The sequence below is a fragment of the Spea bombifrons genome, chromosome 5 (assembly GCF_027358695.1).
Source record: "Spea bombifrons isolate aSpeBom1 chromosome 5, aSpeBom1.2.pri, whole genome shotgun sequence".
In the NCBI taxonomy this organism is placed as follows: Eukaryota; Metazoa; Chordata; class Amphibia; order Anura; family Pelobatidae; genus Spea; species Spea bombifrons.
Genome location: NC_071091.1, coordinates 27,353,047 through 27,404,245, shown reverse-complemented (window position 1 = coordinate 27,404,245; position 51,199 = coordinate 27,353,047). Strand labels below are relative to the sequence as shown.

General features: G+C 36.5%; 1 protein-coding gene across 1 annotated transcript; it reads right to left on the bottom strand.

Moving 5' to 3' along the window:
* Positions 1-2,587: 2,587 nt before the first annotated feature.
* Positions 2,588-18,652, bottom strand: CMC1 (C-X9-C motif containing 1). The gene is made up of 4 exons (XM_053466215.1): positions 18,500-18,652; positions 16,122-16,214; positions 3,359-3,449; positions 2,588-2,782 (listed from the first exon to the last, which is right to left on the bottom strand). The coding sequence occupies exons 1-4, from the start codon at positions 18,516-18,518 to the stop codon at positions 2,662-2,664; spliced, it is 324 nt and encodes a 107-aa protein (XP_053322190.1). The 5' UTR covers positions 18,519-18,652; the 3' UTR covers positions 2,588-2,661.
* Between the last annotated feature and the right edge of the window lie 32,547 nt (positions 18,653-51,199).

The following is a 51,199-nucleotide window of genomic DNA, read 5'->3' as shown; positions in this document are numbered from 1 at the left end:
GGCATTTACACTGCTCTACCTAAAATATTTAGAATACTCTTATGGCATATCAATAAAGGTTAAGTTTAAATTTTTAAAAATCTTGGGTTGTTAGCAATTGTTTGCCCTCCGCATGTCCTATTTGTATATGCTGGTGTTAGTGTGACCACGGTATACTTTTTGGTATTGTCAATGTGAATCATCTGCCATAATTATCAAGCTAGACTTGAAATACTATTCTGCTAATAATTTGGTGAATACTGATGACAATAAAAATGTAACCATCAAAAACCGTGTTCCCAGTGGTGAAACATATGTAATGGTGGTTTAGTTCTGTTCAAACTTGATCGATGTGAAACATTAAGATTTATGTTGCAATCTAGGTGTTGCCTTATAATGTCGTTCGCAAATGTGACAATGTCAGGTGTTGCTGGGCTGAAATAGCTCATCTGCAAATCCTCAGTTACTCAGATGTGTGTTAAAATGGAGAAGACACACTCTTGCGTTAGCCAACCCTTTTAAAGTCACCAGCAGTGCTTCTTTTAACAATCCTTTGTCGCTCATTCAAATGGACCTTTCAAAATGTTACCACCTGTGCTTAAGGGATCTGGAAAAGCCAAGCTTGCGTCCACTAAAGCAACATTAAAATCTCTTGTAGCCGTGTGCCTTGCAGCAGAACACCTGGCACACTGTATTTGGGGGGGGCACATGCAAGTTTCCTCCAAGCACATATAGCTGTGCTACAGATAACATAGGGGTAGCACTAAAGGTTTAAAGTTTAATTTGACTATCACCCTCACAGCTTTTTACCATAACTATTAAAGCTACCTCTATTGTATTCTTCTCGTGTGCCCATCAGCATAATTATTTTGGAGATTTTTAGGTTTAGCCCACCTTATGGAAGCTGTGATCAGTGGAAACCTGTGGCAGGGTCCTCTAATCAATTTCCTATCCTATAGTTCTCTCCCTTCCTCTCATTCCCTCGCCCTTACAAAGGCTTTCCAGCTCTAATAAAAACAGAAACCCAATAATAGGAAACAGACACGTTAAATAGGGTTTGTTTAATACATGCATATTACTTTTTATAATCTGTAACCAGCATCACATAGGTTTGTATAATCTGTATGACTATAAAATGAATGGGGAAAAAATGCTTTAAGTGCAAGATTTTTACTGGTTTTTAATATGTTGATACCACGCATTGATCCCATTAAAGCACAATAAAATCTGTCCTGTTCCTACAAAGCTATCCTTCTCTATTGATGAAATGTATTCACAAAGCACAGGATACAGTTATATTTACCCTTTACATTTTCATTCTCTCGCTCGCATCTACAGTCTGTAAATAATGGAATTGGTATCAGATGCTGAAGCTTATTGTGACCAATGAACACGGCAGACTCAAGGGAGAACAATTTCCAGCAAAAGTAATAGAACAAAGCTGATATGCATAAAACAAATCCTACTCACTAGGCTTTAGCTGATAGAATCAACTACCTGTGTAATAACAAAGCAGGAGGAAGTATTTCTCTTGTGACTGCAAAAGATTCCTGTCCCTGTGATCGCAAATGTAGCATGCTTTATATTTCTTGTAATTAGTGAGCAAACCAGAATAATAATAAAATCAGGAAATTCTGATATATGCACAATGTCTAATTCTCACAATATAATTACACAGGAACAAAAGGACAACTTGGCATATGTAATGATAGGTATATAGTGATGTATGTAGAGTCCAACAGAACATTCTAAACTAACTATGTAGAACAATCCTTTAAATAGTTATTCTGAGTTCTTTGTTTAAACCTACCTTCCATGAAGCTCATCTGGGCTGATTTATAAAGATTGTGGTATAAAAAATAGAAACAGAATTAAGTTAGAAAAATACTGATTGATGAGAAACATCATTACATCATGATTATGTACCTTTCAATCTACAGATCTACTATTGGTTTGCGTAAAGTCCTGTAAGTTTTGGAGGCTTTTCCTGGTTTTGTGCACACAACATATTTATAAATAACACATTTCATAATATCCCCTTGATTCTTTATAATACGTTATAATAACTATATAAAACTATATAGAAATGTATACATTGTAAGAGTCATCGCATCTGAGATAAAACCATAATGGAATCTAGCACCAGAAATTGAATTACTTGTTTTATTATTATTTGAAGAGCAAGTTCTATTTTTCAAGTTATTCAGATCTTCCAGCTCTGACATCATAGAGAATCAGCGTAGCCAGGAAATTCCATGCAAAATTTACTCAATTACCCATATAATTGATTTTGAATCTACCTATGCAAAATAAGCAGATTTTATTTTCCTACAGATGAGGAGATTACAGTCACTCACAATTTTGCGATTAAAGCAAATTAGGCCCACATAAATTGTTAACCCCTTTGCACCCATAGTGATATTCCCTTTGATATTTGCATCACAATTTATGTGATCAGATGAGGCAGTTCTTCAAGAAGCAGAAGTGCCATCGCGGGTCACCTAATTAGCTCCAATTAGCCAATCAAAGTACTCATTATCTTTATGCTATGTTCTTTATACACCGTGTTACACTTTAACTGCAAGACAAATAAGGAAAGCGAATGCCAAACTGAAAAATACTAATTTTTATTGAAGATACTGTAAAGTCTCACAAACATATTACATATAATTTATCACAACACTACATGCTGGTTGGTACTTTCTGTTCCCGTTTCTTTGAAGGAATTCCTGTTTTTCTGAACTCTTCTCTCTCTTTTAAATATTCTTGTTTACATTCTTCATATAAAGCAGGATCGCTGTATCTTGGGGAAAAGGAAACAGGCAAAACATGAAACTGCAGAAATATATTCTTGACTCTTAGATTAGAAAGACCTAATCAACAGTTTTTAACCCTCTAGATTGTAATGTTGAAAGCAAGACCCCTTTTACATAATGTAACTGTCTTAATCTTTCAAATCTAGTCATACCCCTTAAATATATGTGTTGTAAGAAGCTCTTTATAAATTGTTGGCGCTATATAAATAAAACAATTATAATAACCCTCCCAGCTTTAAAGTGTCTAAAGTAGAACCAAAAGCATTCTACATATTATACTAATGTAACATAACATATATGTGCTAACATAATTTCAAGGAAGTATTTGCACTTTCACTAGTATCACCATCCAGTACTATATGCAGAGAATAAAAAAGTGCATGGCCATATGGAACCATGAGAAATTGGACTTCTAATCATTCAATATTGTGCATAAACCATTGATTACAACTAGTTGGAAAACATCACTTTGTATGACATCTAATCACAGGTATGTGACATTGGATTTGAACTTAATACAGTGTAAGATCTTGATACTATGAAGTGTGTGTATTAACACTTACTGTTCTGTAAGACATTCCTTCAATGCTCTATTTTCATCTCGACATTTCACCACCATCAGAAAACCAGTTTCTTGGCAACATTTTGAGAAAGCTGCAATAATAAAAGTCATATATAAAAGATTGTAAACGATATGGCAAAATCACGTATAGGTGCTTACTGCACTGAAGAACAAAAACAAGGTTGATTAAGTGGTTAATATATTTTATGTTCTTGATATCACCTTTGTTATTTAATACGACAGGCTGGTTTAACCCTTTAGTGCTACAGGGTTGTGTACTTGCGTGTTGCCAAGTGTTCCAATATCTTGTATTCACACTTTACGAGGCAAATAATCATATTCCTGATATTTATAGTACATTTAACATAATGCAGCATTCTTTAGTAAAGGTGGAAGATACATTTAAATGTTTAATCCCCACCAAATAATGTATCAGTAGTGTCTTGAAAATGTTAATTTTCATAAGGTAATGTTTTTACATAACTACTTGTCACCTGTGTGCTCTAGCTCTGTTATATCAGCCCAATCTACTAGACAAACACAAATCAATGTTCAGTGTCGATGGAGAAAAAGACTTAAACAGGACGTTATGGCAAGTCTGGATCATTACATCATGCCCTAGCGTTCCATGACTTAAAGGTGCAAAGCGGCTTTTAAATCAGTGTATGGAGGCACAGACTCCATAGTGTAAATTAGCTGGTTGGGGAGATCAGAGATCTCCCTAACCAGCCCATTGAGCAGCAGTACATCAGTGGGACTGATCACTCCAGAGGGTGATCTGCCCTGTGTTTTTGCAGCGGTGGGACTACGGACCCCCCCTCCCCAGCCAAGTTCGCTTATGTCAGAATACATCACTGCCTACCATAGCTCCCGACATGTGAAGATAAAGACTGTTTATTGTAACAATAGAAGACTCCGCGTTAAGCTACATTAATGTATGCAACACTGTATTCAATACAGATATTTTGTTTGGGGGGGGACTTTAATATACTCCATTCTACATGGAAGAACACGTTGATTTTATAGAATCTGAAATTGGTTTGCACATGACTAAGGCTTCTAATACAATGCAATAGTTTTGTGATTAACAAATTAATCTTTGTTGTAAGCATTTTCTCACTTACTGACCAAATCTGATCTTCAAGCTTTCAATTTCAATGGCCTCAAGCCACACTCTGTTTGTAAGGTCATTGTCACTTGTTTAGCACAAGGATTTAATTAGAATCTCTCTTTTCTTATCATATTACCACACGGTTATTGAGACCGACGTCATTAGTACATAAGACCAATTCTTTTGTTTGTGTAACGGAAGAATTAAGTTGGTTCATGTGTTATACAGAAGAACGACATACCTGCAAATACTTTTACGAAGAGTGGAAACAAACATTTTGTGATGTATTAAGCAAGGTCTGCAGGGTACAGATATGTACCAGCATAGTATATCAAAGAACAGATAGCAATGAGTTCAAGACTAGGAGAATAGATATACAGGATCTGTACCACTCCAAACGTGGGCTGGTGCAATAAGAGCTAAAACAGGAGGCAATATTAACAGTGAAAAAAAAAAACAGAAGAAAGAGGGTAAACAGATCATAGAGAAGGAGAAAGTTGGAAACTGAAACAGGAGATTAGAGTAAGGATACATTAAAAGGTGAATATGAAGGAGGTTTTAGAGGTGAAGTAGATTTTTTTTGGAAAGGGGCAAGTGGAAGTAAAGAAAATATGGAGCAGGGGTTGACAAATTTGGTTTAGATCTAGGAGCAAGCCAAATAATTTAGAAGCCAACTTTTTTTTCTTCCGCAATAATTATTTTCATTTTCATTAGTCCCTGGTCTGCAGTTAAAGGATGTTTGTTAGGGCTATATGGTATAACACACACCATTCTTCAGTGCTGCACCACTTTGTACATTACTGCAGTTAACCCCTTCATGTTAAGGGGTATTTTACACTACTCAACTTGTATGTTCAACCATTATTTTTACACACACTAACACCATACACTAATGCACAGTATATGCTCATATACACAGTCATGCTACTGCCATAGTACAACTTACACAACACCATACATGCCAACACCACATCCACACACTTGCTAACACTGTATAAAAATACACACATACACTCTAAATCCAGCACTACAATACAGTAGACATACTATTATATACACACACATACACTTTGACACAACGGTATATACACACTTGCCCCCCAATGGTGGGGACCTGCCATGTCGCTGCCTATCTTCAGCCATCATGAATGTGGCACTCTACGCTTTCCTGCAGGGCCGCGGGAATGTACACTGAGTGACCCTGCTGGGCACCTCATTCTCCGCAATAAAGTGTAAGGTGCTGGTGCTGGCAGCCCTGGTAAGAAAACTAAAGGAAAGGGATGTTGAAAATACTAGAAGAGTGGAGAGGACAGATGTATAGTCTAATGTTGAGATCTGGATGACCAATGCAACTGAATGTGTTTTATAAAATACAAATTAATTTCCATTCACGGATATGAAGACCAAAGCTTTTGTGTGCTTTTTGTCCTTCGCTTTAACACAAGGCTTTCATAATAAAAAAAATCTATTACAGCTCTGTAATTAGGATTTTTTTTTTACCATCAAGCACCGATGGAGTTATGTGAATGGATCTACAGACTTCTTGTGATTATCAATTAATATTCAGCTACATTTGTCACACAGTCAGCAATGAACTCATCTATATTACTATAATGCTGAAATGGGTAATCAGCTCCTTGAGGTGTATCTCACAATTGTTACTAATTAGAAAAAAAAACACATCTCACAGTATTCAGAATACCTTATCTTGGCTGATTTCAAAAGAAATATGAGCATGGTTTTTAAAAAAGGTATTCTTTGTATCAGTGAGTACAACAAGCTGATGTTGGACTGTCCAAATCTAATTCTAGATCACATCTCAAAGCCCAAGTAATTCTCAAAAAGGATTTTTTTTGTGTAGTCACCAATGTTCTAGTGGTCAGGACTTAAATACTCTTCCTAAAATACACTTTCACATAAGCACACACCTTCCATCAGACACACATATGAACCCACTCTTTCCATGCAATCATTCTATAGCCCCTGAAACCTTAGGAAAGCCAAGGCATTGATATTATAGCGCTTCATACTTGAGTGGATTGAACATCAGCCCACCTTGCTCTACTGATGTTCCAGCCCAGATACCTGAATGTATGATTTGTGTTTCCTCAAAATCTCTCCAGGGCACTAAAATATTTACGAGCCCAGCTTTTTCTATAATATTATATCAGTTGTCTTCCTTTACTTGGAATGCATTTGAGAACACACAACTATAACAAATACACTTAAAGGGTCAACAATTAAAAGCCTCTGAAGTAATTGTTAAGAACCATAAGAAACAATAAAAGTCATTACATATCTTGCATACATGCCATGTTCTAGAGATATAAATAGAGATGCTCATGTTTTAGGCTAAGATAGTTGTGATATAAAGTTCCCCCTGAAAAATGACTGCTGAGAAGACCTCAGTGAAAAAAAAAATTAAATAATTGCTTGTGAAGCCTGTGAATGCTGCTTTTATTTAGCAGAAGACATCAGGAGGTCCCTTTCACTTGTTAAGTCACCTGCCTTGTTTGATTGGAGGTGTGATATCATAGGAAGAGACCCCGAGACAGCAGCAATCATCCTTTAAGAAGCTAATAAAAAAAGAGTCTGGTGATATAGGAGCTCTGAGGTGTATACATCTATACATCAGTAAGTTTGTGAAGCAGGGCACATTTTAAGTAATTTGCACCAGGCAGGAGGGAGTTGTGGTAGCCTTTTGGGCTTCCCTTCTCTCCTATGATAAGAAGATCTGGCCCTTCTGCAGGCCTTTTGGCTGGGGAGAGATGGAGCTGCATATTCCCCAAAGATGAAAACTGGTGGCTGCCGTGGCCCCTACGGCACCTTTTTTTCATTTTTTTTTTGGGGGGGGGCTTAAAAAGGGCTCCATTCGTCTCAGAATTCACCTACAAATGAAATGAGGCATTTGCAACAAAAAATCATTTGTATCAATGATCAGTGCTCTGTAAGGTAAAACACAATGTCACATATGTAGGTCTGTTCACTAACGGGGTAGCTGACAGGAGAGTTGTGGATTCAACTCTCACTTCAAGAAAAAAAGGTTCTCCAGTATGAAGGGATGAGCTGGCCCTGTGCAATGCATTATTTAATGGATGAGAAGATTGGGGGAGGGGCACTCACTAATGTAACTATACAATATAAAGTGACAGAAGCTCACTTAAGTTGCCTCATCATAATATATAGCAAAGTGAAGGAGCTGAACTCACAGCTCTTCCTCTAGTCAATAAACCCTATTATATGAACGGTTATAATATCCAACATGAGGTATGAGTTCACTGGACTCAAGACATGAGCAGTAAAGTGGGCTCAACCCACTACAAATCCCACGCGATTAACATTGTATATGTATTTGAAAACCAGCAAAATTGCTGGAGAAAGCTGCAATTAGGGCTGCCATCAGAGGGGTACAACTGTTACGATTTTAAAGGGCCTGGCTGTCCTGAGGGGCCTGTTCAGGTAGACAAAGTTTAAAAACACAAATGAAAAAACTCTGCATTGGACCACTAATTAGAGTGGGCTGGAGGAGGAGCCCTCACTAAGCTGAATGAGGTCTCAGCCAATCGAGTTCTCAACTCTCCTGATTGGTTGAGCATTCAGAAGCCTTTCCTAATTGGCTGAGTTACTTGACACGAACTGTGTGCGTGATATGTGACTTTATGTGTAATATCTGGTGAATAACTGGTAAAGCTCAAACTGCTCATGCCTGGCAATGGAGACTGTTAATTGTTTGAGACTACTCATGTCAGGTAATGACTATTTGTATATCAAATATATTATTAAATCAAAAGAGCCTCTACGGGTAAGATCTTAAATCTCAAGGCTGTATCAAAAAGTCCACCATATGCCAAATCTCAGAATACTGGGTTGTGTTCGTCTATCTGGAGAATTTCACAAGCTGGACTTCCTCCTATGATTTCCTATGAGCTGCCTTTAATGTGTTTTTTGTTGTTGCATTTAAGATGGCATGGGAATAGTTATAACATAATCTTATTATAGCTACCAGCAGGGACCCTGTGCCAATCACCCTCTACTTTTTATTTTTTATTGTATCACGAAGTGCTGCCGTATCACATAAACCACAAGTGCACAATCTGTGCAGGATAATGACCCACGCTTCCAGGTCACTGTGACACCAGCAGATGTGAGTTAGGTGAGAACGAGGAACATGGGTGAGAAAAAGCAGAATGAATAATTACTTTACAGGTTATATGGTTAGTGTAATTGTACAAGGTCATCTAAGGGTTTATCCTAGTAGGGAGGTAAAAGTAACTCATAGTAAATCATTGTGATGCTCTTGCCCCTCTCAAAGTTAAAGAGTAATACCCCTTACTGTTTTCGAATAAAATTTTAAAAAGTTAACCGTCTCCCATGCTGTCTTGGCGTCTCAGACAACAAAATGATCTCTGTTACATGCTGTTACGCTCGGCAATCCTGAAACATCACCAGGGCTCCGACTTGTTAAAAACATATCTATAGATGCTGGCGCAACTTTGACGGCGCTGCCCTGGCAGAAGCTTCAGAGCCTTTACAATTTTTCTACTTAAGAGCTGGCCCTACTGAGGTGTCATCTCACCATGTATATTATCACAACACTTAAGATATTGTGATCACACTCTTCAGATAAATGAAACTGTTTGCAATGAATAGGGAGGGCTAGTTTTATTTATTTATTTCTCTTTATGTTCGACACCTTGCAGTGATATGATTTGCAGGCGTTAAAACAAAGCTGGCTGAAGCAGGGAGCTGTGCCGAGCGCAATGCTTAATGCTGTATTGCTGCCGTGTACCATTCGAAGCAACACAAGTGTTAGGGTTGGGAGATCGAGGTGTCTTAAATTCTGAACACTGCTTACTAGGGCTGGAGATTTAGGTTTTAGTCTGGTAACCACACCTGAAAAGATACTCCTGTAACACACATAACTAAGGCTACATGTATGTTGAATTTGAACAATAATGTAGAACATATAGCAAAAAAAATATTTCAGACACAAACTTAGAGAACGTCCTTTCACATAATGAGAGTCCCTCTCTGGTCTTCTGTCTTTTATATTGAGTTCACACAACAAAGCAGGAAATCAGCGCACACGCAAATACTTTTTATAAGCATATATCTAAGGCATAAATATTGGGGATTCCGTCACACTGCATAGCTATATATAGCCTGCCACGATGTCAAAAGTACCCCAATTTTGGCAAGTCCTATCTAATTTAGCATGGCTCTATAGCTTATGAAAGAAGCTGAATCAGTGGGACTGCACTGCCCTTTTACCCACTGAGACTCTCATGCCACATTATTAATGCCTCAGATAGGTGCTTTTAAATAGTATGTGCTGGGGGGGCTTTATTAATGGTGTCCATTTAAATTACATGAGTGCCCAATGGCAGTGCAGTCCCACTGATCCAGTTCCTTGGTAAGCATTATAGTATTTGCTGGGTGTGCTCTGATTTCTTGCATGTACATGTTGGCCACAACAGCACACGGAATGGGAATGTGTAATACGTGCTCCCTTATGAAAGAGTATTGAGACGGGTCTCAGAAGCCTACTTCATAAGAAAGCTTGCATGCCTTTAATTTTGTGCTAGGTCAAGGTTGATTAGTTTTGTTGTGTCAGAACCTTGCCATGTGCAAGTGCTCAGAGAATCATTAGAGAGTGCATTTAATGAGCCACAAACATAAGAGGATGAGCATGAAAAATATCATTCCATGTTGGAATGTGTTGCTTAGAAGTGAAGTGCAGAAGCTACTTGGTATTTGAAGCGCAATGCAGAAGACAGTCAGGTCTAGATTGAGCATGGTTCAGTTGACATCACTGAATATCTAAAACCACCAACTCAATTAATTCTCACCTGATTAAGATCAGACTGATATTCAAACTAAATCAAGTCTCCAGTCAAGGAGAAATCAGTATTTCTGATTTTACTTTTAAATAAGCTATAAACAATGAAAAGCCCGCTACCTCAATATTCCACAAAGAGTGCTGTTTAAAAAAAAAATAAAAAAATCTACATTTATAGTATACACAACACAGCTGATTAAAGAATTATTCTAATTTGAGCACCAGCATATAGGAGAATGGGATTAATTTAAATATTGAGAGTAAGAACAAAGTAATTAAATTCATGTTAAGCACAGAAAATAATAATAGCTGCATAATTCGGTGGGTTTTCTAAAATATTACTCATATAAACCAATAGTACTTCGGTACAGCATTTCCATGTCTCTTATTCAAGGTGTTTTTGACCCAATACTGCTCAGAACAACAAGTATTTTCTGAAAAAACTAATAATGGAATGTTACTAAGTGTCATATGTTCCAAATAACTAGCTATTTTTTATTAGCATAATAACTAAGGCTATCAAAGTATTAAACTCAGTCTTTTCTACCAGAGCATTTTGTCATCTCCTTTTATGTTGAAGACAGAAAGAAATGAACAGGGCCAGGAGGAGCGAGATTAAAGACAAATGGACATTATTTTGAGTGGAATGATGTGGAAAAAAAGGGAATGCTACCTTCTCCCACCTACAAATAAAAGAACTGCTCCTGAGGCTGCAGAAATTTGTTGCCCTACCTCAAGCCACTGGGGGGGGGACTCATAGGGTAAGTCAGAACACTACCGATTCATTGATTCAATCCATTGATTTTATTAAGTAGATGAGTATCTTAAAATTGGGAGCTTCGCTACATTTGTGGACTTTATGTGGTTCAGAACAAGTCAATACTTGAGGTATCCTGGTAAGCGATAAGGGCTTTGGCTATACACGGGTGCCTTATTAACACTAATTAAAAGAAAACTTTGTAGTTTCCCAAAAGCAGTTTTTGGGTGCCATTTTTCTGATTTTGGGGCATTTCGCATCTGAGCTTAAATCTTATTTGTATATTTTCTACTTCTATTGGCACCAACGCAGCAAATTACTGATAGGACATATTTAACTTTCTACAGTAAGTGTCAGTATTGAGTGTGCGTATATCATGATGATTAGCGTTCTCAGGGGGCTGTAGGTTGAAGTGAAATTATTATTGTGTAAAACATCAGACTGAGTAATTGTACTTTAACGAGGATTGCTTTTATGTCACTACTGGCTAGATGAGGTGGAAAATACACTGTTGAAACAGCAGGGGTCAAGTGTTAAAGGGCCCTTGCTGTGACACTTAGATTTGCCAATAAATGAAGTGGACACCATGGAATGCCATAACAGGTCAATGTGGAGTGGACACGTCCAATGATTTTCACAAGGATTTCTTTCAACCTGAACATTTAAACAATTATTGCTTTGTGATTTACTCAAATTATGGTGGTATCCTTCAGAAATAATGATTACCTTAATTTGTTAATACTTCAACATAAAAAAAGGAACTGGCTTTTTAATAAAACTAATTTACCAAATATTTTATGGTTTATAGTTTGCATCCATATGCAATGAGAAATTTAGAGCTAAAATTTTAGATTTGTATATACGTGTGTGTACAAAGTATTTCTACTATGTAGTAAACCAAAATGCGAATATTGAGATTTTTCAGTAGATATAAAACGCTGACATTTTTTGACAACGGTAGTGATATATTTTCAAGGCTGGCTTTTTATCAAGAAGTCAGAATGCATGTTATATAGAGGGGAAAAAAAGATGTCAGCTTGCTGCAATTGATATTCATTAGGGTATTTTTTACCTGAATAGGGAACATTTGGGCATTATGGTCTTTATCATAGCCCCAGCTGGTTATGGTTGAAGGTTAATGCTTTACCACATTCTGTTCAATTCTCCATCCTAATTAGTCCTCCAGATCTATAGCTGTGAACACCAAGTGTCCATGCTCAAAAGAAACTAATTAATGCTAGCAAATTAGATCAACTCCAAAGATCCAACAGCCAAACTCTTAGTTAAATGCTCCTTGTTAATAGGAAGTCTCGCTGTCAATAACTGCTGTTGGTGGCTCTAATGAGGCTCGTTTCTTTCATTGAAAATGATTTTACTTCTTTTTGTCCACGTAAAAGCTGTTCTATTCCTAAAAAAAAAATAATAAAAAAAAAAAATACACACAACCAAAAGTAATGGTTGAGCTAGCTCTAATTCTTCTGATAAACTGGGTTGAGATGACATTAGAATCAAACAGAATAAGAATTCACTCCCAAATTACATTTTACATGCTGTGATGTACATGTTCGTCCTAGCTGTGAGAGCACGATAGACTTTTTCATGCATGTTCTTTGGCCTATTTTCCTTTAAAACATTAATAGCATTACATAACACTTAAGTGAAAGCATAATTGATTGGACTCTAATTTGTACATTACATATAGTTGAATTTACATATAGGTGCAAGAAATTCCCTTGGCGCAAGAAGAAAGTTCTGCTTTAATGCAGTGCACATAAAGAGGGGGGCTTAGTGGATAAGATACGTCTACACAACAACATCACTCTTTTAGATTACCTTGGAAATTGGGGGGGGGGATTATGTCAGGCAACGTATAAAAATCAGAATCCTTTCAGCACAAAACAGGGGTTGTGTCAAAAATTCCATCTTATAAAAGGTCAACAACTTAAAGGGACACTCCAGCCATCACATAAATTTTGATGCGTGGCCCCAGCTAAATGGCGTGCTGGAGATATATCCAGCAGAACACATCTCCCTGCACTGGATATACATACCTCCAGTGCTGGCTTGGTAAACGCTGTGTGGAGAAGTCTGTTCAGACCCATGCACATATGTGGAAAGTCCAACTAATTTCAATAGGAGCACCTTCCTGTCACTGACCGACTGCTTTAAGCAGCCAATCAGTGGCAAGAAACATCAGATTATGTAGGAGAAAAGCAGTTACTGCAACACGACTGTAACTTCTAGGTAACAGCTTTCTTTTATTTTCGTTAAGTACTTTAATATGCATTATTCTACAGCAGAGGTGTGAGATTATATGAAAGGGAAATAAAGAGCATGTACCAAGAACCCATGATCCTCCATTGTACCGATCCCTCCGATTCTATAAGGGTAGTTTTTCCAGAGGAAGTTCAATGCAAGCCATCTGGTGCCTTCAGCGTTAGAATGCCAAGTATCTTACACTAAGGCAACAATGGCATGCTGAATGTCTTCTGAAGCAGTAAAATGAATACAGCCACACTGGTCCAAATGAAAGTTCAGTAGAAGATGCAAACTTACATTGGGCCAACACGGAAAAAGATGTAGAGTCACATTGGGACCCAAGATGTAGCTTCTTCATGTGAAGGAGAGGCAAAACTTATTAACTATGTTTTTTTTCTGAAATTGTAAATAGTCTTCAAACTTTCCCGGCCAAAGTGCAGAGAACAAGCTTATAGACTGATCAGACATGGTATAGAATAGGCAGAGATCACAACCAGGGGAGTTTTAATAGGTCAATTAAGCATTCAGATTTAATGGACATGTAAGAAGTCCCACACAAAACAAACACAAAATCATGTAGGAACTAAGATTGATAATAATGCATATGATAAGATAGTGACAAATATTTTACATCTTAAAAGATGCAAATCTGCAAACACTGGGGCCAAAGTAGACATTATGCTAAAGTCATTCCTATGTAGCCTCTTCGGTGTCTTTATTCTAATACTTGTGCAATAACACTTAATATAAACTTCCCTGCATAGGTGTTCTCTTCCAATTAGGTTGTAATACTGCCATCTGCCACTACGGATGACTGACACTTGAGTAAATGGTACTTTTATTATAAGTACTTGAATATGCATTCTTCTATAGAGGAGGTGTCAGTGACACTAAACGTAACGTAATGGGGGAAAATATTTATCCAAATCCTGGGAACAGGAAATCTCTGGTTAACCTGCTATATTATTACCGGTCTTCTCCTTTGATGGGTTCCGGTTTTCATCTTTAAAAATTATTTAAACATTACAAATGCCTAAATACGTGTTGACATTGAAGAAAAACTACATGATTTTGAGTAACGTTACCATTATGGAAATACATGCAATTCCCTCAAACTCTCAAGCTACGTACAAAACAAACACTACTTTATAATGATTATGGTAAGATGGCAATTTAAGTAACATTTATATCAAATATATGTACTGTGACAAAGTATAAAAAAGAAAAATAAAGAGCAGGTACTAAGGACCCATGATCCTCCATTGTACTAATGCCCCCAATTCTATGAGGGGTGTTTTTCCAGACCGATTAAATTCAATGCAAGCCATCTGGTGCCTTCAGCGTTAGAATGCCAAGTATCTTACACTCCTACAAGGTAACAATGGCATGTCTAGTAATAGGCCATAACTATTCCTCCACCTTGATTAAATTATGTGTCATTTCACTTTACCCTCAAGCAGTCAAAATGCTCCATGTAGAGTTTGCAAAAAGTGTCGTGCACCTTCGATTTGAGCTGTAACATGCCACTTTAAAATGTCCTACACTTCACTCACAGCCTCCCTAGAGGGACACCTAGGACCCCATTTGCGAAGAATTTCTGAAGAAGTCCATGTTACTGAAACCATGGTTGACACTGGCCAAGCTTTGCAGAAGTGAGGCCTGAAGTTATGTCATGATCCATCATTTCCACTAAATATCATTACATGCCCATGGGTGAAAAGGTAAGTGTAGAAACTATGTAGTTTAAAACAAATATGTCCAGCAGTGTATATGTCCATTTTCAAAGTAATCTGTTTTTATCTAGGTCTATATCCTATGTCCTCATTCTAACTGAGATCTGAAGCCCAGTTACTGAGTCTATCCTGCATTTAAAAAAGGGACATTAAACTTTGTTATCTTAAGCTTTTAAGACAAAAACATAATTACTTCCCGTATCAGACAGTACGGTTGCAACAAGTGTCCATACACACTGTCGGCTCCTCGCTTCTGACAACATGCATGCAAATCATATAAGCATTTCTTTGCGGCATCCATATTTATGTGATTATGTCAAATGCTACATTGTGTGTGATGTACCGTATTTCCACGTGTATAAAAATTGGGTGCGTCTTATACAGGAACCCGGTGGAGTCACGTGAATGCACATCGCATCCACATGACTCCGCTCAGTTCCTGTGCAGCCGCGTCGAGCAAGGCAGAGGGGAAACAGCAGCCCCCACGGAAGTCGGCAAGCGGCAGCAGAAGATCGGCAGTTCAGGTAAGGTTGGGGAGTAAATTGTATGTATGTATGTATGTATGTTAGCATGGATCCGTATGTAGGGGGCACAGGGAGGCTGAAAGTGATGTGCATGTACTGGCTGCCTGAGCATGATAAGAGTGCGATTGCTAACAGTTGCTAGCAGCCAACATCAATCACACTCATATCATGCCCAGGCAGCCAGTACAATAACTATGTATTTTTTTTTTTCTTTTTTAATTTTGGCCCCCAAAAATGGGGGGGTGTCCTATACTTGGGGAAATACGGTAACCACTGCAGTCTTCCAGGCTCCATGAGGCTTCCATGTTGCAAGGGGAAGTCTCAAGAGCACCGGAGGTTCGCAGACAGGTCGGCATGCATTTAAAACACAAAGATAATCAAATAATTACAGAGGGGGTAAGTTAAATATTTTCAAATATTGTCAAGGATGGTGATAGTTCCCTTATGTTTTGAAAGACATTATATACACTATAACTGCCGCAGGTTATATAGAACACAGATATCTTCCATCGCACAGGTATAGAACCAGCTACATCCTCACCATCTACTTTTTCAGAGCACAGTACTCGGGCCTTCTCCCGCATAATCTTGGGAATCAGCACATCTTTTTCAACATGCCGCAGAAAGGGTTCTTCTGTTGGAAGAAACATGTTTAGTTAGAGCTTGGCTGTACTGTATGAAGAAGCAAGACTATGTATTAAACATGCCTGCAGAAGCTATATGTCAATGCCAAAATAATCAAAGAAAACAACAAAGGAGGAAAATAACCAATACTTATGGCTTTTTCATTACTAGCTCATTGTGCAAGAATCAATTCTCACCTTTTTTCACTGGTTGAAGTTATTAGGCACTATTATGGCTTTACGATGTTCTCATAATGTGCTAAAGCAGCATAATACAAAATGCATGTTCTATAAACATCCAGTGGTTAATAAATACGGAGAAAAATGGTATTCACAATTAAAGGGGGAAATATCATTCACAAATTAATAATAAAACCAAGATTGAAGCTTTTCAATAATGGTCACTGTTGCATTTGTAGCGCAAAGAAAATAAAGAACTAATTTTACCGAAAGGCAATGAATTAACCAACATTGGACAGTACCATTCTGACCACAGCAGCACATTACATGTGTATATGGTACAATGTGATTGACACAAAATTGCATATAAAGATGCACAAAACATCTAAACCATTTTACAATTCAAATGTTCCAATATTCATATAGGTTAACAAATGCACACTTAGATGATCACAACCAGGGAAGTTTTAATAGGTCAATCAGCATTCAGATTTAATCTACATGCAAGAAGTCCTACAAAAAAAAAAAAATCAAGCCCAAAACCATGTAGAAACTGAGACTGATAACAATGTCATCCTTATGTAGCTTCTCCAGCGTCTTTATTCTAATACTTCTGTAATAACACTAACCACTTAAACTTCCCTGCTTAGGGGTTATCTCTGCGTCCTTCGAATATTTAATTTGAGATGCTGCCATCTGCTGCCACGGAGGACTGGCACTTCAGTCAAGAGGAGCCAAGTTCCCTTCTGAAATTAGGAGTGATGGCAGCCAATCGCATGTATGTTAGCTGTATGTCAATGTGGAGTGTTGCTTCCACGTGTCTGTACATTGAATCCTGTTATGATTATATTTACAAAAACGCTGGCACAATAAGCCACAATGACCGTTCTTGTCACACAAATAATACAATAGTAAAGTATAGTATAGTATAATGTCTATATGTTAAGAATACACACTATTACATATACAGTGTAAAGTACCTATACTTCACATCTGACAATTAACAATTCAACAAATGTTACTGTTCACGGGTTTTATAGAGGCAATTTAGCCATTTCCAAAGACTTATTTTCAGGAAACAATTCTGAAATTGTGTCAGTTTGATTGAGATACCCCGACCCCCCCCCCCCAAGATAAAATTAAAGTGAAAATTGGCTATTCAGCAATGCGTTCTATGCCCTGTACACGAAGGTGCCTACGGATCTTGGTCTACAATCACTGCAGAGGGAGACTGGTTGTGATGTCACACTGTGTGAGGTATGCTACTGTACAATAAACAGCAAGGTGAAACGCCTAGTCTAAGCTAATGTCTAAGGGCATTTTGGATACTTGGGACTCTTTGGATCTTATTGTGGATTTATTTTGAACATCTTCTGGGAGGATGCCATCTTCCGAATATGTAAGAGTAGAATTGTCAATTCCATTTTTTTATTTGGATGCTGTTGTCTTGGTAGATGCTCTTGTGTTCCCTTGTTTTATTTCCATTAACTCCTTATGGCACCTTTATAATTTGAAGGAGCAACCACAAGATCAAGTATATGCTCCAGAAACAGTGCGTGAGCCAAATCTACATTTTTATTGAAATCCTACACTACATAGCTTTGAGCGTTGAGTATACTGCCCATCTAATATTGTTTTTTCCTACCCTTTACACCCCAACATTTTAAAAGATGGGGCCAGATTTATTTAATGGGGGAGCAGGGAGCTTTACAAAAGACTTGTCAACCATTAAGTTAATTAATGGTTATTTTTATGTAAATAAGTTGAGTACCTGAATAAACACAATTCCTTTTATTTAAATGCTTAAACACGTTTTTTGCTGCATCTATACACATTACTGTAGCTGATGTGCCTTTTAGGACTGTAGAATACTGTTAAACTCAAAGCCACCAAATATCCAGCGCTCCTAGCAAATAGGGACATTTGGAGAGGAGAAAGGGACGCAGGAATCAACGTCCCAAAGTAGGACTCTCCCTACCAAATGACTGGGAAGAAGGTTAAACATGCAGAGCGTTTAATGACATATACGTGATCTTGCATTAATGGGGCGAGTACAAGCGATATAATATACGTGACCACAAGTGTGATTATGTATATTATATACTGCAGCGCTTACCTGCTTTGCCAGAATCCATGGGAAAGAACGTAAACTAATCGCTATAATTATTGTGGTTATCTGTCATCAGACACTACAGCCTGATCACTGTACCAGGAAACCGCCAGTATAAAGCATGCCTGTAACCTTCCTAGGGTCAGGACGCCCCTCCCCGGTACACGGACATGTACTTCCGGGGGAAGGCTATGCTTCGGGCGCCTCAGTCACACAGAGCGGATGTTGTCCGTGTGTCCTCTGGGTGGCGCTGTCCATAAAACAGGTAGTGTCGCCCCCGCTCTGTGTTTCCATGGGAACCCTTTCAGGCACGGGCTGCGGGAGTCTTCCGTCATAGTGTGTGATGTTTTGGAATTTCCTAACATTCCTGAATGAAAGGGAAACTATTTCGGTCTCTTTATTGTTATTATTATTATGTAAAGAGGGCGTGGCATGTTAGCAGATAAACACGGCGAGGCTATGCAGTTATACAGAATCAGTAGTAAAATCATTGCTGATATTTCAGACTGAGTTGTACTAAATCCCCTGCAGGGGACATGTGTCTGTCATGTTATGTAGTCCTTTCACAACACTATCTGTCAGTCTGTCGACTCTGTCCCTCCAAACTGCCTCCCTCTCAGCACTGGAGTGTGTCTGGTACCAAGGGGTGATCCTAGGGTTAGTAGCACTTGGGTGATGTATTTCTAAACCACCCCTGTAACAGAGGTCAGAGGTAGCTACATAAATACACACGCTTTCTTTTTCCTGTTTCACCTCTCAGATGTAAAAACCACTATCTCACACCGTACACTAACACGCACACTCATGCTAACACCATGTACTAACATAAACAAACGCTCAAACACTATATTCTAAAACACACTTATGCTAGCAACATACATTTACACTCGCACTGTTAACTCCATACACATACCCATGCACTAGTACTTACTCTAACACCATACAGGAATATACACGCATGCTAATCCCATAGAGTAACACAGAAACTCTAATAACATATACTCACACATGCCAATACCATACACTAATACACAGTCACAGAAGTGATAGCACCATAGCCCTATACATACATATACACATACTCTCCAACACCATACAGCATTCATGCACTGACTAATACTATACACACACATCTCCCTCAACTCCTTTTCCTTGGTGCAGTTGTCCAGCCACTCATTCCCAAACTCCTACCCCGACACACACTTACTCACTCTCCAGCTGAACTCCTTTCGAGGTTGGGTGGGCCTTCCTGTTACCAGCATCAAACAGAGCCGGCACTGTTTACTTGCTGACAGCTAATGGCTCTCTCACAGCATGAGTTGTGCTGTGGAGAGAGCAATAAACACATACAACGCTATGTCTGTTACCAAAGCTGTTCCTGGACATACTAATCTGAGCTTAATGCAAACCACAACATTGGACATTTGACTTAGGCCCCACCCAGTGTGAGCAACAATTCCCACCGTGACAGGGCTGTTGTAAATATTAGATGATAATTTTTTGTAGATCTTCTGTAGATCTTTAACAACTTAACGTCCATTGACGGGTCAAGCAAGTAACAAAAAAAAAAAAAGGTCACTTAACGACCTATGACTTGCCTGACACGTCATTTCATTAAACAAGCTTAGAAAGTGATCTACGATCCCACGATTTTACATTTTTCTTTCATACTAAATGATGGCATATATATATATATATATATATATATATATAATTATTATTTCAAAAGAAAGCCCTACTTGTCCTGGAAAAAACAGTATATATATTTTGTTGGGGTGCACTAAATGAGTTAGTGGCTATCACAGTTGAATAATGATATAGCAGAATCTCAAAAAGTGCTCTGGTCATGTAGCGCAAACATTAAAAAAAAAAAACCTTGGTCCTGAAGGGGTTAAAAGAGTATAAGAAGTTTTATACTTTTTGTTGAATAAATCATAACACAGTGTAATATGTAATGTATTGTTGTTCATCTGAGGTTGCATTTACCTGATTTTTGGACCTGCTAAGGAATAGATGATTGTTATTATGTCCTGATATGTAAAACCATAGAATTTAAAGAGGGTGTGCTTTCTTTTTCACACACCGTACACTGAGTCCAATTAAGAAAATTACATTGTAACCCTTTCACTACCATCTATATTGCAAAATTTCACATCTATTGCATTGGACCCCATATAAATAATCACATATGCAAAAATTATTTGAATAAATATGTAAAAATATACATCAGCATATCATGTGCCAAATACATATATAAATAATGTATAGCTACTAAATTAAATAAGTTTATATATTAACACCCACAAGTATAGATATCCTGCAGGGTGGACTCATCTGGGAAAAAAACATAATAAGTAAAAACGGTCATTCTTATTGCATAATAAAAACATACTTTGTTGAAAAAAGTTGAATGAATCAAAATCTCGGTTCAGTCCAAATTGGCGTAATGTTTTAAGTGTGTGTAGAATCTCATTTTTCCTGACCTAATAAAATCTACCCTCCAATGTTTAGGGATCACTTGATAGCAATTACAATGAGCTGACACACACTATGTATTCCGCAGCCCTTCCTAATTTTCCTTAAACACTCACTTAGTCATACATGTACAGGGCCAATCGTTTAACCAACATATTGTTTACGTATTATCTTCAAATAGTAAATGCCAATGCTTAGAAATTATTTTCTCTCTACAGACTAAAAAACGAGGCGGACATCACTATCCCTGTCATCTGCTTTGATTTTCGCAAAAATAAAATAACAGTTATTTCATATGCTATTTTATTACATCATTTCTCCACTTATCAACAAATAAGAAAATGAGTGGATCTTAATAGAAAACAAAGTTCATAAAGATGTTACTCATACTTTTTAAGTACTGCATTCATTCCAGTGCTCCAGTCAAACATCCATATTGTCATTTGATTAACTAATCATCTGTTTTGTGAGGTGTGAATGTGTTTTTGCACTTTTAAGACAGTGTTAACTATGAAACTATAGATAGCAATAGAGATTAATTATCTGTTGCAGAAATCCCACACCTTTTGGATATCAAAAAGAAAGGGAGGTTATGGCTTTATACAGGTGTGACACTTGATTAAAAGGATTTTGTATTTGAATGGCACCTTTTAAAAATGTAAACTTGACATTACACCTTTGATATTTTTTCATTAAATATTTGATCCATATTCATAAAAACTTACAATACTGTGGGATCCTTAAACCCCTTCAATCCCAGGGGTTTTTGGTACCTCAAGTCCCGGAGCAATTTTGCCATTTTTGCGCTATGCCGGTTCAGTGATTATTCTCTTTTCCTGTGAATAGTGTACCCATGTAAAACTATATATTGTTTTTTTCAAGGAGAGCTAGAGCTTTCTTTTGATACCATAGTTACATGATTAGCTGAAAATTTAGAATGAGATATTTAGTAAAAACTAGTGAAAAAACATTTTTGTATACATTTTCCCTCTGAATCCTCAAAGTGATGGAAAATCCCCTCCAAGTTTCTCAATTCTGGTGTCAGAAATACCTAATTTATATAGATTTTCCATACTTTCCCAGCACTTATGGGGAACATACTATAAAGTGTACATTATTCGTGGAAATGTTATTCTTATGGTTTAAGGGATTTTGTTATTTAATTTTTTGCATTTTTTTTAAATGGTTAAAGGTCCTCTTAGGGACCTCTTGAACATGTTAGTAATGGCAGTGATGTCACAATGACATCACTTAGCTCACTTTATTGTTTTATTTTTTTTTTAGATTTCTCATTCTTTATTAAGATTTTTTTTCAAGAATATAAAAAAAGGGACAAAACATTAAAATACATATGGTACATAACAACATAGAAACATATACATAAACATTCATAAATGAATATTTGTTGTAATTCCTTAAAGCTCATAGGATTAAAGAATAATAATTTTAAATATTCAAACGCTCAGTGTTTCTTGGGAGGAGAGAGAGGTCATAGATTATCAAGGCCAAGATAGATCTAAAACAAAGGCCATTGGAGCAGTGCTGTGGTTGAATTAATGCACAGGGAATTTTTAATCTGTTATTTGAAGCCATTTCTGCCAAATACGCTCATACCTCTCTCTTGAATTAGCTTCTTTTAGAAAAAAATATTTTTCTACATTACTTTGTAAATTTATTTGCATTTTAATCTCTTGCCAATTTGGTAAATCCTGTTTCCTCCAGTATCTAGCAATGCAGATTTTAAACGCCAAAAGTATATTAACCCATAAAGTCTGCTCATTGCTATTAATATCTATAAACTCTAAATGAAACAAAAACCTTTGAGGGGAGAGTTCCAAATATGACCCAAACAATTTCAAATAAAGCTCAGATACTTTTAACTTAAGTTGAGTTAATTTTTGACAATCCCACCAAATATGTTTGTGCGATCCCAATTCAACATGGCATCGCCAGCACCTATCTCCATTCCTTGGTTGAAATTTAGCTATACGTGTAGGGACCATATACCATCTATATATAATCTTAAAAAAGAGTTCTTGAAGATTTATACAGTGAGTTGCTTTTTTAGTAAATTGCCATGTTTTATACCAAGAATCTAAGGGAATAGTAATTTCCAATTCTTTCTCCCATTGTTTGTGTGCCTTAGACTTATCAAAAGTCTTATTATCTTTAAGAAATTTCAAAATTTTAGACAGAGTTCCCTTAGAAGTACATGAAGTAATAAATTTCAACCAAGGGTTACATTCAGGTGGTGAATTGTTTATTGTTTTATTTTTAATTATTATTTATTGTATTATTTTAGTGATTTTTTTTTATTTAAATCACTAACCATTTTTTTCTCTGTTTCATTTTTCAGCATGGGAGGAAGGTGAGAAACATGGTTAGAAACATGGTTTCTCACTCTCCTCCCTGCGATCCCCCTGCACCCACTGCACACTGTGGGAAAATGTGTTATGGTCTGATAAAACGAAGGTTGAACTTTTTGGCCATATTTCCAAAAGGTATGTTTGGCGCAAAAACACAAATACCCACAGTGAAGCATGGTGGTGGCAGCATCATGCTTTGGGCAATTTTGGCACAAAAGCTTCAGGCGTCCGTTAAGAAGATGAAGAGGAAGTTCACCTTTCAGCACAACAACATCCCGAAGCACACATCCAAATCCACAAAAGCATTACTTCACCAGAAGAAGATTAACATTTTGGAATGGCCCAGTCCTGAACCCAATTGAACATCTGTGAGGTAATCTGAAGAGGGCTGTGCACAGGGGATGTCCTCGCAATCTGACAGATTTGGAGCGCTTTTGCAAAGAAGAGTGGGCAAATATTGCCACGTCAAGATGTGCCTTGCTAGTAGACCTCTACCCAAAAAGAGTGATTGCTATAATAAAATCAAAAGGTGCTTCAACAAAGTATTAGTTTAAGGGTATGTACACTTATGCAACAAGGTTATTGTGAGTTTTTTGTCCCCCCCTCAAAGATTTCAGTTTGTTTTGCAATTGAATTGTTCACTTTAACCCCTTCAGGACCGGGATTTTGATACTAACGTGTCGCTAAAGGACCGGAGCCGTTTTTGTGTTTTTGCCATGTCTTTCTTCAACTGTAATTTCTCTCTTATCAATTGGTGCACCCACACAAATCATATATTGTTTTTTTCAGCACAAGTAGGGCTTTCATTTGAAACCATATTAAGCTGGGTAGTACATTGTTTTGTTTGAAATAAACTGGAAAAAGTGGGGAAAAAATAAAAAAACGCATTTTTTTACAGTTTTGTATACATACAAATTGTACACACATTGAACCAATGGGAAAAAATTATCCCAAATATATTCATTAAGTTGTCCTGATTTGGAAACCACCCAACATGGCCAGGATTTTTATCTATTTTGACCAGTATAGGGCAAATATTGCAAGGCATGCATCACGTTTTTAAAATGTAATTTTTTTCAAATTTGGCATGGTAGTCTAATAACTGCAATAGTTGTCACAGATACTGATTATCCCCCCAAAATTATATGTTTATGAAAGGTAGATAAGTCAAGGTGTACAACTAGGGTCATTTTGACACTTTTCAAACAGGGATTTTATCGCCAATTGCTGCCAAATTTTGAGGTATTTTTATATTTTTTAGTTTTTTTTGCATATGTTGCAATGTTGCTTTAGATTTTATATTATATTTTGTATAGAATATGTGCAACTGCAGAAAAAAACACCAAATTGTGTTCACCAACATCCCCCGGTTCCAACAAGGCCTCACATGCATGGTTCATGCATTTTTTGAGGAAGCTATGAGGGCAAAACTGGAACATGCGCATTTTCGTTTTCACATTTGGAATTTTCAGAAATTGGTTTCCTGGGCCCATATCCCATTTGGGACATTTTGGAAGCCCCCCACTGTAAAGTACCCCATAAAAGTATATATTTATGAACAGTAGACAGGTCAAGGTGTTCGACTAGGGTAGTTTTGACAGTTTTCAGCTAGCCATTTCTTCACTGATGTCTGCCAAACTTCACAGGGAAATTATTTTACTGCTTTTTTAACGCATACATTTCAATGTTGCACTGAATTTCTTGCACACCATAAGTGCAACAGTGGAAGAAAACACCACATTTTGTTCACCAAGATCCCCTGATTCCAACAAGACCTCACATGCATGGTTCATGCATTTTTTGAGGAAGCTATGAGGGCAAAACTGGAACATGTGCATTTACATTTTTTTAAATATTTTTTTTTATCAGATTACTTGTAAGTGACAGGTTTAGGCCGCTGACATCAATCAGGGAGACCGATCAATAATCAGCGACTTAAAATGTCACCGACAAGTGATCAGGTAATAATTATGATTTTTTTATTTATTAATAATTTGTGTTTTTTCATAATTAACCTAGATGACCCCTCTCTCTTTGTAGAGCAGGGTCATCCATGGGCTGCCGTAATGATCCGATCACTTAAAATTTATTTAAAATTTTTTTTTTTTTTAAATTATTATTATTATTTTTAACATTTTTCTTTAACTCTTTCAATGCTGATGCTCCATTGAAGCACAGCATTGACTGATATTTAGTCCCCACAAGCTTGTGGGGACTAATATTAACCCCTGCAATGCTGCGATGGGGGGTCATACACAATCGCAGCATTGAAGGGGTTAATTGAGGAAGGGGGGGGTAGGGGTTAACTGAGCAAGGGAGGGGGTGGGGGGGCTGGTCTCCACACTCATGTGGAGACCAAAGAACCCTGTCTCCCTGTCCCTGAAGCTGCCTCTGGCAGCTGGGACACAATCTCCAATAGACTGGAGATTGTAGGGGAGGAGTCTCTCTGATCAGTCCTACAGGACTGATCAGAGGACTTCTGGGGGGTCGTTTTTGCTGCTGCTGGTCTGCCTGGGCTTCCAGGCAGACCACCAGCAGCAGAGCCCCCTACAAAACGGGAATTAACCCCTTCAATGCCGCGGCGATCGCGGCATTGAAGGGGTTAACGCTGCACTGACGCTCTCATGGAGCGATCAGGCAGCAGGGGGGTGTTGGATCAGGTCCCCACACTTGTGTGGGGACCCATTCAACACCCCCCCCTTCCCTGAAGCTGCCTGTGGCAGCTGAAACCGCGATTGCAGATTTTTCTGCAATCGCTGTTTCTGTCTACAAAATCACTCCGTGGGAGTGATCGTAGGCTTGGGGGCAGGCTTAGACAGGCTGTGCTGTCTGCCCAGGAGTCCTGGGCAGACAGCAGCAGGAGCGCCCCCGCGATCACCGCGATTGTGGTGATGTGGGGGCGTTTTTTGGAGGAGACGTACCTGGTACGTCCCGGTCTACCGGTGACTGTTAACCAGGAAGTACCAGGTACGTCCCGGTACTGAAGGGGTTAAAGGTGGAAAAAGTTCTGACATGATTTATCTTTGTCTCATTCTTTAACATCGCAAGAACCTGATACATATATATATATATATATATATATATATATATATATATGTATATATATATATATATATATATATACTCACGTAGTTTTCACATTTTAATTTTTTTTATATGCAGTTAAGTATATACTTAATATTTTCATAATTTAGGTACATACATGCACTTCTTAGATCTCCTTATTGCAATCATCCCACACCTTTTAGATATCAAAAAGAAAGGTAGGTTATATAATTTTTGTGATACATTGAATGAATGGTTCCCATCATAGAAGTTTACTCATCTATGCCAGTCAAGGCACATGTTTATCATGTTTGGTGTAATTTAATGTAATCAAATGAGCAAAACTGAACATATCCATAGGCCGTTTCTGTGCTTGGTCTTAAATATCTGTCCCTCATTTATTCTTATTTATACAGCTTTAGTTACCCATGAAGCTACTGCTGACGTCTTTTTTGTGTTTAAAACCACTAATTCCTTTGGCATAACAAATCAATTGATATCTTATTCAGGTCCATTTTTGATAGCCCCTTTTTGATACAGAAGAAAATATCCTGAACTTTTGTAGAAAAAGTGTATCATGTTTTTTTTTGCAATAACAACTCAAAGATGACTTAATCTGTTACTGTAATTAAAAAATATATTGTTACAGTGTTTTTAGAAAGATAATTAAGAATGTCCTCTCATTTCATATAGTGTAGCTGGTAAAGGTATTAGAAAAGATATGCTTGAGCCAATGCAGGATTTTCACTTTGTAAAAACACCATCTTTTTGACGAAAGGCTCTGGTTTACTTCATTTTATTTCAATGCGGTTTTCTGTGTTCCAAAATTAAACCTGACACCTTGATAGAAACCTGAGAAGAACAGGATATCAAAACAGAGGAAGAGACTCTTCCTGCCACATTTGATATGATCTAAACACTTTTTGTGAAGTTTTTTGCTCTCGTTTCAGTTTTTTAACCTTTAACTCTTATAAAAGCAGTAAAATCAATATAAATGATACCAAACAGAACACACATGAAGTCATTTACTTTAACTATATAAAAATCCGTTTTCCCCTATGCTCAAATTTTTTCCTTGCGGATTTACCACACATATTTCCGACCCATAAATAAGACTAATCCCATCCTTAAAGAGAGACATGAAAAGTGCTGCAAATGTCTTCTGCACAAGAGAACCAACAGTCCTACACATATTTTCCTTAATGTATTTATTTCAATATTATAATAATATCAATCCCACAATATACTGCGATGTAGAGCATACCAGGTATAATTTCTACTGGAAGGCCATGAAGATGGACAATTTCTCTGACAAAGATAGGGACCAATTCAGAAGCAGATGGTAGCTGGGGCAAAGTAAGGTTGCTGTGAACTGGTGCTCTAGAGTGGGACTTCAGGATATGATTGAACAATGGTGACAACAACTGGGTAGTAGCAGAGGCAATGATCTGTGAGGGAGGGATGATGCTTTTAGAAGTGGTCTTTCAATTTGTGTCAGCGAAGAATTGTTTAGATAAGGCATTTAAATTGTTTGACCCCCTCACAATATGAAATAACAAAATTAAATCAAGAAACATCATCCAGCAAGTTTGTCTTGGATTTAGTCTCTAAACTTTGCTGAGATATTCTAAATTCTTATGATCCGTAAGGTGACAGAATTCCTTGCCCCTTCCAACAGATGATGCCATTCCTGAAGAACCAAAATGATTCCCAGTAGTAGGGAGTGTGAATTTCGTAACAAAATGTATGCTCACAGATAAAGTTTGCTTTTAAATTCCTTCCACTCAGACAAGTCTGCCCCCACATCAATCTCAGAGGCATCAACCTCTACTATGAAGGGTTTAGAGACATCAAGACACTTGAGCTGACTAGGGCTTGGACTGGTTCTTTAGACCAGTGCTTACCCTTTGTAGTCATGGCAGTGATGGGAACCACAATCTCAGAAAATTCTATAATAATTGGCAAAACCAAGTGTTTCAGGGGTTTTAGAGCTTGGGGTTGAGACCATTTTGAACTAGCAGATCATTTCTTTGGTTCCATTTCAAACCCAAAATTATATTCTAGCTGGTCAGCTCATTCCACACTGCTGCCAGTTAAGGGTTGTACTTTGATTACGGATGCAAGCACGTACTACTGTCGTTTTGTATTTGCATTTTTGTACTTTTCCTGTGATCTCTTATGTGAATGTATTATGTTCTGCCAGTCCCGCTGTGTCGGGACTTATGTTCCTGTTCCTCGCTTGTGATGTCAATTCTGCTGGTCAGCTCATTCCACACTGCTGCCAGTCGGGGGTTGTACTTTGATTACGGATGCAAACACGTGCTACTGTCGTTTCATTTTGTATTTGCATTTTTTTTGTACTTCCTGTGATCTCTTATGTGAAAGTATTATATTCTGCCAGTCCCGCTGCGTCGGGACTTACGTTTTCCTTCCCCTTCTCTCTTTTGGTGTATTGTTCTTCCCCTCTACCCTTTCCCCCACCTCCTGCTATAATTGTAAAAACCCAATAAAAATATTTTACCAAAAAAAAATAATTTTGTTAAAGGCGTTGAAGGATGATACAAATGTGTCTCTGGGGTGAGAATCAAAATATCATCCAAGTAGACAATCACAAATTGCAAGACAATATCATTGATAATTTCCTGTAATACAGCAGGCACGTTACATAGTCCAAAGGGCATCGCCGTGTATTTGTAATGCCCCATACATGTATGACAGTCCAGCTTGGTGAAAACCCTGGAGCCACAAAGTCGATTAAGTAACTTTGGTGTGAGTGAGTGATTTTTATTTTTTAAAGTGATTTTTTTGAAATGAAGAAGACACCTACTCCCGTTGAGGATGTAATTTTATGAATAAATCCCCTCTGAAATTGTCCTTAATGTATTTTACCAAAGGATTTGGGTAATGACAGAGGGTATGTTCTATGTCTACGTGGGATCGTACCAGGAAGCAATGAATTCATTATATGAATAATGAGGAGGCAGTTCTTTGGCTTGCTTTTTGTCAAACACATCTCGATATTCTTTACATGGACTGGGCAATGAGGAAGATTTAATGGAGGAAGTAGACTTAGACTTGAGTAATGCTTGCTATAGGCAGTGTAAACCACATAAATAGCCCCAAGATTTGATATCCCCCGGCTGCCAAGTGATTGAGGGATTGTGCAACTGCAACTTGAGGCCCAACAAGAAAGGGCACCTAGGAGAAAAAAATGAAGTGAAACATCATAGATTCTTGGTGTAGCAGTCCTAAAATGAGGAGTAGAGGAGAGGTTTGCTGAGTAATGAGTCTTTTCTTCTAATGATAAGGTGGTAACCCCCAGCTGCATGGGTTCTTCAGACTAAGGAATAGGTGTTGCTGTGAGTCGAGGGAATATACTCTTCCGAACCTTTTGGTCTTCTGCATCTATCATTGTTTTAAGCAACTGTCTAGTCTGAGAGCCATAAGAATTCAATAGGGTGGTCTCTGATGGATAGTTAATCTTTGAAACATTCAGATGGACCACCATAGCATGCCTCAGTGACAGCTTCACTGGACCAGTTAATAGTTTAAAACTCAATGGTATACAGTACTCTGCAACTGATGGCAAAGAGGAAGTGGTGGCATTTACAGGCACATCAAACAAAAACTATTGTAAACAAGAAGAATCCTCCCACAGAGGAGAGGCCCACACCTAGACTTTCCAGTCGGAAGGGAGATTAGCCTTTCTGAAGGAAACTTTTGTGTTTGAAGTGGATCAAACACTGATTTAGGAACCCCCAACATATCGATTAGGCACTGTGAGCTTCAACAGTTACGGAGAAGGGGAAGTGGTCCCTAAAACAGCAGATGCAGCCAGGGCAGAGGTGCCTTGAGGTATGCTGGGACCAGGATCAGATCTTGATGGCAAAACCTGGATGACATGAGAAAGCTGGTAAATCTTGTCCTGCATATTGTTGAAGAGAACCTCATGGGGCCCAACATCTGTCTTGGAGCGGAGACAGCTTTGCTAAACTCAGATGAGTCCACGACCCTAGTGTAATGCCACATCACCTTAGGAACACACAACCACAGAAGTTCTTCACCCTGAATTGCCTAGCAAGGGGTTGGGCCTCAAGATAAGTGGAGAGGGATATGGATGATCCCGACAGTGTGGAGGCTTTGGTATAGGAAGGTACGTAATAGGCACTGAATGTAGTGTCTGGAGGTCAATGTCCGCCATATACTTGTTTTAATAGAGTTTAGGAGGCGATCAATGATCACCTCCTAAACTTCAATGGTGTAGCTGAAATGCCTTGATGGCGTTCACAACCGCCACTGCAAGGGATTTTGCCACTCGCAAGATAGCGGGGGCGTCGTTTAAAAAAAATTAACAAGTTTCCAAGAGGGTCTCTCCAGACCCTCCTGAGAACTTTGGTTCCTCTTGGAGGTTGAATACAGGTACTGCATTCAACCAGAACCTGTAGGTAGGCTTAATATATTAATTTAGTTAGATTAAATGTTGTGATGCTGACAGTTCCCATTTAAGGAGGATACACTGTGCCATACCTAAGATTATTTATTTTACAGTCTTGTAACAAAAAAATTTTTTAAAGTGAAGAACTTTTCAAAAGATGTTTGAAAACTTTCACTCCGTAAGAATACACAACATGCTTGTGCTATAACATTACCACAACTGTAGACTCAGGTTACCGATCATCATGACAATGTAAAAAAAAATTACAGCATTCCACCCCATTTGCTGTTCCTTATGCTGTCGTTTTGAACTGTTAATTGCGAAAACAAGGTAAGAATTTTTCAGATATCTGATTTGATGTTCTGTGACAGTGTAGAAGAGGTTGAAACGTCAGTAAGTGCAAGAAGTTGCTCTGGTATTTTAAATTAGATTGTATGCAGAATTCAGATCTCTTCACGCCTCTCTAAAGGTGCTGAAACATTGCTACACCTACAACAAAGAAAGTGTGAAAGTGTTTCATTTACTCTACAATATTTTGCTAATCAGATTGCATCTGAATCATTTAGGAGAAAGAGGAAAATCTTGACTAATAAATTGTCATACAGCCTTAGTGGGTTATTGGCTGTGCACCAGGGGTCACATAAGATCGGTGCGATACTTCCAGAAACGATTATTGATACATGTTATAGATGACAAGTTAAAGCAGGTTAAGCTGCACTTTCACATCTCACCATTTCATGTCACTTAAAGGGAAACTTTTTTTCATTTTTTTTGTCTCTGCATGGAAATCTATTGACTATTTGTGCTTTTAATTGAGATAAACAAGCAACAACAGCTAAATAAACTGGTGAGCCTTACTAAATGTAAATAAAGCATTCATTTGTAATAGAACTACAGATTTTGGCAGTCATTAAGAACCGAAAGACCAGGCTTACATCTCATGTATCTATATGCACTAATGTAATTACCAAAAGGGAGCTGTTGTAGTCACAACATTTAGCATACTTAAGTGTGTTTATTAATACTACATGTAGCTTGTGGATTTTATTTGTCAGTCAGTATAATGTGGTTCTCTCCATTCTCCTCACCCACCCTTATCAAAGCTACCTGAATCTCTTGGGATGTGGACCATGTTTCTCTGTTTGTGTGGATTTTATTTCTTGAACACAGTTGCTGTTTTCAACTGAATTGGGCTCCTGCAAATCAAATAATTACCCCCCATGTTTTCAATTCTATGGCTAAAGCATAAAGTGCTAGTGTGCCCATTATGCTCTCCAAGTATTTGGCCTTTATACTTCTGTAGAAACAATGTTCACCAATGTATGCAAGGAAGGGGTCTCTTTTAAGGTGATTCCAATGCTACTATAAGGAAAAAAGTAATACAATTAAGTCAGAACTCTCCTATTTGTTATGGTTATTCAGCTGTATAATGTAGTGGGTGCTAAACTCGTCAGATATGGAATACTCATATTATTCAGGTCCTCACAAATCTTAGTCCAGGTTAGACTATGTTTTTACAGATAAGAGATCTCAAAAAGTGGCAACTTATTTCAGTATAGGACTGATCTAAATGGTTGCATCGTGAATGAGCCCTACCATTTTCTGGGTAAAATGGTTTGGTGGCTCAACTAAAGCTTGCTTACCAGTGAAACCCGCAAAAGTTCCCATCTCAACTGAATATTTCAGTATTTACTACTTTAGTGTCCTAGGCTGTGATAGGAGGCAAAATCATGTCTGCCTCTTGAAAAAGCTTTCAATGGAAAATTACCTTAATTAATTAGTCAAATTACATGATTTAGAGCATCAAAACAAACATCCCAGTTAGTTTATACTTAAGGATTTAAAGCAAAATAATTATAAGTTTTTTGCATGTAAATTACAACAAATTAAACGGGAGATTTTTTTAAACTTAAAATGTATTGTTTTTTTGGTCCTTTTGCTGTTTGATGGGTTTATTTTTCCCATTGTAAGGACTACTGTATGGATAATAGTTTAACTAGTTTAAATAGTTTTCTCTCAAAATGGGACCATCAAAAAAAAAAACAAGAGCAGCAGATTCTAAAATGGCTGCTGGTTACAAAGGAGTGGGTTCTTAAATGATTGTTGGTTTTGTGTGAGTGTGTTTATATCTGCCAATCAGGACTTAATTCTGTTATAGTTAATGGGAAATGTAATGTATCATTTAGTCTGTATACATGACTATATAAACATACTCTAATGGAACCAGTGGCCATTTTAAAATCCACTGCCATTGGGTATGGAGAGAATTTCTTTTTGGTTCTTCTTGTGGTGGGTTTTACTTTTTATGTGTTTTTTCCTTCTTTTTTTATATTTCATCTTTCAGAGGATCCTTTCCATGGGCCAAAGATAAGGACTATTTCATTATTTATAAGGGAAGAGGGAAAAATTAAGTTATCTGGTGTTATATATCATTGGGCACTTAAATGGTTAAAATCCATTACTGACATTTAGTGTTGTTGAGAAGAAGTTTCATTCAAATAAGTAATATGGACTTCGAGCTGGGAGCATACAGGCTCTGTGCATCTGCTGTGTGCAGCTGCCATGTTTAATAATAAAATGAGTCACACAGAGGAGAGGGTTATAATGCTTCAGCGGACCTTCTTCATCTCTTCTTAATTTTGGTGGCCCCACCATTTTCATAAACACTGGCTGCACTCCCAAAAGCCATTGAGACTACAATGCTATGCTTTCTTCCAAAATAATGCTCAAGACATTTAGACAATAAATATAATCATTCATATGAAATAATGCAGACTTGAGCAAAAGAGATTAGAAGTGTATTGACCTAATGTCATTTGTATTACCGTATTTAATATAGGTTATTTTCTTATATTTTTTATTAATGCTAATGTACATTTTTCAATTTTTAACAATATAACAAATTCACACGCAAATAAGGGTGTGATAAATTGATGAAACAACATATATAAATCAAAGAAAAAGGCTAAAATGCACTACTCTATATAACAAAAGACTACAATAGAATATCTAGTTTGTTTCTAAACACACCTGTTTAACATTATTTCATATAAAATACAACACAGTTTAACTGGCAGATAATCTAACTACAAGCCTCAATAAGTCCCTGCCTTACAGTATTAGCAGAAAATTATTATTCTAATTTTTCCTTAATTGCTTGATTAACAAACCTTATTGTATGAAAAAATGTATTTCTCAGAACCAAAGGTCGGATAATATGTGCCATGGCAGTGGGACACTGGTATGTTTTATATATACACATAGTTGTGCAAGAACATCCAGAGCTTTTTTGAGTGGTGAGCAATTGAGATGTGTTGTAGACTGACGGCCAGTTTACTTTTTAAACTAGCTTTAGTAGTCAGCAAGTTAGTTTTTATCTTTGCTAACTAGACTAAATACTTCATTTGTGCCCTCCAGAAATATAGTTAATTTCTTTCCCATTCCGCTTCTATCCACTCTATAACATATTCACTGCTGACCACAGCTACCAAGTGTGTATACTATGTATAATATTTAATTATTTCTGTGTTTATCAAAGATTATGGTATCCACAGATGATGATTATTCAAAAACATGTTTAATGACTTTTAACCAGCCATATACTGATGCTGGTGAGCCTACGATTTGTGAAGGAGGATGTTTTGTTGAAGCTTTCTATGGACTTAAAGAGCAATTAAACTTTTAAAAATATATTTGGTTTACTCTAATAATGGTGAAGGAGAACATGTCTAGTTCCTCTCTGTCAATGTGAGTCAGAGCAGGGCAGGCCCAGACTGGGGGGCTTCCTATTTACCATAATTGCCACTCATGCAGCCAATCTAATTCTTTAGCTATAGTCTAAGCTGTAGAATGCAGTTTTTTCCACTGCACATTAAATGTCTACAAATGAAAATAATTTATATAATAAATTGTTCTATTATATGTTTCTGTAATTCAAAACAAACATTTAATGCTAGTGGCATGTTTTCGTGTGCCTGCACCTTTATGCAGTTGTTGACCCACTAGTTATTTTGTCTAAGAATAATGGGCTATTTTCGAAGTCCCTAAACATGCTTGTCATTCAAGTCTTTGGGATAAGGTCTGTCAAACTCTACAATCTAGACAAAAGCAGGCACTTATCTGTACATTAGTGCCATTTTGTGTAACACCTGAATGACAGCACTAAGTGTTTATATGGAATAAGTGTCTTTCCCCTTTGGTAATACAATATGGTTTTAGCATTCTGTTCTGTACTGTTTCTGTTTCTTCTGGGATAGAACAGAGCAGCCTGGAATTCCCAAAGATTTTAAAACCTTGGAGTGTCATTCTTTGTATTCATTCATCTAGTAGTCCATTTGGACTGGATTCACACGATAATGCATTTAGTTTACTCTTCCCTAGACCTTGCCATACGAGCATTGGTTGTTGGGGAATATGTTTTGTTCCCTTTGTGTGATGCTAACATATACTGACTTATCATGTAAATATAAAAGATGAAAAATCCCAAATTAATGCAGCACAGATTTTAAAAGTTTGAAAAATACTTGTTTGCATTCAGGGTAACTTTTCCAAGTACAAAGTACATATTAATAATAAAAATAATACTGCTACTTCTGTAGACACTTAAAATGTATTAAATATATATATACTCATTAAAGGGGAACTGTTATCCCATTAGTTTAATAATTATTATTAAATCAACTTAAAAAAAAACTTTGTTTTGACTGCTATTATATATAAATATACACTACCATTCACTTAAAGAAATGCAAATTTTGTCAATTAAAATAACACCAAATGGATTACACCAAACACGTGGATAACACCAAAATACATTACAGACAATGGTATTGATGTGCTATTACTATTGGAGCTGGAAACAGCTGGTTTTTTGTGGAATAACTTCATAGACGTACAGAGGCCCATCAGCAACCATCACTCCAGTGTTCCAATGGCATGCTGTGTTAGCGAATCCAAGCTTAAGTTTAAAGATCATTAGAAAACCATTTTGCAATTATGTTAACACAGCTAGAAACGTCCTTGTTTTCCATGAAAGCGGCTAAATGACCCCAAACTTTTGAATGATAGTATATATAGGTAGGCGTGATGAAAACTAACTGCAAATGTACAGAAAATTGGTCATGATTCATCACCACATGTAGCCCCCGCCATTAAAAGCCATTTTTGTGTCATTACAAGCCGTTTTAGCTCTTGTTGATGAGGTAAAGTGGGAAGGACTGCACGTAGGAGGGTGCATATCAACCACTGATAGGTTGAAGTAGCCAAAAAAGCGGGATGGTTATGGCTGTGATTGATTGGCCCAACAACCTGTGGGAGTTTTTCCTCTTTTTTCACTCTGGCCAATCAGCATTTACAAGCGTGATGATGCTGAGGCTGAGGTTGATGCTCATTGCTCACCTACTATACTGCAAAAAATATACTGTTGTGGGATGGCTTGGAGAATCTGTAGTGACTACTGTAGCGTATTACAGGGACTGCAGCAGACATTTTCCCCTGTTCCTGAGTAGAGTTTAGTTGATTAAGACAGTTGTCCATTTATGCTACCAGCCAAACCTAGTTATCAGATCAGGTTATATTATTCTTCATTGATAAATAAATATTGGTGACAATAAGCCTCTCGTTTGTGGCCCAGCAGTTGTTTTTAAAAACAATTCTATAATGAAAGGTGAGTCCACAAGGTGTCAAGGACTTTCTCCTTTGGGATCACCTCCCCCCTTCCAAATATCGTTTCAAATCAAAAAAGGCCCCAGTGCTGCTCGGCCCAGAAGAAATTTGTTGCTCAAAAACCAACGTGCCAAAAACTAAACAAAAAGTTTGTTTGAAATGATTTTTCTCGCCGTGCACAAGTCTAATGCTTTCAAACATTGACATGTTAATACTTTATTTTCATCATTGAACAAAAATGCAAAGTGACTGAACATAAGAAAAGTCTAAATCAAATTGGTGTGACCACCCTTTTGCTGGCACTGATTTAAATTGTCCAGTCTGATGAACAAGCGCTTAAAACCTCAGCAGAGATACTGCTCGGTTTACTGTTCATCGTTCTTTCTTCATAACTTCAATGAAACGATACAAATAAAACAAGGCATTTACACATACGGCAAGCAAAAGGATCTGAGCGACTTTGACAAGGGCCAAATTGTGATGGCTGGACAACTGGGTCAGAGAATCTCCTGTGGGCAGTTTCCGTTCTGCAGTGGTCAGTGCAAAGAAGGGGTCCAAGGAAGGAAAAGTGGTGAACCGGCGACAAGGTAATGGGCGGCCAAGGTTCATTGATGCACGTCGGTGGCGAAAGCTGGCCTGTGTGGTCAAACCCAACAGACGAGATACTGTAGCTCAAACTGCTAAAAAAGTTAATGATGGTTCTGATAGAAAGGTGTCAGAACACACAGTGTATTGCACTTTGTTGCGCATCGGGCTTGGTAGCCTCAGACCAGTCAGGGTGCCCATGCTGACCCCTGTCCACTGCCAGAAGCGCCTACAATGGGCACGTGAGCATAGGAACTGGACCACGGAGCAGTAGAAGCAAGTGGTCTGGTCTGATGAATCACATTTTCTTCTACATCACATGGATTGCTGAGTGCGTGTCCGTTGCTAACCTGGAGAACACATGGCACCAGGACGCATCCTTGGAGGCCCCGCCTTGGAATTCACAGGACTTAAAGGATCTACTGCTAACGTCTGTGTGCCAGACACCACAGCACGCCTTCAGAGAGAGCAACAGCTCTATAAAGAAAATATATATATATATATATATATATATATATATATATTTTTTTTTTTTTTTTTTGTGACTTTGGGCAGGGGTCATTAATCACTGGCCAACACTTTGGTTTCCCCTTCTTCTTTTATATAATGGCATACTTCAAGAAGAACAAAATAGCAGTTATGTTTTATATTGTTTTATTGGCAGGATACTCATGTTGCATTTTGACTCTTTACCTCTTGAAGGTTGATGGGTTGGGAACAGATAGAAATATGTGGGGCCCAGGATTAGAAGAGATGTGCCCAGAAGAAGACATTAGTAAAAGAGAGAGCAAAAACCTGTGGCTTGACACTTGAAGGTTTCTGGCTAGGTTATTGAGCTGAAACAGGAAAGGTCAGCAGAGTAGAGATTTGGAAAAGTCCAAATGAGCATGGTGGGGAGTGAAAGGTTTCAGGTTAGTCACTTATGTTGGTGCTTTCTATAGGTTGATTGGTTGAAGTGTACTACATAACGAAAGAGAGCGCAGGGGCAAGTGGGAAGGCAGAATTGTGGGATGATGGAGGGATGTGTTGCAGGCTTTATGAGGGCTAGTGAGTGTTAAATATACTGTTAGAGTGGACAGGGAGCAGAAAAGGCAGATAGGGTTATCGAGCATAGATATGGGTTAATGGGAAATAGAAAATACATATAGAGAAAACGGAAATAGATTAAAAGAGAGATCTTAGACCAGTCTGTATACCTTTCTATAGAGATGTGATAATTTGCTTGGGGTCCAGTTGCTAGGTTGCTATGGGAAGATGGAAGAATGTGCGCAAGCTTAAACGCAATATTTGACCATATTTACATAACTATCAATCAATGATTTCTGCAAAGCAAAAGGTACTCATTTTGTCACTTGGTCAGGTAACTCTTTATACCAACTCACATGGGCAAAATGTAGCACTAATGAATAATGTTGATGTGGCCTACTATTCACTATTGGCTGAAATTCTGTAGTGAGCAAAAAAAAATGACAAAAGCCAAAACAAGCAAAATAAATTACACTTATGCCAATATGGATATTTCATAGGCATGCATGTTTTTAAAGTATTTCTTATGTCTGGAATGAAATTAGGCCTTACGCTCATTAATCATTCACAGTATTGCTTAATTTTATTATTTTTATTTAATATTAGGCACTGTAGTCCAGATTTAACCCAAAACCAGTTTACAAATCCAAATGCAAATCCCAAATATTTTTTTTTAATCAATGTATTTATATTCATAAAATTAACTGTAACTTTCAATATAAATAAAACACCTTGTAAAGAAAGTATAGAATTTAACATATTTGCATGTCAAGCATGCAGGATCGCAAACATTCTGTGCTTTCGTTTTTTAAGTTAACCTGGTAGTTTTTTTTCCAGGACATTAATTATTCATGGTCAACATTCTTGTTTGATCTGTCATGACATATACTTGCACATCTAAAAGAATCTCATTGCTAGTGGATTTGCATTTAAATGTCTTTGTTAAAGGGCTTATTGAAACTATTAGCATGCACGTATTCTTTGTAATTTAGTATTGCATTATATAGGGGATGTCTGGGGTATACCCTGTAACACTGCTTAAGTAGATATGTCCTATATCCGAAAGCAGATTTTAAATATAATAATACAGTTTTATCTGGTTTGGTATTAAAACTTTAAAACAAGACTTGTTAGTGGTCCTTTAGTAAATTTATACCATGAAAACCTTAATTGACTTATCTTCCAAAAAAAACCCTTTAGCGTCTTTCAGTGGCATGATACAGAATACTGGGCATTCTACAAGCTGCATTCAGGATCCTCTCCATATATGCCTCCTGTTTAAGATCATGATGGCTAGGACTTACAATGTGTCATTGTGCACATTTGAAATCGTTATTAAAACACAAGGTGCCAATTACACCCAAATATAAGCCAATTATATCATAACAAACATATGCATGCTTGATAGTAAATAATTACAAAAGGAATTAGTTACAGATTTGATTATTACAATTTTTTTTATAGGTTCAATTTTGAAGACGTATTAAAGACCCCCTAAAACCCGGGGAGGGGCATCTGCTCCTCAGAGAATGCAGTAGTCTGTTACGCCATGGCTTTTTTAACATTAGAAGCTGATTTCTCTCAGTTATGTTCCTGCAGATAGTATTCTTTGAGAATTCTTTGAGAATTAAATACTATAGTGCGTATGGCAATTTAATATTTTTTACTTTAATATATAATAAAGTATCTATGTTTTTGCAAAAAACATTTAAAGATATACAGTAAATATTTTGCAAGATGCCTCAAAAAACAATTATTTTATAACTTAGATTATCTTTATTAACCAATGATGTCATGTAATAATTTGTGAGAAGTGCATATAAAAAAAATATAAAAAATTTAAGAGAACAATAACAAAGTGAGCTCACTTCTCCATGGATATTTTTTATTTTTATTCATTTTCCATAATTTAAAATGATATCATTTAGAAAAGAAAACCCCTTTCCCAAATTCTAATTTCTCAGTTTCTCTTGTACTTTCACTGTTTCACTTGGACATACATTGAGATTTAAGCATATCACAATAAAGATTAAATTGTTTGGTGGTGCAGTGTACACACACACACATACGTGAAACAATACTCCAGAGTGTACTACACTGAGAATAACTGCTCACAGATTAGATTTTTTTCTCCCTGTCTGTGGTGCAACACCTGCTATTAGCTCTGGTGTCTCTGATTTTCATATTGTCTGAAGCAGCAGTTGGACTGAGCTGAGGCCAGGGAGGGACAAGAGGCAGACTCCCTGCTTCTGTAAAGCTGAATTTAATAAGATGAGAACAGTATGCCAAGATGGTGAGCTCTTTCCATAGCACTTATAATGACACTGGTCGCTCAGCAGGAAACTTAATGCAGGAGTAGTCTGGGTGAGGCTGGCAGAGTATGGAGCTTACAAGTCCAATATAATAGAGCAGTGGGAGATCAGGGGGGCTGGCAGAAAAGCTTAGCAAACTTAAAGCCTATTACTATATGCATGACCAACCATGCCAACTGTAACAGCATGCTTACCCTTCTATATAATAGTACGTGCATTAGTCTGCATTGAGAAGCAATGTTCATTTAAATGTCTTCAATATCAATGGAAATGGGTATGCTAATGCAATACTATTCAAATCACTTTGTTACTTTAGGCAGGATTGAAAATATGGCACGTTATGTGAAATTCTTTAATGTCAATGTACGTTAATGTTATATTTTCAAAAATCTGATAGCTGGTAAATCAACATATAAGAACATTTTTCTATTCATTTATTTTAAAGAATCTTAATGTATTTTTTTTACTGTGTAGTACAAAGTTTACATATATATTGAATTTCTCAAATGATTTTATTCTAGCTTGCTGGGAACCAGTTGTATAATTGTAACGCAAATCCCAAGTAATAATAATGTAATGATGATTCTTTATCGTGTTCCCCCAAACTAACTTAATATTGAATGGTGTTATTAACATTATTTTTTCTCTCTCTTATAGTTCTTATAGTTTTATTTCCAACATTATTATCACTACCTTTTGGATTTAAAAGTGTGTTTTATGTTTAAAGAAATAAATGACAATGTATCATTGCTTATAAACAATCTTTTATTGAAAAATTGGGAAACGACTGAGACTCAGGCTTAGCATATGTGCACACAGCGTGCTTCAGACATTGCCTATTTCTAACTATTTAAGCGTTAACAAAATAATGCTCTATGCAGATCTGGAATTTATCTTGCCCTTGCGATTGAGCATTTAAGAAATATGTTTTCTATTACAACAATCCAGAAGAAATGCATGTCACTGAAGCATTGTGTGCCTCTGGGAAACTTTATTACATTATTGAAATATTATTCTCCTCATTCATTTTATTTATTTATTTTTGGTAAAATTTAAGGACTGTTACATTTTAATGCAATAAATACAAAATTATTATTTTTCATATTAAGGATAGTGATTAGGCTATTCTAGACTATAAACTCGTCTGAGCTTACCTTTTGTTTATGTAAGTCCAAACTGTTATGTTATGCACTACTTATGCCCTATTTCCTCATAATATTATAGTAAAAATCTACTTTTATCAGCTATAAGGAAAGGTTTTGGATGGGACTCAATTACTAAGTTTATGCGCATGGACCAAAACCTATTTGGAAAAATTTAATTTTCGGCCCATTCGTTTTCACATTTTTCATTTTATGTTTCTTCCGGCCCTTCCAATTTGGGCAAATTTGTTGTCACTCAAAATAAAAGACAGGTATTGGTGGTGCAACAGTGAGCGGAGCGACAGAAGTAAATATAACCGTAACTCAACCCAATGGGTTATGTAGAGTAAATGACATAAAAAAAAATGACGAAAAAAAAAAAAGGATAATAGTGCACTCTGTATGATAAAATAGTGCTTTTTTGTAAAAAAATGTATAAAAAACTCACATTCTGATGAGTCAGACAAAGACTGACTCAAATCATCAGCGCCTGATGTGATTCGGGATCACACACCCAACTGTACTTGAATAGAGATATCATTTTTCTATATGTTTGTTCAATCACAATTCCCATTTTATATATTTAATGTACTCACACAATTTATATATTTTTTCACGTTGAAGGCCACTGATAAAGTACAATAATATACAATCTACTTAAATAACTAAATAAATTGTATATATATAATTATATATATATATATATATATATTAGGATGCAAAATGCTCCCTTACATAACACACTACATTTTGTAATTTTAAACTTTTCTGTTTAAACTTTTTTTTACATTTTGTATACTACTTTCCATGGTAGCAAACAGCCTTGTTAGAGTGCCTGCTCCATGGACTTAAAATATATATATATTTTACTTTATTTTCAGTGGTTGAGAAGTTGCCAGTTGGCCTTTGTTAATGGAAGGCTTTCCTCTTTAAGGGTTATTTTGTCCATACATAATCTGCTTAATTTTTTTCTGGTCATTATGTAGTAAAGATTTTATAATATGAGGTCAATACAACAGTTTAGATATGTAAGCAGGGAAAAACAGTCATATTTTCCAACTGGGGTTAGCATAAAGTCCTTTTTCATTGTGTAACATTTATGAAGAAACTAAGCTAGGACTCTATTACATGGGCACAGGAGGCAGGAGATTCAAGGAATTAACACAAACCTCATAGTCACGTGCCTTTTCTTGATTGGCATGGTGAAATATCTGATGGTGGAAGGCTTTTTTCCAGTTGTGGGGCAGGTAAAGGGCAGAAAGAGAGAGAGAATAAAAACCCTTCTTTCTTGGGCGATTAGTTTAAGTGCAGCTTGACTTCTACAAGGTTCAAGTCTGAGAGGAATATTGGTTGATTGGAGCATTATAAGGTCAATTTATGTGGTTATGAGTGAACTAGTTAACATGTTATTGTTATTGAATGGTATTGAGGGGCTACATAATATATTTGTTTAGTATGTGATGTTTTGAGTTAATGTTACTTGACTTACTTTTACATCCCATAATTGGTGTGTATTTTTTTTAACTCATCCCATAGTAAAACTCAGCTGTGACCAATACCAAAATAAGGAGGCTGGAGTGACATTGATTTCAAGGATTTTTAGGAAAAAGGAAGAGATGCAAAAAAAAAAAAAAAAGATTATGGTCCCTTCAAGGGACTACATCTTGGTGGGTTACTTTAAGTATTTATATACAACCTCAGAAACAACTGATTATTAAAGTTTGAGAGGAAAGCTAACATTGGTTGGTGGTGATGCAATTGAATAAGAAGGAGAGTACACAGACAAGTGAGAAATTATGAATTATGAGTGTGACGTGAAAAAGCCTAAAAGGTGTTAATTGAGTCCTTCAATCCCATTATCAGCACATCTCTATTGGAGTTAATGGCACTGGAGCATTTCATAACTGGAATCTAGAAAGCAATCATGTATTACTATTATAATATGCTGGCAGTGCCAGGATGCCTCAATGATATGACAAGTAAAATGGGACATATTTTATTTTTAGTCTTATTTCTGAACATGGTGACACATTACAGACTTTTAACATTTGGTTATTTATATGATTTTTTATGCACAAAAAAAGATTACAGTTTTTTTAATTTGATAACCATTTCTTCTGGATCTATTGTTGTTGACTTATTAAACTGGGTCTATTTAATTAACAATACATAGTTTTTCTATATCAAAGACTCAATGACAATTCTAAAAAATAAAGTTAATGTGTAATTGAATAATGCCAACAAAAGACTCTCACAAGATAAAAGGAGCTTGGCTGGCCCTGTATAATGTATAGTTAAATCAGCAAGGTTTTCTCATCACACATTGAATAACACATTTTATGAGTCGAGCTTAAATGCATGGAAGTAAATAGTTCAAGAGAGAGTTTGAACAAGGAGAATGACCAGTTTCAGTAACAAGCTTAACTATATCATATTCTTTTTCTTTGTTGGCCATAGAGGCACAGACACTAAAATGTTTTGTTTCGTCTTCCTGATCATACTATATTCCAGGTTATTATCTTTATTGAGAATACATATGCACATGACACAAAATATATAGTTTTTTTAATCTGATTTAATTCTGACAATGCATTAATAATGGTAATATAACTGATATTTTATTTAGAATATTTAATTATTTTTTGTTTTATTTAGCTTCCTATTTTGCTTAACTTAAGTATTAGTCCAAATGTTAATATATTTAAACGTACCTTTAGTTCTTATTAAGAATTTAATTTAACTCCATTTCATCTTAATGTAATAATGGATTGAAATATGCGCACCCTCTTTTCTTTGACATGTTGGTTAGAAATTTTTAAATTTCACTTTCTTTTTATTTATGTTACAACATCAGTTGGAGAGCTAGACCGTGGATATGCCAGGATATTTACAAATGTATTCTTTTCCCACTGAGGTAAGGATACAAGCCAAAAAAAAGAGCCAAAACACACATTTATTCATTACAGCTTCTATAGTGTGAATAAAACTATTTCCCTGAATGGAACTTTTGAACATGTTAGGATCCTATCTCAGTAATAGTTGTGTCATATTCACTGTAACTGATTTTGTCACAGAACCGTTCATGTTTTTTTAAAGTGTAAAGTGTAAAGTTTTGTCTTCACTTTTATTTAAAAACTGAATAACTTGTAAAATTTCAAGTATTTATAATATATTATTGCTAGTAATTATATATCAAAAGAATGCCCTATTTTCCATTTAAAAATGTAGGTATGAAATTCAAATAGAGAAGTAGGTCATAGTATATTATGTAGGGACTACATGTTGCTAATAAAGTAAGTTGGGTAATATGAAACTGTTTTCAGTTTCCTTTTCTGTTTAATTATTGCTTGAACATCATAAAATACCCCACAAAATTTTAAATTAGAAGGGATTCTAATAACATTTTCACAGGAAAATAATTTAATATTTATCAATATTTTTGAAGCAAAAAAAAATAGTTTAACATGAAATACTGACATATTGAAAATGCAAGAAATAATAAGCACCATAAGCTCTGTAGCTTGTGATATAACAAGAATGACTTGACTTCTACTGACAGCCTGGAGTGTATAAGGTAGAATTAAGAAAAAAACAACAACACATAATGAACATCATAAATTGATGCTTTTATAACACATACAAATAATCTGAATTTTTAATATTGCAAATTAGGAGTTATGTAGTGTTTTGCCTAAGGATAAAAGGCCACTCTGATGGATTCAATTAAATCTTAAAGATTTAATGAAAATATTATGACATTGTTATTTCAGGTGAACAATTTGCAAGTAAGAAAACTACTAAGACATACATGGAAGTTTTAACATAATGATAGCTGTCAGTATCGTTTGGCCTAGGGTGGAAGGTCTGGTTGCAAGAGGGATCTCTGATCTCCCCAAATAGCCCATTTACACTATCGCGGACCGTGCCTAGCTAGCACAACTTCCAAGTGTGCTGTACCCAGTACCATGTGTCCTTAAGAGGTGGAGCAATGAGATATGATCTTCAGTAATAAGATGTGTGTTCTGGGTCAAGGCCTAGGGCAGTGCCCTTCATGAATAATTTACTGCTGATATAAAGCAAAATTAGTGATAAACATTGGGTAGCGCATGTAAGTATTGCTATCTGCAAGAAAACACCTACATTCACCATCAATGTATAAGGTGATGTCTTGGGCTGGCACCCTTGGTGTCCATGGATCTCTTCAACAAACCACATGCACAGTTATCATTTAAGTATGAATGCACTATTTTTTGGCATGGAATTATTAGTTTGGCTTCTGCCTTGCTGTTGGTACCTGGTCTTATCTTATCCCTAGCATCTATGGTTTAGTTTATTGTAGCATGCTTTTCCTTGTTTGGTTTTCTCGATTTCTGCTTAACCATTCTTGTATTTCATAGTCAGATTGTGTACTTCTTTGCTGCCCATTAAGTCTCTAAGTGTTAATTTTGTAAGCATTTTTGTGTTCACTGTTCCATGTACATACTTGGAAACTTGTGGGCGCTGGCTACCCGGAGCTTACCCTTGTGAGACGTGGCCAGGAAGGCCCACTGACGTCATTGGGCATACTCGCTGATGTCGGTGGGCGGTCCCACCGACATCGGTTGGGCCTTCCTGCCGACCTCAGTGGGTGTTCCTACCGAAATCACAGGAAACCTCACCATTTAAAGGATTTGGGTCATGTCAGGACCCGGCGACCAAGAGGATTTGGGTGTTGACCCGGAGAATCGCAGATGCTGTGCTTCTCCCAAAGTTAACGGGCTAAACCCAGGTATGCCCATGTAAGATCAGAATTTGTATTCTAATGCACCATGGCTAGATAAAAAATCCATACTTAAGTGTTTTGTCAGTAAACACAAAAAAATCACATACTCGCCAGTATTTAAACATTTTTTTTTAAAAAAAAAAGAATAGTATTTCCTTAAAGGAAAAAATTGGGAGTTTTTTTTCGTGAGATTAGATTGTTTCCTATCTTCTGTTGCATAGAATGAAATACATTTCATTCTTGTGCATTTGTTTCTGGAAGTTTCAAAGGTTCTTTTACATCAATGTCAGTAACACATTTTCTGTCTTCATATCTTATGCCATTCCCCCTTCAGGCACTTTCCCCTTGCATTACAACCCAAACGTGTAGAAGAAGCCTAGTTAAGATTATTACTAGGGTACATTTGAGATAAATGGTAAGGTTTATGAAAGAAATGCATAAAAGGCCTTGGGGAAACATAGTTCTATGTCAACTCTGAAAGCCTGTTTCTACGTACAATATCCACAGTAAGACTGCAGGGAAATCAGACAAACAAGCTAAAGCTATGTACAAAAGTTAAAGCAGATCTGTCAGTATTTGAAATAAACATAAAAAAAAAATCTGTTATTTTTGCCAAATAAATGGCAGAAAAAAATAAATATAGAAAAGGGAGATCTTCTTTTTTTACCTGTTGGAGGTCTCCAAAAGTGGTATTGCATGGCGCGGCAGTTTTCTAAACAAGCTTCTGTCCGGAAGCTCTCAATGTTCTCTTAGTTTGGACAATGGCAAGCAGAAGTCTCACATTGCTTCAGCAAGCAACACATGTGCTTAAGAAAAAAGTCAAAACAACCTTAGTGTGGTTATCTCATGAAGAAACATAAACTTTGACAGCAGATGAGAACCAATCAGCCCATCTAGTTCATATGTTTTCCCTGATCTTATCTTGATTCAAGTCTATCTCCTGCATGTTTAATTTCCCTCTTAACCTCTACCACTTCTGATCCACTTAAATAGACCTTTAATGTGATGTTGACCTATACACTCCATCTTCTCTTGGGCTAATACAGCTATATAATTCATCCTTAAGTCATTTGTGATTAAAAAGCATAAGGAATGAAATATATAAAGCTACATCTAACAGTAGATACAAAGGGCATAGCAAGTCTTATTAACTCATTTATTTATGTGTGCATACTACATACTTAAGTGATTCTTAACATGGAATACTAAGTTTAAATCAAGTGTCCATGCTTGCTCCATGAGGTATGCATTTGGTCTTACCTGTTATTATTTACAAACTATTTTTATTTGCACTTTCAAACTATTTTAATGCATTCTATGATCAATATTACCCAAGACAGAATGACGCTAAAACTTGTGAGATTTTACTATAGTTATTATAAATTTAATATTTTAATTCTACCTCTCTGGTTCCGGTCCAACACATTAGCCTGGTTCTGAGTAGAATTTCAGGCTTGCTTATCTTAGCTGTGTTCCAGAAGTTTTTGAAAAAATGTTGATGAATAAGCACATCAAGGCATATATATAGCTTTGGAATGTGCATTACACCCACAACACTGGTATGGCATCCATAGTTGATAGTCTATAGTCGATGTTGATACCTTTTTATTAAAAAAATATATAAAGTTAGCTTTTTAGGACCTCAGAGGTCTGTTCTGCAGACGGTAGGGAACATGTTTTGAGTACCTAACACTCTTAAAAAACAAAACAAAAAGATAGATCCTATGCTTAAATAATAAAACATCTAATTATCAGAAAATGTTTCTATTCTAAATATCATATAAATGAGTTAAATATTCCCAATCTTGGAAACAATGCATGCCATCCTTTGTGCAATACTGTCAGGCTGCATATCCGTTTTTCATGTGACCACTGCCACTGTGCCACAATCTGTCCTCATTTCTCAAGCAGCTAAACCCTTTGACACTGTGGTTTTTAATTAAAATTACATTAACTTTATTCAGCCAAAAAGAGGTTACAGAGGTAAGCAGGTCTTCATGACACCTGCAAAGGCAATAGTGATTGCCAGAGCTAACAGATGCTGGGATGGAGACAGTTGTTCTGTAGGTTTATTTAGCGTGTATGATGAAATATTATATTTGTATACAATTGTTATATATATAATTTGCTTTTTAAATTATGTGATTTTAAAGCAAACGATATTATGTAAAATACTTAGAAGCCATTTCATATTAAAAGTGATTTATGTTACAGTATTTTTTATTTGATTTCTATGCTTGTTAAATCAATGTGTAGGTAAAATTGAAAACCAACAGAACCACATTTCGCGCCCCCCAAAATAACATTTGAATCCTTCCCCTTTTTTCTTTTTCTCATGTTTCCTCGAGTTCCACTGCTTTATCTAATTGGAGATGTTTTTTGTGCTCACCATTCTCAATACTATTTAATATGTCTCATTGCAATGATATCACAAGGCACTGTATTACCTATTCCCTGTTCTCTTTTCTGTTACTCCATTCCCCCGCTTGTGGGTTCTGTTACCCCACCCTCAAGTTTTAATTGATTTGATTTACCCTTTGATTTACCCTTAAACGGTGTCTGTGCTCCAAAAGGACATACTGGTATCTTGTGCTGCCTTTTATGGACATATGGGCCATCAAATTCATATGTCATGAATAGGTTAAACGGGCAAAAGCAGACTTAGAGATTGTCATGTGACTGGTATCTTGCGCTACCTTTTATGGACATAATGGCCATAGAATTCATATTGTCACAAATAAGTTAAACAGGCAAAAACAGATTTAGAGATTGTCATGTGACAGATAACAGTCAAGATGAATAGCGATAAAAATGTCACAGTGACCTCAAGCTATATGGAGATCGCTCAGATATTCGGCATCACTCTTGCTTTGTGTTACAAAAATTACTTTTCACTATGACTAAAGACAACTGTTTCTATGAATACACTGTCATATTTAGACATTGGGTAATTTGAGTTATATAAACCTTTTTGGCGTTTGACGACAATAAAGGGAAGGAAACCATTGACTGTATAAAGCCTTTGTATTCAGTGTTCTGTTTATCGCTAAATTCATGGTGAATATATTTAGGCAGATCTATCTATCTATCTATCTATCTATCTATCTATCTACCTATCTACAGTATCTATTTTTTTGTCATTTTTACCATATGTTTGTTAAACCATGATTCCACTTTTCTGTATTTGATGGATCTACAATGGGCATCCATTGAAATGTTTCCATGGGAGGATTAGACCTGCCCAAGGGGCTGGGCATATGTAGGATAAGGCGGAGCATAGGTGGGGCTAATAAGCTGTGGTATCATTAATGTATAATTTTCTACTTGTACTGGTAGGGCTAAAGGGTATAGGGGCACTTTAAAAAAAAAATATTATTTTTCTTCAGGTTTTTTTTTTTTTTGGAAAGTCTCCAGTTCATTATAGATGAAGATCCCCTAGGTGTATTCTTTAATATATTTTAGACATCAGTGATGTTATGGTAACATTGTCCATTCATATTCTGTGATCTGACCTCCCATGTGCTGATTACTATGTGTGTGATCAGCCAGCAGAGGGCATTTAAATAGTAACAGTGTACCGCCGTTTCGCTGTTACACTGGATCTATCAGCTGAAAGTCAGCAATGCTGGATTCTGCTGACAGGGGAAAGCTTAAACTGACTTTGGACAGCTTATTCTCCTTTACAGTTGAAGTTCGCCCTGCTGCAAAAACAGGTAGATGTCCTAAGTGTCATCTTGACCTTTTTAAGGATGTCCCTGCACGTCCAAAGGAATATAAGGCCGTAAAATAGTTCTAGTTTTTTTTCATAATATAATGTCTTCAAGCAGCTGCATATTATGTATTATTAATATTATAATGTATGTAGTTTGGCTTTGTTATCTTAGCCCAGTCTAATAGACCCTGACACTTGGTCATAATGCCTGTAATAAATAATAGAATGGTTCAGTCTTTATCAATAAGATATACACTGACTTAAGTCCATGAAGGAAGGACTTCATTAACATTGCCATAAAGAATCTGCTAGTTGTGGGACTTGGGCAGGTACAGCCTCCAGGTCTGCAGGTAAAGGAATTTATTGAAACAAAATAAGATAAAACTAGATTGTTGTCATAAATTTACAATATGTCATTGTTTGTTGACTCAGTTATTTTACATAAAAGGAATTGGCCTACATTGATCCTTATAGAAAATATATATATATATTTTTACATAAACGGTTGATTCAAGGTAAATTACCTTATATGTTAAAAAAGAAAAGGAAGAACTAGGAACACAATTTACGATGGAACAATGGAATAAAAGCACTCTTTCCAAAATCTCTAGATTCCTTTCATATGTTTCCATATATATCTTAAACTTGTAAGAGAGACTGGTAAAAAGAGCAGCCTTGCCAAAAAATTCAACCATTGTGGAATATAGTTTTTTCTTTAATTTATATTTCAAATTAACATACCAGCATACCAGCTATACCAGAGATAGAGATAGCGCCAAGTCCACACTTTTCAGAAGAAGACACAGAAAGCAACGGCAGATAAAAACAATTTTCGCCCATCTAGGCTGCCAAAATGGGATCCTTTGACCATCGTTACACCTAGCAGTGATCTTTGAATCAGTTGATATATGGAGCTTAGATTCTTTTCTACACCTATTTAAAAATGTAAACAAAAAATATATAAAATCTTTTATAATTTATTATATACATGAGGGGTTCTATATAAACAAATATCTATTTCTAGCTTGCATGTTTCCAATTTAGTTATTTACTTATTATACGTAATTCATCTCCACTGTAGATTAAAGGTCAACTATTCTTAATTCTCTTTTTTCATTATTTATTATACTACTATAGTATATCACTATACCAATTGTATTTCTATTTTATAAGTGTTTTGTT

Excerpts from the sequence above, each read along its gene's own strand:
- CMC1 (XM_053466215.1), bottom strand. Across the intron at positions 3,450-16,121 it reads GTGCTCTGAAAAAGTAGATG|CTTTCTCAAAATGTTGCCAA; the intron begins GTGAGGATGTAG and ends TTATTATTGCAG. Across the intron at positions 2,783-3,358 it reads AAGGAATGTCTTACAGAACA|ATACAGCGATCCTGCTTTAT; the intron begins GTAAGTGTTAAT and ends CTTTTCCCCAAG.